The 72,089-nt window shown below is 33.3% G+C and overlaps 2 protein-coding genes across 2 annotated transcripts; one reads left to right on the top strand and one right to left on the bottom strand.

The window, feature by feature from the left end:
- Nucleotides 1–718: 718 nt before the first annotated feature.
- On the bottom strand, nt 719–31,124 carry LOC129004772 (uncharacterized). The gene is made up of 10 exons (XM_054433399.1): nt 30,996–31,124; nt 16,787–16,945; nt 15,707–15,809; nt 14,149–14,301; nt 10,500–10,635; nt 9,627–9,754; nt 5,076–5,198; nt 3,667–3,831; nt 1,130–1,360; nt 719–846 (listed from the first exon to the last, which is right to left on the bottom strand). Exons 1-10 carry the CDS (start codon nt 31,122–31,124, stop codon nt 719–721), a joined length of 1,455 nt encoding a protein of 484 aa, XP_054289374.1.
- A 5,489-nt stretch (nt 31,125–36,613) lies between these two features.
- LOC129004773 (uncharacterized) lies at nt 36,614–37,336 on the top strand. The gene has a single exon (XM_054433400.1). It carries the CDS (start codon nt 36,614–36,616, stop codon nt 37,334–37,336), a length of 723 nt encoding a protein of 240 aa, XP_054289375.1.
- The last annotated feature ends 34,753 nt before the right edge of the window (nt 37,337–72,089 follow it).

A 72,089-nucleotide genomic window follows, 5' to 3' on the forward strand; every position in this document is an offset into this window, starting at 1 on the left:
TGTAACTTACCTATTATTTTTAATTTTCTTTTATTAAACTGTTCTGGGAGACAAGTCTTAACTGATAAACCCTTTAAAACAAAGATTTTTCATTTATCTATTTAAAAAACCCTTAAAGTTTCTAAAACAATGACGTAGTAGAATTAGCCTTCTCTTATCATAACTTTAAATGCAATAGCACATACATGATGAGCTTTGTATGTATTCTGCATTTGTAGTCTCTGAGAGATACATCCAACCACGTATTGGCATGAGTATGTTTTGTATCTTTGCCTCGACAACTTAGGTTTACTTTATCCGTTTTACCTTTTTTACAAGTCTGTATCGTTATCTCACCATGGGGTTGCTTGGGACAGCTTTACCCGTTGAAAAGTATTATTTGCTAAGGCTTAGTATAAACAAAACGTTGTATTTTGATTAATAAAAATAACTATTGGTTTCGCCATCCCTGACAGCAAAACTAGGCTATTACAAATAAACTTATTAGCGGTACACATGTGGGTTGTTTATTAAGCTAGCAACACATATTATATCACAAAACGTTTATTTAAAAATAAAATTCGGTTCAGAACTTTTAAATCATAACGGCTCTTTTCGGAATGCATAGTCCGCATAGTTGTATGTCTACTTCAATATTTAACATACAGCATTTTTTTATGCATACATATTTATACAAACTAAAAACAAAACAAAAACTCAATGTTTGAACATGGGGTTATCAGGGACTGTTTGGCGCGTTCGTGCAGGGTTGTTGTACGTAGTCCAGGCAGAACCCTCTGTTGCCCACGTCGTTTGGTGCCTCGACGTTGTTCGTGTGAAAGACTAGTCTGAATGGCTTCACAGTGCCTGGAAAGTAAAATCAAGTGAATACTGTTAGATTTAGAACTGTTAGAGATAAAAACAAAATACGATTTGAATACTTTTTAGTGACGAATTGTTGTATTCATTGTTGTAAATTATTTCTACTTTTATTCCTCATCAAATATAGTTTAAACGTGGCTCATTAAAACATATTCTATTTGAATGAGAAATTTGCTACAGCTGAATTTTCCGCACTGATAGGTGCCCAAAAGACAATGTGAACACAGTTAGTATTACAAATTAAAATTCACCACTCAAATTTACTCACTGTAGACGGTGGCTGGCATGATGCTGACTTCGCTGTTGAGAGTTCCTCCACACAGTCTGTCCACGCAGCCCGGGGTGGCGGGGGTGATCATCCTCCCTACATTACTGGTGCAAGGGATGATCAGCCAATCAGTGTTGCAAGAGTTGGGACCGACACCTCCGATCATGGACGTCACGGAGTTCTGGCCCAGGGTGTTGCCGGTCAACGTGAAAGAGTGCGTCCTGTTGTTCACTGCGAAGTTAAACAAATTTGTTTCACTCTAAAGACATTTAGCATATCATAGAAACCTCATTTTGAAATTATTTACGTTTTTTCCTACGGATTTTGTGCCCGAGTACAGTGCTATTTTATTTGGTTTGTTTGCAATATAAATCGTCTGATGTTTGTGTAGTTGGAGATCATGTCCATTCTCACTAGAAAATATCAACCAACGCTACCATAACTCCAAGGAATGTTAACTCAATAGATCCCATACTATTGATGGTATACAATCCTCTTTAAAGCGGACGGTGCGAATATTGATCATACACAACACGGAATACCCACACAGGAAACCCCGTTGAAAATGTTTAAAACAGCGGGACCAAAATTAAAAACTAGTAAGAAGACGCGGGGGTTTGGAGAGTATTCGTAAGTTTTGGATTGTATTCGTGAGCTTGGAAGAAAAGCCACCAAGAGCTTGGAAACCTTGGTTATTGAACTAACGCTTTAGAATTATGTGTTCATTGACAAGATAACTTAACCATTTTATTGTAAATATAACTTTTAAAGGCTGTTTGTTCCTTAGTACATTATATTTTCAGATGAACTGCATTAATAAGAAAAAAAAGAAAACAAATACCAATGAGAAAAGTAAATTGATAAGCTCAATAAGAAATATCTTTCTGTTTTAAGAAACAATAAGCAAATAAAATATCATATTGTTTCTGTGGGCCACGTAAAAAGATCGATGAAATGTATATGAGTGATGCGCGGGTGTATGAAATTGAATGCAAATCTATGTTAACTCAATAACCGCTTGGCGGCGAGCACATAAAAATTCCCACGACCTACCACTAAGCCTCGTATAAATCATCGACTTACAACCTATCGTTCGAAATATAAAAGAACGACATGTTTATATTTCTTTAGTAAAGTGGAGTAATTATTCGTTACGCTTGACAAATAACTACTGTTACTGTTTTGAGTCATAACATTCATACTTTTTAATAGCAACTTCAGAATTTATATAAGAATAAAATAAAATAAAATACAGTTTCCGACACTATTATATATTTTACAATCAATAATTACAAAACAGTAAATATTTATTAAAGATTATACAGTAATTGGGATCGATATCAATCAGTCATATCAAATATTTGGTAAATTCATAGATAATGGTAAAATCCAAACATATTAATTACGAAAGTTAACAACTGAAATAAATTACGTAGGAGGTTCCAATTGGGAAAGGCCATTGACATTAAAGGCCATGGGTTAAACCATTGACTATATATACCTGTTAAATATAACAATTAGTTTTCATGTTTTGGTGAGGTGCAGTAGATATTTTTGTCATTAACAGCGTGTGCAGTAGATTATAACTCGTTAGATGATTTTCCCTATCAAACAAACGAGCAATTCAATAGCACCATCCTGGTGTAAAAAAGCCAATTAAAACTGCGTTTTAATTTACGCTTCGATGGCTGCCATTTAAACAAATGCACTTCCTTTACCGTGAATTAATTCAACGTGTTGTAACTGTGACAAATATGTAACATTTGCATGTTCTGGTTGTGACTGTGGGAGTATATATCGATGATGTTTGTATGCACATAACCTCTGTCAGGAAGGTTTTCCTATCTCGGAGAAACGAATTCATCAGTTCAGAAAAGATTGTCCAACCTTCAGACCTATACTTTTTCTATAGCGATGGACTGTTGAATTTTCATGACACACATTATATTATTATTGCCATATTGCAAAATTATTTTTTTCTTTTGTCATATAGGGACGCAATTATAGGGTGTGTTTAAACCCTGATGATTGAAGCATGAGTGTGTATAATGGAGTATGATAAAGGCCCCACTAGAAAAACAGGCCATGCTGCAGGATCCATGAATACTGGATAGATTTGTTAATAGATTCACTGCAATATCCCACATGTTTCAGGTAAATAAGCTGGATATTTGTCAGATTTTAACGGTAACATTTTAGTACAACTATCCACCACTGTGACGTAGTGTTGCGCTCCCCACGCTGCAGCATGGCCTGCTTTTCTAGTGGGGCCTTGGTATGATGCATTGTGCAGTTTTATTTTTGACCAAGACCAGGTGTTTCTTAGGCCAGGATAGTTTATTAAAAGCCCAAATACTGTGGTTAAGGCCATCATAAGTTTCTTACTTGTCTCAGTATTAAACCAGCGACCCTGTGATGGTTAGGCGGGCACTACAACAGCTCAGCTACCAAGCCGTAGGATACACAATTTTGGGGATAGCCGTAGAATGAACCCAGGACTACCAGGAAAGATTTTCGTGCGTTTTAGTCATAATTACCTTCATCTGGGCACTGGGTATACTGGATACCACAGAAATTGCGCTCCATCCTCACACAGATGCTGTAGTCTTGGTTGGACAGGTGAAGACCCGTCATAGGCTCGTAGTTGAAGGACTTTATCTGTCCCGAGACTCCAGTGAAGTACTGCAAGCATCCGTCTTCAGCTGTTACAAGGAGGATTGAAAAATTATTATATATCAATATCATATAACTAGGATACTGGCAAAAGTTATTTTAAAAAGTAAAGTACAATATTAAAGTCTTTAAAAGATTTTCGTTTGCAACAAGTTTATTATGAAAATCTAAGTATTAATCACTTACCTTAAAGTCAGTAATTTACTATAATTTATAAATATTAGTCAATAAAAGAAATACCACCACAGTATTTAATCTATTGTAAATGAAAACCATTGAACTTACACACACACACACTTGAACATATTACACTTGAACTACATTCGTTTGCAAATTAAAGAATGCATTTAAAAAACATCAATAGTTGGTAATGTTCAGGTGAAAGAATTAAGACAAGTTAAATTTTAAAGTTAATTTTAATATTTATATTTATATTTAGTTATATAAATCAAATCTTTTTGTGGAAATAAATACTTTGAAATACTGATTCGATTGTACACTTTCTTATTCTTTAAAAAGAATTTTTGGCTTTTATAAATTATATGAAACCCTTTAGAAGCAAAGTGACTTATTAGCATGCTCTGCACTGTAACATTTTAAGCCCGGGCCATCAAAGAAAGTTATTTATGAGCTTTTGTTCAAGTTTTGAGGTTTGTTCATGTAAATTCTTCCTGTATTTATTATGTTGATTCATATTTTTACTCAGTAGTTGCAATATTTTATTTCTTGATTCAAAAGACATTATTCTTTAGGTTTCAAAAATAAGAGAGAGCATTAGATAGTACACACACAAAAATAACATTAATTGCCAAGTAAAAATATTGAGCCTTGAAGTGTTTACACTACAAAAAGGGAAAAATCAACTTAACTAGTCTAAGCTATAAAAAAACTAAATTAATTGTAAAACCCATTTAATTTTTTTTTCAATTGCTTAGCCCTCGTGGTCTCATGGATGTATAGTAAAACATATGTTGACAAATATTTCGTTGAATTGATTTATGATATAACAAGGAAACACTTTTTTACTCGTAAATTCAATGAATTTTGCCTAATTGCTTTTGACTTGGTAGAAGCCACGGTTTGGTGGTAAATGATGAGTTTGAGTACAATCCTCTGCCATTCACGTCTTTTATCCCCTTCAATTTACTTAGATATCTTTTCCATGTTCTGTATTTTCCACATATACCTTATCCTAGTTAGATAACTATAGATTGACGGTAGATATCATAATAATTGTTTAAATTCTGGTATCAAAAGTCAGGGATGGTATTACCTTTGTAGTTAGAGCTGCAAGGTATCTGGCAGACCTTGATTTTCCAATGTCTGTTCATCGCAGGACCACTGGTTACCACAGTCAAGGTCACAGGACTTGTGCCGAGCCCTGCATCGATGTACACTGCAAATCAACATTGTGTCATAACTTATGCATAAAATAGTTCACGTGGAATATTACAAGTAAACTTGATCAATTGCAAATTAAGTTTTTTTAAATGTTTTTGTTTCACATTGGTAACGTTTATTGGGCCAATCTCATAGAACAACTCATCCTAATCTATAACATTGTTTATGTTACATTTACAATAGTAAGTCAGATTTAAGAAATAATTTAAAAGAAAATAACTTTGTGAGATACCTCTATAGCAATGTTCTATTCGGGCAAAAACCTGGTGTCAGAAGGTCTATGTACTATAATGTTAGACAGATTATAATAGCGATAAAAACTTATTGCAGAACAACGTTTGGGATCTAGTCCTTAATTATTTATTTCCATAAAATGCATATCCTTTACAGGTGGAAAATCCGGAATTTAGCAAGATTTATAAATATACTAGCAGAGTACCCGTCCTTCGTACGGGGTTGGCATACAAGTATAACATGCTTATTGCAGTTATACTAGATCTTTGCGTTTGCAATGTGAGAAGACACGGTTTGAGAAAATCTGCTTCCTTATTACACTTTTACAGTTCTCATTGCGTATCACAGTTTTTTGTTGCTGCCTAGTTCAAATTAGCTGTTTTCATCAAATGAAAAAAGTGTTGCACCCTGTTGGTAAATCATATAACTTTTTAATGTTTTTGCATATCATAGAACCAACTCTTTTAGTTGAAACAGCTGGCGAAATTCTTTAATTCCCATATGAATACTCATAAGGTTAACATAGGGAACTGCAGAGCCACTGGGGCGGAGCCCGAAAGGATTTTTTACATAAGAATTTGCCTATATGTTAATCGGGAATGTGAGCTATCATCATGCCAAATTTTTGCCCAATCCGACCAGTATTTTTCACGTTTACTTGTCACAAACATACATACGTCCATACATCCAAACTTTCTCATTTATAATATTAGTAGGATGATTTGCAGAGATCAATGTCTTATAAACAACTCATAACGTAACGTAAAGATTTCACTATAACAGTTTGCGGAACGAATGCTTCCCTAACAGCTGATCCATTAATGTATCAAAACATAAGGGAAAAACTAGAATATCGACAAGACTGCGATGATAATATTCAGAGTGGTCTATGATTATGTGGTCTGATTGGCCCATCCAAATGGGTTTTTATTTTTAATGGAAGCACACGTGTTAGTTAAGCCATTGATTAAACATACTCCTTTGTGTTAATAAGTCTATGAATGAATCAAATGATATTGCACAATAACAACCAATTTAAAATGGAAGCGTCGGCTGGTAAACCATAATAGTTAAAATTAATAGATAAAAACTGAAACGTAAAGTTAAACTTGGCTTCGACATTCCCTTCATCTTAAAATTATCCTTCCTTCAACACAATCTTTGGACACAAGCCCCTTTCCTTGTAATATATAAATAAAACTTAATACGAAATCAATTTAACAAGTGCTTCTTTCTAGCTCCTAAGCATTCAAAATAGTTTTCTTTTAATTCATATGTGACATTCTTTTCAAAACAGACTGTACAGGAGGATTTAATGACGATGTCACCTTGCATTATTTAACGACTTTGTAAGGACAACTACATTTAGGTGCAAAGGTTATATCAGCAGGATGGTTTTCCTGTACAGGAAGTCCCCTGAGATTCCTTCACGTTTTCCATTATCTCGTCGACACCAAGAAGCACGATTTACACTTCTTTATGTGACGTAATTTAATTACAAAATAGAAACTGAGTTAATCATGACTACTGCAACAACTTAGCAATAAGAATAAACTGTTATTTTTGTATTTGTTATCGAAAATCGCTTATTTCTGCACAGATTTAGGAACAATATGTTTGAGCTCTTATGATTAAGTATTTACATGCAACACCATTTTTATAGTTAGCGCTAAATAATTCACAAAACAGAAGCGTTTTGAACGATCATAAAACAGCTTCCACAAGAGATCCCTATTTTTTTCAAAGTGAATGGAGGTTATCGATGTATTCAACTACTGTATTTTTATATTATTATTTTATATATTACTATTTTATATTTTATTATTTTATATTAATACTAGCTGGCCCGACATACGTCGTCCTGTCCTATTGTGATTTTATGTCACATGCTCGTTCATTTTCAAGATGAGCTCGTTCGCATGGCTCAATCACGTCCTGGTTGAAGTTCGTTCGCTACGCTCACTCACCTTTAGGTTGGAGCTCGTTCGCTGCGCTCACTTGCCTTCAGGTTAGCTCGTTCGCTACGCTAACTCGCCTCCAGGTTGAAGTTCGTTCGCTACGCTCACTAACGTAACTTTTGGTTGCAAATTAACTGTTCTCATAAATTAAAAATAAATATAGTGCTGCACCCTGTTGGTAAACCTATTAACTTTTTAATGCTATTGAACATCACAGAATCAAATTGTTTAGTTGCACCAGCTGTTAAGATTCTTTAATTCCATTTAAATATGAGTACTCATAAGGTTAACATGGGAAACTCCAGAGCCACTGGGGCGGAGCCCTATTGACGGATCTGCACCAAACTTTACACAAACCATCCTTGAATAATGCTTAATAATGCCTGAAAGTTTCATTACAATCTGTCGAGCGGTTTTGGAGTGCATAAAGGACAAACATACAAATATACAAACATACAAATATACAAACATACATTGAATTTTATATGTATAGATTACTATTGTGGGGAGTGAGCTGGCGTAATGGTTAGAGCACGCGACTTCAGTCCCTGAGGTCCAGAGTTCGATCCCCGCTAAGTCACCAATGGATTTTATCTAAGTGATAATGCTGCAACCCCTAGGTCTAGCCTGAAGTAATGTGAAAAACAATCCCAGGCTCGTGCCTAGCGTCCTAGGACAAAAAATATTACTATTGTGTTTTTTATACACCTTTAGCCGATAACAATGCTTCAATCAATACTAGCTATCAAGAATGACTCTGAATGCATTCCACTGTTTTCATTTGAAAATGAGCCAAATACACGGCCGAAGTCTTTTACTCTACCTTATTATTTTTATCTTTGAAAAGAACTGCTTTCACTCAGCAACATATTAATTAAAAAGCAACTTTGCTGTTGTATGCTATAAATAAAATTATAATTTATATTACAACAACAACAACGATTCACATTAATAACACTAGAATTTAAAAGTATTCCAAAAAGACATTACTGACTTAAAGCATATACAAGGTATCATAACTGTTTAAACGTAAAAATAAGGCCACCGTGATAAAACACATAATTTGTTTTTCACTTGAATCTCAGAATAATAAAACAAAACATGTTGTTTTATTACTCTGAGCTTGAATCAACAATTTGCAGTAATCCTTCGAATGCTGTAGTGCTGCACTGTAACCTGTAAACATACATTGACCCTTTACACACCCTCATGTCAGAGGTTGTTGTCGAAGTACGGAAACACACCAGCATCATGGACAGCTTCAAACAACCAACCTAATTCCCCGACAAAGTGCACACATCTGATACCCTGCACTTACTAAGTGGTATATGTAGTCAAATTTTGTTATAAAAATAAGATATTCCCATTAATAAGAAAAATGATATACAGATAAGACTTGAAAGCTACTTTTTCGTAAAAGTAAAGGAAGGTAGTGAAAAATCATTGCGTGTAGGTTTTTAATTATACTGACCCACAACAAAATTCGAGGTTTTAAGTTTGTGGTTCACATGTGGTTTACAAGCTTAGAATCAATATTTATACTGTACAGTGTTACGATAAATATGTTTTTGTATGGTAAAGAAAAAAGAAGAGAAAATCCTTTAAAAACATGAATGTCAAGCATTATGAACATCAAAGCTTCCAAAGCCGATTCAATTTCTTAAGTATCAAATCAAATCTCTCTTCTTTGTAAATGAATTATAAATATGGAACTGAAACGGGGTATTATATCATTTAAATATCCTGTCTCGCAGTTTTGAATTTGTTTTAAGATATTGTTTGCTCATTAGTTGAAACTAAATATACGTTAAATGTGTTAAAATTGTTGGCGCAATGGACACGATTTAGTCTCAGCGAGTGAAATAATTATATACAGTATTTGCATACAGTAGAGTAGACTTAATTGTGATTGAACTATCCAATGATTTACCCGTGTATTTTTTTTACTATCATCGTTATAAATCATAAGCGTGAATTTTAAATCTACACATTGTTTTCAAAATGTGTCACAAGAAAAAATTGTGCAGATAAGTAGAAGTAATACATTGGCTACTTTACATGCACGGCCAGAAAGATATAGTGATTTGACGGTCCAAAAAAGACATAATGATGGGTTAGAAGTACGTACAACATAAACATTCAAAAATCCTTAGCCCATGATGCATCTAAGTAGACATAATTAATTTTATAACAGCATACAATTTTGTGAAGGCAACTAGAAATATACTTACTGTGGTTGCCGGCATTCATACCACAAATGGTAGGCACAGGACTACCTCCAGATACCAGGAACTGGTCATTGTTACACATATGGTTCAGCGTCTCTGGACCACTCAACACGAAATTATCAAATTCAAGCCTGGAACAGATAAATTACGTTTGTAAATTGTGATTAGTCACCAGAACTGTTTCATGCTCTATATCAACGCATACCAACACTTCTTGTATAGCTCTGTCTAGTCTTTGTAGCGTATTTCAGTGTTTCAGCCTGTAAATATCAACCAATCTCAACTGTTCCAATAGTTTGATCCCCAAGTGTACTTGGTATCATTGACCCTTTGACAGATGTTAGGCATTTTCCTGACGATAGTCACAACTTTTATTTATTTTTTTTTTATATTACAGTAGAACCTTGATAACAATACTCTCATGGAGATTATCAAATAAAACCTGTTATCAAGGTTGACTTTTTTGGTTGAGGTTTGCAATAACATGCAATCAAAGGGTAAAATAATTATAGGGAGTTTGGAAATGACACTGGTTTTCAAGGGTGACTTGTTATCGAGGGTCTTGTTATCAAGGTTCCACCACACAAAATAAATTAGACAAAGCTTTGAAACACCGATATTGAACACTTACGGCATAAGCATTACTAACTTTATACTAGCTGTATTATATACCTAATATTTTCTGCCAAATTATAAATATTCATACCTACAACTATTCTTTTCAAACATAACTGTACTACGTGATGTTTCCATTAAAATCAAGCTTAAATATAAAACTAATTTTTTTCCATTATAATGTTAAAAGTTTATAAACACGCTAAGGAACGCTAAGGAAATAAGATGTACTTAATTTAGTAAAAGCGAAGCCATGCTCACCTATACTGACAGATGTCAGGATGTGCCTTCTGTATGGTGAGTTGACAAGATCCTGAACCATCGTAGAAACTAGGGTAGCCCGGGTTGACGAAGTAGGAACAGTTCTGACTTGTAGTTTGGCCACAGGTCGCCATGACTGCACAAAGAGAAATTGTAATCACATTTCAACTTCATCTTTTACTAACTTACTCGTCAACGCGGCTCTGGAACATAAACGATCTCCGATCTTTGGGGGAATAATAATCTAAGAGGAAAGGGACTCTCTACAAATTTTGCTACACGGATATACCTAATTTCAGATTGGTGTCTTAGAAGAATATTCTTACGTTCTTGGTATTCTTTATAATAAGTAATAAGTCGAATTGAATTATCTAGTAGATTGTATATGCGTAGCGACATTTTGAAAAATGGAGATAAAATAAGTGGTCATATCCATAGCAACGAATACAATTATAAAATTACTAGCTGTACCCGCGGGCTTTGCCCCGTTTACCTTCTTAATTTTCAAGATGAGCTCGTTCGCATGGCTCAATCAAGTCCCGGTTGAAGTTCGTTCGCTACGCTCACTCACCTTTAGGTTGGAGCTCGTTCGCTGCGCTCACTTGCCTTTAGGTTAGCTCGTTCGCTACGCTAACTCTCCTCCAGGTTGAAGTTCGTTCGCTACGCTCACTCACCTTTTGGTTGCAAATAAGCTGTTGTCATGAATTAAAAAAAATAATAATAGTGCTGCACCCTTTTGGTAATCCTTGTAACTTTAATGCTATTGCACATCATAGAACAGAACCAACTTGTTTAATTGAAACAGCTGTTAAGATTCATTAATTTCTTTTAAATGTGAAAAATCATAAGGTTGACATGGGAAACTCCAGAGCCACTGGGGCGGAGCCCGAAAGCCCGATCAGAATAAAAACTACTTAGTTTTTCTAATTAATACCCAAAGAATCGGTGTACCGAATTTCAGCCTCCTAGGTAAATGGGAAGTGGGAGAATTAGTGATGAGTGAGTGAGTGAGTGTGTCAGTGAGGGCTTTGCCTTTTATAAGTATAGATTATGAGCTATACATTTGTTTTGAATTTTTCAAGGATTTTATGGTGTTGTGGCAGGTTATGCAAGTAATTTGGTAATACTGTAATATTATCCACCGTGAGATTATTGGTACTGAATTAACAATTTCATTCTTCCACACTTGATACAATAAGTTTGTTTGGCAAAGTTGTTATTTGCTAATGCTCAATACAACATAATAAAACAGTTTAAGGACCAAAGCGATTTATTTACACACATCGCTTATATGCAAAAAAATTAAATAAAATTAAAAAAATAAACAATACGTACATCTAAGTATCTATAGACAATTAATGTTATTTAATTTGTGTTAAATCTATATACATGTCTAAGATTCACAGGATTCTCCTCTACAGACATATTTACACACACAATTAACTCAATCATTTCTATTGAAATACCAATTAATTTTCAGAACTTTAATAAAGCGATTCTCTTTAAATGCCGTTAGTGCATTAACCTTTAATGCAGACATCCTTTTATAAACAGATCTTTGAAAATAACATGGTCCCTCATTTAAAAAGATCTTTAATCCAATAAAAAATTCACAAATCTAACGTGTTCAAGATATCAATAACACAAGACCGCAACAACTAATACACTATCCTTAGCATACCTTTACCATATTCTTAGCCTCCTTTGTGGTCAATTGATTTGTACGGTGGTGCAGCTATTAGCGTAATTGTTAAAAGAGTATTCTCGAAGGAGATTTCAAGTTTAGTAATGAAAACATTATTTTTTTTTAATTCCCTGCCTTAAAACCAATAAACACTTTATTGTCCATTACCAACTTACTGTAGCCTAAAGGTAGGTATTGATTTAGCCCAATAATGTTATTCACAAAGAACTAAAAGTCATTAACACAGACAACATTCCAGGTTTGCCTGACTGGCCATTCGGTGGCTTATGCAATTCGGCTGCAAAACTTACCATACAAAACAAAGGTAGATGAGTCCTGGGTTTGAGTCCCGCCAGTAAAAATGTATCAGCATCCATTTGTTACAACTCACTTTTTGCTTTCCCTACGCTTCAATCACAGGCATTCCGCCCATGAGGACAGGAAATTTCGAGATTGAATTATGTTTTAAACATATTTTCTTATATTTAGGAACCATTAAAGTATAAAAACACGGCAATGACTAACCATTACATTTGCAATGACACAAAGACGGCTAGTATAATCATATCCTGTGATCAAGTCGTCAATTTTTCCAAAAGAGTTCCGTAAACTACATAGTTGTATGATTCGTATACATACGGTTAACAGAAGAAACTACTTACGACTTGAATGCTATGCTTTGAATGCTGGTGAAAGGGCAGAGAGTGAGGGAAGGCATTATGGGGGTTGGAATGTAATTACAATAGCCTCTCAACTACTAACCCCCTGAGCACCACACATTGCGACTCATCGAATCCAAGTGCCTACTGGGAATTAAACATGATATCTTCCGTGTGGACAGACTCCTGAGTATAAAGAGATCAAGGCTTTTTTTTGGAGTAGAGTATTCTTGATCTTGTTATAAATTTTATCAAGTTACATATCGCAGTTCAAGAGTGAATTGCCTTGTGCAGTTTTTAACTGACTAAGACCAACTGTTTTCTGAGACAGAACATTTTACAAAAAGTATGGAGATAAAGAACAGTTTAGAGTCAGTTTCGACCCATTAAAAAGCTGACTTCCCTCAGCATTCAACTGAAAACGGCTTTAATTACTATTTATGACATTAGGTAGAATTATTAAAGCTAGAAACGTTATTTTACTAAGTTAATTGCAACAAAAGGTTTAAATTACATGTATCGGTCAAGTGATCATCGATTTTTGTTGTTTGACTACAGCTGTTTCGTGTTTATAAACACATCTTCAGGTCAATGTTGCATTGATTTATCCCGTCCATGGAATGGTTGTCGTGAGGTTGGAAGTTCACAAATAACACCCGTACACGAAACATTAAACATTAAATTGGCCAAAACAAAAAAACATAAAAAAGACATCGACCACGTGCGGTGCCAGTAGAAGGTAGGTCATGACTTGCACGTGTCCGATGTCTTTTTTATGTTTTTTTGTTTTGGCCAATTTAATGTTTAATGTTTCGTGTACATGTGTTATTTGTGAACTTCCAACCTCACGACAACCATTCCATGGATAGGATAAATCAATGCAACATTGACCTGAAGATGTGTTTATAAACACGAAACAGCTGTAGTCAAACAACTACAATCGAGGATCACTTGACGGATACAGGTAATTTAAACCTTTTGTTGTAAAAATCAGTGATACAGAGGCTATACTATAAAAATGAAAATTAATTGGTTACTCTAACTAGTAATTAACTATAAAATTGGAATGATGCAATAATTTTACATATACAAAACCTATGAATCAAAGTTTCAAGACTATTTCCTCAAGGTCTTAATAGTAGACTACGCAAAACAAAACTCCAAAGTGGACGATTCTAGAGAGTTGTGATCTTAACCTCCCTGCTTTACCTCTTTACATGTGGCATCTATAGAAACCCAGAAGACCTAGTATTTAGTGTTATTTTAAGTAATATGCTTATGCTATTATCTATAATCTAGTACTCACATAGACAACAGACTCCAAAGTTGTGAGCGCAAGGACCACTGACTACTCCTCCCCTCTCAACACACTCACTCTCTGTGAGGCAAGTGCCGTTGTCACCAGACGCTGCCATACAGGCGCGGTTCTCGAACTCCACGACCGTGAACAAAGACAGGACTGAAACATTGGAATGACAAATAGACAGATTGCATTGGTAAAATCGGTATGAAGTGATTAGAATGGATGATTTTACTAGCGTCTACTATTTATTGCCAAAAGTGTTCATACTTTACAGGTATTAATCCGAGATCGTACATTGTATTATTAACGTTTAAGAATTGTCCACCCAATTACGAATTTTTTAAACTAAAATAAAAATTCATAAATATATTACTGATTAAAGGGGGAAATATGATTTTCGTTGAAAAGTTTGCGAAAAGTTGTCATATTAATCCGCAAGCTAAGTTTCGAGAGCTTTTAAAGCATTTGGAACTCAACCGAAACCGAGATAATTTGCGTTCATGATATTACATTTTAATACTACAACTTTCCCTAATAAGGACAACTCAATACTTCCTATAATTGATCCATGCAATATTGAAATAAACGAAATTGTTACTTTGTAAAATTACTACTTATTATCTCTTTATTTGTTTTATAAGAACTGTATCATAATTTTAAATCATCATTACCAACTTAACTCATTCGCATGTTAAAGAACATATCATTCAATTGCCACAAAAATAATAGTTACTATCAGTACTATAACCTATCCTAAAACTTTATCACGCTCCAAAGGTCCTTGCGTTTTAATTGTATTTTAGTTAGAATTTTCAAATCGTTGGTAGTGGAAAAGTGCTTTTAAGCCATCAGGAATAAAGTTAGTTAATAGTTATTTTTAGTAAATTTGACTTGGCTAATGCAAAATGTTAATCTTGCTAAATAAATGAGTTATTGAGTTATTGAGTTATTGAATGTACTTATAAATGTAAAAACAAGTTTAATTCAAACAACAAACCAGCTGCCATTGCAAAATACTAAGAAAACAACTTTGAAATGTAACTTTTTAACTTTTTAATTTGCTTTATCACTCCTGGACTAAAAGCGATCATTTGACTTTTGTCTCATTAAAGTACATAAAATTGAATCGAATAAGAATATAAGAATAAGAATAAGAATAAGTCGAATAAGAACATTTTAAAAGTCGAAGCTTTAGGCCTCCAGAAAACCTCTGATAGATAGATAGATTTTACTCAGTTCGTAGTATTTTTTGCCACGTACCAGAGAAATATATTTATTTGAAAATCAAACTGTATTAATGTGTTCAAGTATACAATCAACTATTCAGGACGTACTTGACTCTTTACTTATATATTTTACTTTTTAATTTTTACTTTTTAATTTTTACTTTGCAATTTACTTTTTCATGGACAAGTTTGATCTGTCAATAGTAAAAGCTAGTACGTTTCATACATTTTTTTGCAAAACGACTCATTAGCTTAAAAAATTTTAGTAATGCGATTTTTATCTCTCGTGTTATTTTGCATTGCTGTGTGTGTGTGTAACAATCTTTAAATCTTACATCTGCCATCCCTGTTGTTGGGAGTTGAGGGTTGTTTTCCTCCTGGTCTTCTTCTTCTCACTACTGTAGGGCGACGACCTAAGTCGTTGCGAGGAACTTCGTACTGCAATCAAATGAATTTCGATATAGAATTCTGTAGGTAGAACAGTATATGAATTACTTAGAAGTACACTAAATAAAAAATTCTCTACTCTAATATGAGCAAGGTTTGCTTGTAAATATGTATGCTTGCTTGCTTGCAAAAAATACCTCGAAAACGGCTCCGACGATTTTCTTCAAATGCTGTAAATAGTATATTTCTGGCCTAAAAACGAGTTTACTGCAGTTAGCCAACAAAAATCTAATTACGTAGAAAAATGAAACTGAAAGTCACATTTTTTTTAACATTAGTCTTATGGGTTGCTAAGTAACCATGTTGGTTGAATTAAATAACAAATAAAAAGTAAACAAAAGACTTGAAGTTGTAGCATGTGTTCATAATAAGCCATCTACCCACACATGTATAATAGCACATTGACATTACAAAATACAGTACAAAAGGAAAAACATGACTTTACTATTGAGCATAGATTATACTGAAGATTACTCGATAAATTGTAGGCCTAGTAAAGGCTAGCAGTGCGAAGTGTGGGATCTGTTTATGACGATTAAGGGTATCTAAGATTACGCGGTGCATTTTTATATCAAAGAATCCAGCATAGCCCTATCTATTTTACTGTGTTACCATGAGATGAGCATGCAACTTGGTGTATTCCAAGTGCAACTGAAGGTTGAGTATTAAAAAACATATTGGAGTGAGATATCTAGTGTGTGTTTGTTGACCAAGATTATTTACCTATGTATCTAGTATAATTTAAAAAAACCCAAACAATGAGGAAAGTTTTAAACCATTAAAGGCTCACCAGTCTTAAGATGTATTGGACAACCTTTTAAAAACCAGGCGACCACCAAAACTATCCAACTCATTATTTTTCTATGATGTTTTAGAAAAATTATTGGTTGTAGCATTGGCTATATACAGTCAATGGTTGTAAGGAAGGAAACAAATGAAAAATATGAGCAAACTTAACAAATAATTACCAGTTGATGCGAGTTGTGTCTGTGACGCGTCCCACCCCTCCGGATACCACTCCTCCCCCCACCAACTGTCACGTGACCTGTCGTAGCTGTGGTGACGTCATCGGTAGTCTGGGAGACTGTGACAGCCACTAGAAAACTGCATAACAATGCGGAGACAAGCTGAAACAGGACAGGTGCAACTAGTTAATTAAGCTATTGCAATTAAACACGTAATTAGGTATTAACTATTAACTATTTGTAATTGAATTTTTCATCACTTTAACTTGAGGGCTACTTTGCTGGAACGGAGTGAAGTGATTTTAGATTCATCTCATTAAGGGCAGTGTAGACCGTAATATTTAAAAAATTACAATACTAGAAAATAGAAATTGATAATATAGAAAATTAGAATCAACAGTTGGAGGTTTTATACAATTAAATACTGATGGATTTATTTATGATTATTATAATTAATGAAATATTTACTAACAACACACCTTTTCATATTATTTATGAAAAGTGTACGTATGGTGGATAAGTGACTGTTGTATATCTGTTTGTATACAGTTTTAGACGTAATTTATTGATCAAAATCATTACGATTTATCATTGTTAAAGTTGTAAGAAGCGATATTTTAATGTAAATAGAATGACATTTATTTTATTTCAATCTCCAACTATGATTCATGCTTAATATAAACTAAAGAGATTTTATCTTTTCAAAAGAAGGTGTTCATATACCTAATCCACATTTAGTTTACTTTAAGTGAAATATCCCAAATTGTCTATGGATTGTATCTCCCAATATATATATTACATGTTACAGTTGATTCAATCAACAGTTATAATTAGACAACAGTTTCATTACATCAGTACGGTTTAATTTCAATTGGTGGTACCCCCCTACCCCCCCTCCCAACCAAGGGCGACGCCCCAGCCGGGAAGCGAAATCACCATAGTTTACAGTCTTTCATTTTCCTTCCCGCTACAGAGTGAGTCACCAACTCATCATTATCTCATAATTCACCTATGACTACTAATTGTACTAATAAATATACCATTCGCTATTGGGTTTCGAACCAGTAGGTTCTTATATTGTCGAACATGTTTTTAATAAAATTTTGTATTTAGCCGGGTTAGTTTTCTTCCTCGTTTTCACCTTAATTTGGTTACAATGAACATATGTGTTACATATAATCACTCGTAATATCACCCGTACTATAGACAATTGACTCATTTCAACTAAATCACAATTGAGCCCTACACTATCTAAAGGTACATTAGGCTGCGATAACGACTGGGTACATTAGTCTTGCATTCTGCTATCTGCCTTTCTTGTTGTAAATGATCTACATACCGTATCTTTTGAAGGTATGATTTAAAGTAAATGGGTTTGACAGTTAGAATGCCCTCTCTGCTTTGCTATAATATGATGCTCTATTTTGGTACTAAAAACTTCGGGGAAATCCGCAATTAATTACGTTTTAGCGAATTTCCCTGTAGGGAAGTAGCTATTACCGTAGGTGGCACGGTAAGACCTAGACCCGGGACCGATTTACTTTTACATTTTGATGTCCCCCCAGAGGCCAAAAACACCATTCGTTCAAATTTTTATATATATATATACGAGGTGTTAGCCCGTCCTACGTACGGGAATACAGTAGTCAGTTAAAACCGTGTACAATTCAGATCAGCTAGTTTACTCAAAAGACAAATTTTCTTGCAGTTTTCATGTGAAAAATCCTCTTGTAAACAAATGTTGTGTGACCAAATATGTTTTTATTCCATCATAGGCCTATACGAAATGCATTTTAAATCCGATAATTTTACAATAAAACAGCAATTCTGCAATTTTTACGATGTGAAAAGCGTTGAAGTGAGATTTGCAGCCGATCGCACAGACGCACACTAATTTTAAGTAGCCTACAGTAGAGAGAGTAATAGTCAATTGAGAAGTGTATAGACCTAGTCAACGATACCACCTTCCATAGCATACCTGCCTCTTCCATAATTATTACCACCACAATACAACTACTATACACAATTTCCAGTAGGTTTGAATAGAAATGGCCTAAAATAAAACGATAATATCCAATCAAATTCACAGTACACATAAATCGTCACACCTATCCTTTATATCAATTTCACTGCATTAATTGCTAAATAAATAAGTGTAAACAATTAAAAGTAAAAACAATAACAGTTTGATTTGAAACAGCTGTTTGGTTCAAATAACATTAATTTGAAAAAAAGAACTGGTCACATGTAGCAGGAATATAAAAAGTAAACACGCTAGTAAAGCTAATGACGTAATTGTCAATGTTTATTATCCATACCGTTATCAGTTCTATCCTTAATAATTACCCACCCTCATTGAATAAATGTACATCGTAATTTCCCATAATAGTTAACTGAACACGATTTCATAAAAGGATGGTTTGTCTAATTGCAGTATCCTAGGTCAATGTTGACGTTGTGTTCAATCTGTCATCCATCTGTTTATCCGCGTATAAAACCCGGCTGAGGTTGTGGTGGTAATTTAAAATCATGATTCGTCATTATTCTTGATCTTCGTTTTATGACATCAATATTTCCGGGCCTAATCCAAACAAAGTTAAAGCAGAAAAACATTAATTGTAAACAGAAAGCTACCATGAAGAATTAAAACATGTAAACATTGTTATTTTTCTAATCTTTTCTTGAAAAGTGGAGCAGTAAAATAATTTGTACAAAGCCTCGATTTGTACTGTGGTTTAATTAATTTTGGTCTAAACTATTTTAAACTGTGGTCTAATTATCTCTACTAATCTTACTTATTTCCTATAATCAATGACAAAATAAGAGTAAATAAAATAACCTCATAGTTCCATAGTTTTTATTTAACCAGCTGTTAAAACAAATTATATTGCTCTAAAACAAATCGAAGATTACAAAGACTGCTTTAAAAAATAATTTCAACATCCTAGTATTTTACTATGTATATTTAATTAATCTATCATCCTCTTACAGAAGAATTGAACGTATCAATGATTAGCATTACACATAGTATAGCCTAAATAAGTCAACCGTAAGTATGTCTTTACATTTCTATCCAAATGCTGGATTCGTGACACAAAAGCTAAATGTTTACAGCTGTTATGTTAAGCAAATTATTTTATGCGAAAAGCTAGTTTAGAATCTTAGCGTCGGCTGCTAGACTTTTTAAAAATTAAAACTTAATTTCTAAAAAACTGGGACCCTAAACTAAAGTTATGGCTTCGACATTCCCTAGTTCTCAAAATTATCTTTCTTTCAACACAAAGAACATGAAAATCCGTCGAGTGGTTGATTCAGAATCGTGAAATAAAAAAAACACTCTTTCGTTTTAATATTATAGATATGTACGTCCGTGAACGCGATAACTTAAGTAATTTTTGTTCGATTTTGATGAAATTTGGTTTAAAGGTGTAAAGTGGGATAAAATTGAATGAGTTCGCGAACCAGCACGATCGGACCATGGGAACGGGGCTTTACGGGGGGTTTTATGGGGTAAAAATTGGTTTTTCTCATTTTTGACCCTCAAAACACAAAATTTCCCGATTTCTCTATATACCTTTTTAAAGAAAAAAACAAATAATTTAGTATATGAAAGTATTTTTGTTCGATAATTAGTAACGGAGAAAATTAAAAAAATTGTATATTTAAAATTCCCATGTTATTCTTATGGAGAATATTGTCAAATGTTGTAGTTTGCTTGTTTATGGATATATTTTGATCAAACTTGGCAAATTTATTTATTTTGTACTAAGCTATCAATATTTTACTCAAAAACACATTTTATTAGTTTCCTTGTAGCAGCAAACCTAGGTACTCGTTAAACCTAATGTTATTCAAATATATTTAACTAAAAATTAATTCAGACAAATGGAAATTCGCTTAGTCGGCAGGTTTGCTGTGGCGGGGGTATTTTTTTAGGGGGGTGGGTTTTGAATCTGTGGTTCAGAGGATACCACAATGGCCTGTTCCGCAATTATTTATGAAGTGAGCTACCTATTCCATACAGTTTTGAAATATAATTTGAAATATTAATGAGTATTAAAAAAAAAAATACCAAATATGCAAGCCCTTCATCAAAGAAAACTCTTAGTATTTAAATACAAGTTCTTAAAAACATTTCCGAAAGGTTTTATTTCTTCGACTCGGTTCTCACACTACTTAGTTTGAAATCGTTAATATACTTTTCATTCGATAATCTAAACCAAACACTTTACTGAAAAATACAATTATTGTGTTCATCTTATGGTCCATTCCAATGTTGATTGTCCATAGGACTCTTCCATCGAGAATGCAAATACTACGAATTCTTATATATTTTAAATTGTAGATGGCTGAAGTATGCTTAAATCGCCAACATCCAGTAAAAAGCAGTTCTATATAAAAGCCCCAAAGTACGTTGTACGAGTAGGCCTATATGTTGTAATTTCACATAAAATAATGCTGAGTCAAATAGTTATCTACTTAACGTCATATTTTATAATACTGCATAGGCATGAGAATGTGAAAATTTTATATTGAACCAGTTTCGTCTTTCGTCTTTGTTTTTTCAAGGTGTTTGAAGCCCGGTGTGTTGTTTTAGGATCGTATTCCAATTTCGCAAATCTCTCAAGTTTTTATATAATAAAGCATTATCAAATCAAATTGAAAAATTCTCTTTTATTGTTTAAACAAAAATAAAACTACACTCCCATTAAAATGAAACCATCTTAACCTTAAAAACTGCACCTTAAAAAAAATTACCTATAATTAAATGACAAAATATATTATGTTTTTAGAAGGTAATGTTGGACAAAGAACATTGTAATTGTGGTTTGTGGGTAAGATTTATGGATTCAGTGTAAAAAGCAATTACAGTGCCTAATGTAAAATAAAGAATGTCCATTTTTCGTAGTTAGTACATAAAAGTACACATTTTTTATAAGAAACATGAATATACAGATTACTTTAAGGAATATATATTCAACTTTTGTCCTAGGTAGATAATTCCATAATGGTTGAAGTCAAATATGTTAAGGATATCTTTAACGAAACCCAAAATTAGGTATCTAATACATTTATTAAATGCCCTTACTTACTACTAGTACATTGATATCGTGGAAACTCATTGAAATAGCCAATATACTGCAAACTGCAAACACTAAAATACAAGCATAACTCATAATTAATTATCATGCCTAAAATCTAAACTTTGGGATCGTAATTAAATGAGATGTTGAATATTGCGGCACCTTGTAATGACATTGACTATAAACCGTACTAATACCCTATATTTTACGGCGCCATTTAAGTCACGTGGGCAGAGAGCCATAACGTTCCTTGCTGGAGCGATTACTAAACCATTAGTGCTCTATAAAACCCAGCTACACCTTGGTACGTGTTTAACACCCTATAGAACTAAAAGAGACATTATAAATAAATATATAGACCAAAGTTTTGCTGATAAAAACCTATTTTAAGCAGTAAACATAAAAAAATGTGAATAACGAAATTACTGTATATTGTATTTACTGATCTCTGCATGGTTAACAAATAATAAATGAATAAATACTAGACTTAATTATAAATGTTCATTTCAAAACATTGTGCTTTTTTGTATCGCCATTATAGGTTTTTACCACTTCTCATAATTAGCTGTGCCAGTACCAGTGCCTTTAAAAGAGAACTATATTATTTTTGTAAATTCAAAAACGTGTTCGTACCACTTTACTTAGTCGGCTTTTTGCAATCACAAAGTTCATTGCCTAATCCAAGCAAAAAAAAAAAAGCATTGCGAAAACTAATATTCGTTCCTAACCGTGTATTTGTTACCTTTAATAAATATTCATAAAATGAAAGAAACACCATCATAAGTGTTTAAATAACCTGCAATGTTTTTATATGAAAATTATCACCAGATATTATTTAGGACTTACAGTAAGCGTTATTTAGCTTTTAAAGTAGCGTTTGACATTATTTATACAGTTCTGAGTTGGCAAATATTTGCGAATTACATCGGAAACTTGCGTTAGTTGAACAAACAATTTAGTTGCAACCAAACAAACCAGTTTATGCTTTGCAAATTCCAAGTTTGTCTTTCATTAAAAAAACAAATGTACTGAAAATTTATTTTTTAACTAGGCCTATATATAATTAATTACCCATTAACTTTTTACTTTACTTAAAGTTATCAATTGTTTTTGCAAAAATGTAGCGTAAATTACAAAATGTTAACAAAAATAAATAACGTCCACTTGTTGGTTTTAAGTGTACTACGGATTGTGTGTTATGGCAATTTGAATCATTAGTCTCTGAGGTTTACTACTAACTAACGTTGTAATGAATCTTTGAACCGAGATATTTTAGATTCCAAGTTGAAACATTGAAGAAGAAAAAAAGTTCACGTTGGGTTAAAATAAACATTACAACACTTTTTAGATGGATAATGTTAATTTTGTTTATTTATTTCATTCTTATATGTCTTTAAGCATTTTAACAATTTGTTGTATTTGATGAAAACCCGAGACATGAAAATGAGTATATATATTTACTATCCGTTTTTAATAAATATTAGAATGTAGATTTTTTCACAATATAGTTTTAAAGTCAAATTTATCATTCCAATAAATAAAAAAAATATATTACATCTATAAGATGGCCTTATGAGTTATGATTCTTTGAACTCATCAACAACTAGGCCTAAACCAATTTATATTTTTTAATAATAGATAAATGTACAGAGAATTGAGTGTATTTATTTATTTAACAAGATTTTAGTATTTCCAAACAATGTTTTGCAAAAAATTTACTATTACTTTAATATTTTTCATTGAAATGGTGACCATACAAAGTAGGTATTTTAAGCCAAGTATCAAAGGAGATTTACGCCTAATTACTAGCTAATTTTAAATAGCGTTTTATTTTTAAATTCTTAAGCAAATTTGTTTATACATATTATAAAATCTTAGTTTCCATTTGCATATAAATCACAAAATTATTTCATGTCACCTAATTAAAGAAATAGTTAATAATAACTAAAACGAAAGAATTGAGACGGGACCAATAATAAAGGTTAGAGTAGGGATATACAACTAATCCTAATTAAAATTATGACCTTAAGTAATAAATCATGTTTTACTATTTCACGAAAACCACTAAATAATCGCTCAAGTTATCAACCTAGTCTAATCACAAGAGGAGAACCCAGCCAAGTTTATGACGTTTGCCAGAGCAATTACGGAGAATCAGGAGCGTTAAATGATAGATATTACAATTCGCAAGTACTTGCCATGATGATGAATTGACGACGGCGGCAGCGTCGGAGTAAGCGCGCGTCTCTGTGTCCCCGTTATATAAATTGTCTACAACTCGTGTCAGTGAAAGTCATGAGCTTTGTTACTACTCTTCCGTAAAATAAACATCTCATAATCTAGGTGCGAGATTGTTTTGGTTGTGAGAAATTTAGATGTTCGTATTTCGTTGTGAGTTGGTTCCAAATTGCAATAGTTTAGTTTGAAGGATTTATTATGAGGTTTGGACAGTTTACACATTTCGCAAAGTTGGCTAAATTAACTCATTTTCTCCCTTCTTTCCAGACTTTATTCTGAAATGACGACCATACGAATGTAGGTTCTTTAAGCAAAGTATGAATGGAGATGCGTGTAAGATGAGTGGCACGATCTTGTAGTCGTGTTAGTGACTAAGGCCAAAATGTTCCTTAGACACAGCTGTTAATTAATACACCCACATACACCCAATGACAACTAAGGGACCTACAGTTTATAGTGGAATCCGAACCACATTTTGCCTTGTAATTAACGGGTTGGTCTAATTATCAGGATAGTACTGCGGATCGTCGTAGTACTCCCTAGTGCGGTAGTTAATCCACACTATGGAGTATCGCATCCACAGTTCATGCTTATAAATATCCACAAATATGTTATAATTATATGCAAAAAGGCATAATTGTTTGTTCAAGTTAAAGTTTAAATGTGCATCCAGTTCAGAAACATTTTAGTAACAAGTTCTTGGTCAGCAGTTTAGGTATTGATGCTGTGCTAAGAATATAACAGATTATGTCTTTCAACAAGATATTAAAAATCTAATCCATATTTATTGTACAATAGTAATAGCAGCATTACAATATAGGAATATAAAAACAATTATCACACGGGCTTTTGCATGTGTGTGATGAGAGTTCTCACTGGATGCTTAGATGGACAACTTGGTTGCAGTTATATCCATACTTATATCGTAAACACTATATTTGTTTCTGAGTTTTAGGAATGCATTAATTTGAATTTTTAAATAGTATTTCATGCACGTGGATGTGTGATTTTAGATCATTCATGAGGGTAAGTATAAAAAATGTCTAAGTATTACATACAAATGCACATTTTAAGATTTCTCGCTTTGCAGTGAACCACAAACAGATCATCAGGTTTAGGTCCAAAGTAATTTTTAAAAGCCTGCAGACAGTTAAATGGACCCATAGTTGTTTGCTTAAAGACGTTTCACCACTATAATCTATTTTTGTAAAAAAATACAACCGACTTCAAACGCTCTAAAAAGAATGAAATAATTTCAATAAAGTAAACTTTTGTATTAGGCAAGCTCACGTATTTAAAGTCGGCGCGGCTCTATGATGATTTTTGATACAAAATAAAGAGGGTGTCCATATTGCAGGTGACTATCTATAACTAAAGGTGTTAATCTGCATGTCTTTTTCATAGTTATGCGTTAAGTGTTATATTATTACCGTAATCAGATATCGGCATTATAGTGGTATTAACGAGTATCTTTAAAAAGATTATAACGCATTTAAATGTTTCTAACTTGGAAAAGTAACATTTTAATACTAAACTAGCTTCTTTTCCCTATCATAATAACAATTTAAATTATTTTCCTATTCATATAGAACATTTGTGTGTGTTATTTTCATAATGCATTTATTCTGAAGTAAACATAAAATACACAAAAATATTTTCTTTAATATATAAACAAAACAGTTTAGTATGTTTTTATATATTTATGTTATCCAGCTACAATTTATTGATTTTAAAAATACACACACAATATTTAATTTCAATCATATTTGCAGTTTGAGCCGCGCCGACTTGAAATACGTGAGCTTGCCTAATACAAAAGTTTACTTTATTGAAATTATTTCATTCTTTTTAGAGCGTTTGAAGTCGGTTGTATTTTTTTACAAAAATAGATTATTTCATGATTTTTAGTGACGGTATAATTTTTTTTGTATTAATTACTTGAGGTTTTTTGATAAGCAAAACTGATTGAAACGATCAAAAGTTCCACAGAACAATCATTATTTTAAAACTGCTTGAGTCACCTGTTCAGGTTACTTAATCAATGGGTATGAAAATAAACATTTTTAGATATTCCTTAAGAAAGAAAGAGTTGTTCATTACATTAGGCCTAATGAAAAACTAATTGTCTTGTCTAGATACATTGAAATGTCAGACATCATCGTTTCCTGCAATCGGTGTACTTCTACATTATAAAAAGAAATACAGTAACGTCTCAAGCCTTTTGGAACAATATGAAAGTTATTCCTCAGCTACCAGCACTAAAAAATCTCTCAAAAGTGGAAAATTGCTTGTTAACACGTATAGTATCTTTGGAAAATATTATATGAAAGATTGGTTCAGCTAAAAGTGGTGTAAATCATGTAGGGGGTTTTGTTTGCTCAAGATATAGCCTAGTCGAGATTGCAAATCATCTTCCTCTATGACTTTCCGAAGCAGGCATAATAGTATTGATATTTTATAGTAACTGGGTAGAGAATATTAATAAACATTCCACATCTGCAAATTAAATATGTATATGAAAGATTGGTTCAGCTAAAAGTGGTGCAAGCCATGTAGGTGGTTTTGTTAGATCAAGATATAGCCTAATCGAAATTGCAAATCATCTTCCTCTAGGACTTTCCGAAGCAGGCATAATAGTATTGATATGATATAGTAACTGGGTAGAGAATATCAATAAACATTCCACATCTGCAAATGCATGTTTAGTAACTAAAATATTTAACACTTTTAAGACAATTGACGACTATGCACTGTCACACTTCTTAGGTCGTGTAAGGAATAATTGCATTTGATTTATATTTAGACCTGTTTTACGAATGCTTTGGTTTTCACAATACACCTTTATTTGTCAATATCATACAGCTATTCACTGAAACATATGTTTTTGTAAGTCAGAATATTCAATACTAAAATCAGAATTACTGTATACACAAATCAGGTCAAACGTTAAAATACATTTTTTATAGTAACCAAAACAAAATGCATTTTTCTCAATGTAATTCATTTAGGCTCCATGGCAATAAATAGTGTATTGATCAATATGAAGCAACTGTTTCACGAAGAATTGTCTGTAGCTTCATTTAAATGGTTTCAACTAACAGCTGTAGGAATGTTATTATTTATTGCCTTCTCTGCACAAATGTAAACAATCTGCACAAATGTAAACAAAATAAAAGTTGAATATTTAAGGTTTTCAGAATTTTTCACCGAAACAAATATTATACTTAAACATAATATATAAGGTACCAAATAGAAACTCTCCTGGTTATTTTGGTGGTAGAACCACACTGATCGGTAAAAGAATCACAGAGAAATTGGTGAACATACATAGAAAAAAAAAAAACATCGCCACAAACAAATTGAGAACCTCCTCCTTTGGTTGGTAGTGGGGAAGTCGGTTAAAAATCCAAATGACGCAATGAAAATATTTATTCTCTCTAAAAATTCTATAGACAAATTACATCTTTATTTGATTAATCTTTACTTCATTTTGATTTATTTTACTTTTAAAGTTCAAAAATATAAACTAGAGGTCGTCCAGTGGTCGAAGTCTCGACCATAAATACCTAATGCACAGACTTTTCTATTTTCACCCCACGCTGTAAAAATGAAACATGTGATGATTGTGTAGCAGTCTTCCATTTGTTTAGATTTTCTGTTCATTTATCGTTGTTATTTCGTCACCAGCTTGGCAACGCATAAGGCCCACGTTATTTTTTTTATTAAACGCATTTTTAGTGCTATATTTTTTTACCTATTTCAATTTATAAAGGGATTTTGCACATCTAAAGGAAAATATCTTACTACCAGTATGCGTAAATTTTCCCTGCGATGCACACGAGCTGAAGGTTTGAAAGAAACATGCTTGCCTATTAATATAGCTTTATCATGTTCTTATAATTAAATCCTTTAATATCTTTCTACTTAGAAACCTATTCTCAGAGAGTAGCAGGTGTTTACAACCTTTTTTTATGTGGTACAAACAAAAAGGTTTACTATAACTCCTTGATCCAGGAATTAAGTTTTTACTACATATATCCTTAAAATTACCATTTTCAGATGTGGTTTTAGCTTCTTCGGTAAAAAAAAATTAATAACCTTACAAATTCGTGCAAGTTTTTTTCTAAAACTTTTATAATTAAATTAAAATAATGGATATTTAATTCTTAAGTCAATGTATATTTTTCTTAATCTATTTTGTGATTAATTTCTGCAATGCAGTTCATTGTAGTTGAACATAATTTAAATGAGTCTTACTAAATTACTTATACCTACACGTTTAATTATGAATGACTATATTATTAATAAACTTGTAGTACTCTTATGTCATAATACGTTACACGAATGTCCGTTGTGACGTTTACATTAATTGTTATGAATTACCATTAGTATAAAACAACTCCAGTTTTCTTAGCAATTTTTTCCTTAATATTCTTAGAAGATTAAATGCCAAAGTAAATAAGATACACATTTCATTGCCAAATAACTCAAGCAGACACTGTTATGATAATATTGCAGTGTAAATAACGGTCTGTTTCCAAGATAAAATGAGAGCTCGTTCATGTTTCCAGGAAATTTTCCAAAATTAATCAGACTAAGAGGCTTGAGGTGTCACTCAATGTTAACAGGGGATCAACAAGCCACTGCTGCTGTGCCCAGCTAACCTGCCCTGGAAGTGACAGGCTTCTAAAGCTCTTCTTTTAAAATACATGCATGTAAAATCTCGTCTCTAATCCAATTTACTCTAAAAACATTACCAAGAACGTACATTTAGTTTGGTTTTAGCTCCTATGTTAAGCATTTAATCAATATAATTCCAATATAGTTCCGCAGTTAAGGCTCTTTCAATAGCTTTGCATAGGTATGCATAATGTGTCTTTTAAAGTTTTTTATAATATTCATTGAGAAATGTAGCAAAATTATGTGCATACTTAATCTTTTAATTTTGTTTCCATGTAGACAAAACAATATTTAGGTAATTTATTCTGAAAAAAGTGTTTTAGACTAGAACAAATTCCGTTGTCCTTTATTTGCATAGTTTTTTTGTAGTTTTTTTTTGTCCTAGGAACCAATGCACGGGTGTGGGATTGTTTTTCACATTACTTCAGACTAGACCTATGAGTTGCGGCAAATATCACTTAGAAAAAATCTATTGGTCACTTGGCGGTATTTGAACCCGGGACCTCAGGGACTGAAGTCCCGCGCTCTAACCACTACCCCAGCTTACTCTCCTTATTTCCATAGTGGCGAGGTGAAACTAGTTGCCACTACACAAAAAATGGTTACTGGATACAGGTATTTGAACTATTTTACAATTTTTAATACCGGAAGCTCCATAAAAAAAAAATTGAAGACCGGGGTAAAAGTCCTGATTTAAATATCAACACTGCAATACCTATGATTCTTTACGATTCTATTCTTATTGTTATAACACGTCAGCGTATTCGGTAAAGTAGTCCATGCACCATGTAGAAATAAAGACATGCTAAATTGGTATTTCAGCATACAATTGATTTTCTTCAATTTTTAATATAATTAGCCAGCTTTCAAATTTAAACTAAGAGATCATTCACACACACACAACAATCCGTCGCAAACACAATGCCAACCTCACAAAAACGAGTCACATTTCCCCAGAGATAGTTCCGCGTTGTGCGCATAAGATGCGTACCCAAAACATCCAAGGCATAACACTAACAATGAGACAATGTTGATGAAAGTGTTATGCCTTTCGTTGACGTCGTCACCCGAGCGTTACCTTAGCGTTACGTTACACAACAACCAATTCAGGAAGGTCAAAGTGAAGAGCTGTTATGTCATAATCGACAAACTATTCACCTGAGTTTGTACTCACTCAGCTTTGCAGAGCTTGTCTATCTTTATTGAGTTTGTTTCCTAAGTGTTTCATGTTTGAGTTCAAAGTAGTTGTGCTTTTGATCAATCTCAATAACGCCATTGATTATATCTTAGGTATAAAACGTGTAGTTGTTCGCACAGATTTATTTATCCAAACGACATAAACATATTAATAATAAACATATTAATGAGCTGTAATATTTAGTTTACATTTGTAAATTAACTTTATAATTTTGTTTTGTTTTGTTTTTGTTGTTATGTATATAGTTTTTTTTTAACAGTATCACTTATTGGTCTAGAATGATCTTAATTAACTTATATTTCCAATTTAACTTCTAAATTACTTTACGCCACACTACAATATTTTGACGAACTTCCCACGCAAGGATTTAGTCCAGAAAACAGCCAGTTTTCCGCCAGCTTAATCAAATGGGGTTTCATTGCGTACTACTGTACTGCAATGAGTTTTACCGGACACCAATCAGCTGATTATACTGTATTTGGGTGGCAATGAGTAGTTATAAACAAAAACATAACCTCTCTTAGAGGTTATGACTAGTGATTTTTAGTCCTTTAGTTGGTAGTAATATATAAGGATTTGTACAGATTTAGTAGTATGGCGTAAACTACTATCGTAGGCCTACGTCACTCGTCCAAAATGTGTTTACCGGACTCGTATGGTAATCCCGTACTCGACTTTGTCTCGCACGGGAACGGCCACACTCGTCCGGCAAACACCTATTTTCAGGACTAAGTAACGTAATATACTATTTCTTTTCACCTAACAGAGACGATGATGGGGAGCAAGCGACAGTTTAAAAAATACTTATATGATATGATTATGTTATGGAACATGATAATAATGATTAATGTATGCTTTTAGATTGAATAAACAATACACCCAACAGTTGTAAGGAACAGAATTTTTATTCATATTTACCATTACATTTAGAAAGACTCCCGGCTTCATAAAACGAGTTTTATTTATGAAAATAAATTCCTTACGAAATGTGTAATACACATTTGTGTAATACAGGGAGCGGCAGAAATATCTGACGGTTTTCAAGCGAGTACAGTCCGGCAGCCGTGTGGAGGGGGGTGGTGGGGAGCGGCTCATTCTCAAGGCCAAGTGTGAGTGTGACAATGACAATTTTAGTCGCCATGGAGCAGTGGAGCAGTATACATCGCGCGTTTGCCGTTGAGGCGTTTTTTAAAAATGGCGATTCTGTTGTTGGTACGCAACGTAAGTTTCGGAGGCATTTTAATGTGGCTCGTGGGGAACCTATCCCATCCCGAAACACCATCAAATTGTGGGTGGATACCTTTAGATCACAGGATCAACTGCAAAACGTAGGCCTACAGGCCGTCCAAGGCCAGTGAGGACGCCTGAGAACGTGGAGCGAGGGCGACAAGCTGTGCTAACGAGCCCGCATCGCCCGGAGCGTAGACAAGCTGCTGCTTTTGGCATGTCTGATCGCTGTCGGGTGAAAGTGAAGGCCTGAGTGCAAAATTCGTCGAATATAGCGATCAGACATGCCAAGAGCAGCAGCTTGTCTACGCTCCGGGCGATGCGGGCTCGTTAGCACAGCTTGTCGCCCTCGCTCCACGTTCTCAGGCGTCCTCACTGGCCTTGGACGGCCTGTAGGCCTACGTTTTGCAGTTGATCCTGTGATCTAAAGGTATCCACCCACAATTTGATGGTGTTTCGGGTTGGGATAGGTTCCCCACGAGCCAAATTAAAATGCCTCCGAACCTTACGTTGCGTACCAACAACAGAATCGCCATTTTAAAAAAACGCCTCAACGGCAAACTCGCGATGTATACTGGTCCACTGCTCCATGGCGACTAAAATTGTCACACTTGGCCTTGAGAATGAGCCGCTCCCCACCACCCCCCTCCACTCGGCTGCCGGACTGTACTCGCTTGAAAACCGTCAGATATTTCTGCCGCTCCCTTATAAACATAATATGACGTCTAAGAACAGGTCGACTCTACACAGTGACGATCTTTATAAAATATTGCACGAAGATGAGACTTTTATTCTATTTCTTATCTGCACCAAAAGCTTTCAAATTTTGTATATTCAATTACATTAAGTGTATGAATATTGGATGCATACACACAATGTGTATATAATTTAAAGTAGTTACAGCTAATTATGATCCAACCTTCTCATTTTATCTTGACTTTGCTGGGGTTTTACCTGTCAAAAGTTATATTATTATAGTTTTAACAAGTAAAGTTTGACGTTTTCTCAAAAAGAACATAGTTACGTAACACTAGGAATGTTTAACTAATTAGCTATAAATAGCAATATTGGTTATACTGTGTGATTTTAATAAATTTAAAATACTGCCAGAAGTTTTCTTTATAAACTTGGAATGAATGTTGCATTCAGAAAACCCTTTATCAAGTTTTAATTTACTTAATGAAACTCTTTACGCTGACAATTGTAACGAAGTAAACAAATCAATCCATTGGAACTTCGTTGATCAAAACGAATCGGTTTTTACCTAGTCCAATCTAGAATCATCAAATCAATTTATGTTTGTTTTTAATAGAAGAAAATTGGTTAGTTATGATTGCTGTGTTTTCTGGAGGAGTAAACATTTTTATGGCCATACTTCTGTGACCTTACAATTTGATTGTGGACTGTGTTAATTTATGAATTTGACGATTTAATAACCCAATTAATATACCAACATAAGGCCGTAATTAGCTCATAGTAGTTAGTAGCAAATTAATATAGTTACAAAGCTATACTAGACATATTCCCCTCCCATACCCATGTTTCATAATTGCTTCGCTTAATACTCCTAAGTCGCGTTGCCTGGGTAATTTCAAAGCACAAATTTCGTCTTGAGTTTATCAAGAACACTATATATTATCTTATAATTTCAATCATTACAATGGGAAAAGTCCATAATATATTGACATTCAAATTAAATAATGGACTATGCTATATTTATGATAACAGACAATCCCAAATTAATTTTCTTACGAACTATGAAATTTATATAGTTTTCTGGGAAAGGTACAATGCTGGTTATTTTACATAAATGTAATGCTAATTGATGCCTAGTGACGCAATGTTATTTTTGTTTGATTTTAGGCTAAAGATGAGAGATTATCATCTATGTAGCATTAATAATTAAAAGCTTCCAAACAAATTTACATACGACCTTAAAACCTTTAATATTAATCGATAATTTTTGTCCTTTTTCCTAACATATGACAGCAATTATTTTTGTGAAATTAATAATCAGCCGTTACATGACAGCATAACTAATGGACATTCATTTGATTAGTTTAACTGCTTACCACTATTCAGTATGTAATATTTATACTTATGCATTTTAAACTAATCAATTATTTTAACATCACTCTTAAGTTTACTACATTTATGCATTTGTATGAAATGTTGATGATGTTGATGTACAGATGTATTATTTAGTTTGTTGTGCTTTGTTATTCTATTTACCTTCTGCTCATAGTCTCTACTGTATAACATCCAGGCTATATGATGAGCTGCATAATTCATTAGCGAAGTTCCAACTAGAGAGCCTGACTTTGTCAGTTACTTGCAGGTAAATTTAATTGGTTTCCGAGGAAATTGATTAAATCAGCATGATCATAGTTTAATTGTAGCAAGTAATTAATATTGAGTGCAGGTTATTTGATATGTTTAAGTTAAATATAAATTCAAGTCATATATTTCTTATTTAGCTTACTTCTCTTTTATCCATTACATAAAGGTGTTTATAAAATTGAACTTATTTTAAAATAGTTGTTTCACTATTTATATATTTCGCCAAATATAGAATATAAACTGACGGTCAAATTAACAAACTAAGTGAACATGTATTTTCATCATCAATATCGTGACTGAATTATGTGAACTGAATGTTGTAAAGTTACTTGACTGACTAACGGTTATTTTGAAAAGTCTTGCATTAATATATTTTACTTTTATTTTTGTTAGATGTTTATTTAAGCTTGAATTTTCCAGTGTACATGAGCCTCAAAGGTTCTAAATTCAAAGGGGTGGCGGAACGACATCCAAAAATATAATTTAATTTAATATAATCTCATGGCTATTTTTTAGTCCTTCGTGCTTTCAATTAACCTTAACACATGTCTTGGGACCCCTTGATTTGGAATGTTTACAGTATTACATTATGCATAGTTAATTTATACATGCACAACCTGTGCAAAACACTGCAGACACCTAAAAAAGGATCACTAAAACTATTATAGAATAACAAATTATCATAATTATAAGGTTAGACTGTACATGCGTTTATTTAAAATATAACCAGAAAAATGCGAAGTTTTAATTTAAACCTTGCAGTAAGGGAAAAGTGTAACCTGTATTTCATAATTCTTCATTTAACACGTTTTTATTTTCTAAATGAAAAATTGTGTGTCAGTGGAATGAACGAGAAGTTAATTGCGAGTAATTTTCATTACTCTTGTTCGTCTGTTATTGGCCAATTAACTCAGCTCAGTTTTTCCCACCCAATTAACAGAATAAAAACAACAGATTTCTGAGTTATAATATTATTTTTGAGACTCGCCGTGTGTCGAGGACTACACTTGATCAAATCTGACAGTCTCTCCATTCTTTTGATTGATTGAGTGAAGGTGAAAATATACTCCCTTTTGTACATTATTTATTTTACTGTTTCCTCGTTTTAGCGAATTTCCCTATAGGGAAGTAGCTATTACCGTAGGTGGCACGGTAAGACCTAGACCCGGGACCGATTTACTTTTTCATTTTGATGTCCCCAGAGGCCAAAAACACCATTCGTTCAAATTTTTATATATGTATATATATATAGACTTATATATATATATATATATATATATATATATATATATACGTCCGTGAACGCGATAACTTGAGTAATTTTTGTCCGATTTTGATGAAATTTGGTTTAAAGGTGTAAAGCGGGATAAACTTGAATGAGTTCGCGAACCAGCACGATCGGACCATGGGAACGGGGCTTTACGGGGGGTTTTATGGGGTAAAAATTGGTTTTTCTCACTTTTGACCCTCAAACACAAAATTTCCCGATTTCTCTTTAGACCTTTTTAAAGAGCTCAAAAAAACAAATAATTTAGTATATAAAAGTATTTTTGTTCGATTATTAGTAACGGAGAAAATTAAAAAAATTGTAAATTTAAAATTCCCATGTTATTCTTATGGAGAATATTGTCAAATGTTGTAGTTTGCTTGTTTATGGATATATTTTGATCAAACTTGGGAAATTTATTTATTTTGTACTAAGCTATCAATATTTTACTCAAAAACACACTTTATTAGTTTCCTTGTAGCAGCAAACCTAGGTACTCGTTAAACCTAATGTTATAAAATATATTTAACTGAAAATCAATTCAGACAAATGGAAATTCGCTTAGTCGGCAGGTTTGCTGCGGCGGGGGTATTATAAAATATGTTTGTAAATTTGTTGTGAGTCCACTGCTTTTTCTTTTCTAGTCGTGGATAATTTATTACCTGTACTATCAAATTAAATCTTCGTTGGTGTAAGATAATGAATTTTATTTCACTGTTCGTACCTAACAAGGAGATATTAAAAAAAATTTGTTAAGGTGTTGTACACATCTGTTACTTCTGTTAACAGACTATTTTCTGTATTATGAAAATGTATTAGATGTTACCTTTTTTTGTTAATTGCCTTCCGTTCTCGATGTATTTATTAACAAAAAGGAAAAAAAGGTAACTAAACTTTAACAAGGTTTTAACTGTATAGCATTATAAACTTTAAAACTTTGATATCATAAAGATACTTCATCTGACAAATAAACCTCCCTCCATCAAAAACCAGTTCTAATTTAAACTAAGTAAAATAGCATTGTCAACTAATTCCTCCTTGACAAGGGTATTGGAAAATAGATTATCTTAGATATTTACAGTAATTGTGTCACTGCTAAGATACGGTACGCCGTATCAAAAAAGAATATAGATAGTATTTAGTAAAATAGTTTTCGTTCCAAACCAGTTGCAATAAATTAGATTAGTTTGAAACTTGATTGTAATACGAGAGAACAAATAAATCTGTCAATTGCACTTATATTATATTGTATTTACTAAACGGTCAGTTTAATGCATTTAAGAAATGTAGCCAAAATAAACCTAGACAGTTTTGTCATTGTTACCAAATATATCAGTCAAATAAATCGCAAAGTAAAACAACAGTCACTGTGTAAAAGGTGTTGTGCGACACTTCGGGCATCAATTAAATCAATTGTAACGATTGTGACAGCTTCTACATTGTACAGACTGTGAACTTCTTTAACCGCTTCAAAAACCACATATCCGCTAGCTGGGGCGTTGTTGGCACGATGCTTCGATGGTTTGAGAGTTATCTGTCTGGTCGACGTCTGGCTGTTGTCTTTCAGTCCCACGTCTCGAGTTAGCTTCGTCGCGAGTTCCGGCGTCCCGCAAGGTTCCCATCTTAGCCCACTCTTGTTCTCGATCTTTATCAATGAAATTAAAGATAATATAAAGGTGCCTTTTCTGCTGTTCGCTGATGATATTAAGCTGTTCGTGGAAGTCAACTCTCTCTCTGACTGTCAATTACTTCAAGAAGCCCTCGACAACGTCGTCAGTTGGTGTTTGGAGAGTGATATGTCAGCAAATCCTGGCAAAACGAAATGTATAACGTTCAGTAGAAAAAAGAACAACTTGGAAACCGACTATTTCCTTGACGGGAACAGGGTGGAAAGGTGTGACACCATCAAGGAACTGGGCGTTCAGATTGATGCCTCGTTTGATTTTGGACCGCACATAAGCCATATATGTGCCAGGGCGTCACGCATGCTGGGACTGATCTCTAGGACGTCAAGACATGGGTTGAGTGCCAACTCCTCAATGATCCTGTTCAAGGCCTTAGTTCGCCAGCTGCTTGAGTACGCCTCTGTGGTCTGGTTACCCTACCTCCTCGGCCAAATCAATCATCTTGAATCAGTACAGAGACGCTTCGTGAGACATCTTGGTTGCCGCGCTGGGTTCAATTTCATGGACGTCCCAGTCGAGGAAATATCTGCAGCTTATGGTCTCCAAAGCTTGGAGTGTAGAAGAAGAGTTGCTGATGTTGCCTTCCTCTTCAAGCTGCTTAACAACCAGATCAGCTGCCCTTTTCTGCTCGTGACGATCAACTTGCACGTTCCCAGAAGTACCAGGCATCAACGCTTGTTTGAGCTAGACCATGCGTCGACCAGCTATCTACGCTTCTGCCCCATACCACGTCTGATGCGCTCCGGGAACGAGATCTGTTCGTCGGTCGACCTTTTCGCTTCCAGTTTGGAGGCTGTTAGGCGAGTGGCAGCAGAGGAACGTGACGCTCTATAACATTTCACTGTTGGTGCTGTTTTTGATCTTGTTACATCTCAAATCATTATTATTGTTGTTCATTTAATGCTTTATTATTGTTATTCATTTCATTATTTATTATTGTTACTAGTTCAATTTCTACTACTGTTATTCTTTTCATTGTTTATCGTTGTTAATGCCTAGCACAAAACACAAACTTTCACTGTTGTAGCTTTCAATCTTTATCTTTGTAAATTGGTGTATTACCGTTGGTAAATAAATAAATATCTACGTGGAGGAACAACAAACAGGAAAGATCAAGTTTCGCACACCTGTTACAAAATGGCCACGCAATAGGAAAAAATGGAGGATAGTCTATGTATTTTAAAATATTGTAAAAAGGATATGTGATGAATGCTTGGGAAGAATTGTATATTTATAAGGATAAATGTAAAAACAGAAATAAGCTGATTAATGAACAAGAAAATTTCTACTCCAGTTGTAGTTATAAAAATGTATTGGCCATAGAATATAAGTAGACACACTATTCAAGATTCTTGTCATTCGCCTATTGGGTCTGATGATGATTGGTGTGTCAAATCGAAATCGATCACCACTTACCAACTTTTACGTATATTTATTGTCTTGTGAGTAACAGTATAAGCGTAAATATATGTTTTTTTAAAGAGTTGTTATTTATTTATTTACATATGTTGCATATATCAGATTTTTCGTTGTTAAAAAAAGTAAATGTAGAATGTCACCAACACTCACTTCATGGAGGTGCGTCAGCTACTTGCATATCCTAGCCTGGAGGTTGTCTCCAACACTAAAAACTTGTCATTGAAATTCGTTATCTTCCTACAGTCGACGCATTCAATGTATTTACTTAATTGAATATGTTTAATCAATAATCTTGCGTTATGTATCTATTAAAGAAGGTTGTTTTAACTTAGTGGGTAGAATTGTATTGTAAGTATCAGTAAAGTAAGGATTATCGTAGTATATAAATCAGATTTAACTGTTCATACAATTAATAGCCTTATTCCTAAACCGCATCCCATTTACAACGGTAAGTGGTATAAGCAAAGGAATTTACATTCATGAGGAAGTTCAATTACACCCATGAGCTTCGAAAAATATTAGAAAATAATACATCGATTCCAGTAAGGCTAGTTTGTAGTCAGTGCTCATATAAAACGCACAAGTCGGTTCTGATCCTCTTACAGCCAGTATCAATCTTGCAGACATGAATATCTCAGTACAATGATGGAGCGACCGGCGCCAGCTGCTGTATCCGAACTCTTGGATAACCCAATTCTTATAAAAGTATGTCAATTTTTGTGATTACAAAATATTAAAAATTATCTTAGAATGGCATTGCTAAACAATGTAATGGACATTTTATAGGTAAATTTAGTATTAATCTTTGAATGGTATAAGCATGACATAGAAGAACAATAACTGTAATATATGATTAATAATCGATATTAAAATTTGTTAATTGGGCTTATTTTAATTTTTCAACCCCTTCCACTAAAATGTTAAAAGTTGAATACGTCCTTTAAAAAAAAAGAAATGTTTTCAAACTACATTTCACAAATGTCGTTAAAACGTAATAAATCTTGTCAACCCGACGATTGAACTTCGTGACTGACCTTACCGTAAAAAGACAAATTTTGACACTACTTTTTCATTATCAGTGAAACAAGCGTCAATGATATGGAGTTTAACGCTGATCTGAATGAACAACATCACTCAATGACTTGCTTTGTTAGAAATTGACGAAGTTATTAAGTCGAATAAAACCCATTGACAGAGAATTAAAAGCTAAATTGTAACCAAATTACAACTGGATCTTTTTGCCTAGGTGTTTTATTTATAAAATAATTGATATATATATATATATATAGAGAGAGAGAGAGAGAGAGAGTTTTGATTGTTAAACATGTATATAGCTTGTATATCACTTTTAAAGATTTGTTAAGGTATTTTATAAAACAGTTACATATCAAATAAATTTAGAATACAAATGGGTTGCAGCCTTCTAACCAGTAGCATTAAAAAGAGATAAAACATCGTTCCACCAATTTCCATTCAGTGTTGTCTATAAACAAATCTATAGATCGAACAATTTAATTACCATTTCAACTAATAAGTCTTTAAATAATTGGTCTTTTTTGGAGAATATTTAAAAAGAAAGTTAAGTTTATTGTTAATATTTTGGGAGATTTTAGATTTAACACACTTTGAATAAGTATAAACATTTGTATTAAAATTAAGAAAAAAACTTATAAATAAGTTTTATCTAATTGTATTTTTTCCAAAATAAGTTAAATTTTAGTTCTTCTGAAAGCTACCCATACACATTACATAAAAATAATTTGTTTAATAAAACATAGTGTCTAACGTAGTTAAAGTAAAATTTCTATGAGATATAAGATTTGATCCTAATTAAACATAACGCGTACACTCTTAAGTTGAATATTTCAACAATGTCATACCTTATCCTTGCTATTGTAGCTGGAGATTTCTCGGAATCATCTCAACAAGCTCTACCTCTCTTCAACCTCTTGTATGTTTATTTGAGTGTTATGCTTGGATGTGGTCCTTCAGAATATATCCGACTATGTATTGGGACGAGAAGTGGAAGTGTAGTCTGTAGGTCTAAAAGTGAATTACTATTTTAACCAACAGCCAAGTTTACATTTTACAATAGTTTTATACTCCCTTGAAACATTCAATTCTTTATTTTTCAAGACGAATTATTTATTAAACCATAATTTCATAGTAATTTTGTTCAAGTTGAAAAAAAATTGATTTACCCTCTTATAGAATAAATGTATCAATGAGATTGTCTGTCTTAGTCTTTGGTACTATATGTTGTTTATGTGGTATAAATGATTCAGTTGATAAATTGAATGTATTTATCAGTCAAAGGTTGAAGCAATAAGTTGAACTATGAGTTGGTCTTGGTTATAATGTTTGAATGCACATCGTGGATTCCCTCACGCATCTTGATATTAAAGATTAATCAGAAAGTATAATAGTTAATTTAGTTTAATTAACAAAACGTCCAAAGTACCGTAAGCCTTATGCAAACTACAATATTGCAACTTGTACATCCAATCGGTATAATTTAATCATATTTATATCCTAAAATACTAGTAATAAAATATTTGTTATCAAGCAACTAAGTATCAAGTAGGGTCTACTTAAAAAAAATAAAAATACAAGCCAGTAGATAAAATTGTCTGGTTCCTTTTTGCTTATTAAATTTAAAGATGTTTAAATCAAGTGAGTATGGCTTTCCATGTTTATCCTCTTATCCATTCCTATTTCAAGCTTTAGTCAAATCCTCTCTAGAGACGGTGATCATTTTTCAAGTATTCTCTTTTGTGCTTCTCGTTACTACGGGTAAGCCTCATAGACACAAGGGAGTATGTTTTTATCTATATTATTAACTTTATAATATTAGTGTACGAAATATGATGCAACATGTTATAGCCTATAAGCTTCTATTATTACATATAAATACTGTATTTGGGCAAACAATTATAGAGAAGGGAAATATAATTGTTTTAAATTGTCTGTATGTGAAAGGAATGTAGGCTAACTGTTTTAAATTGTACATTTAAAGAAACACAACATTCTCATCCTAGTCCTCAACACGTTGCAAAACACCAGTAAAGCAATTTGTCCTGCAAATAAATTATTAAATACTTTAATTATGTTTTTCATTCGAAAATTAGTTAATTAAGATAAATTATTTACTTTTTACATTATTGACCCCTTAAATATGTTGTTATGCAATATGATTTAAAATATAACATTAACGGTTTTATGTTTACAGGAATGGAATATCGATTACGATTGCAGATGTAGAGTTGGTGACGATTATCTAGTGGTTATCTAATATGCTGGAACCGCCTTGAGGCTATTGTTGGATCGGAACCTAATTACATCTGCTGATAGCCAAATCCCCGGGGTTGAGTCTCTTGTCAGGCTAGAAACACAAACGTAGTTTGTTGTTGACCGATATATTTTCCTCTGGTTGTGGAGTGCCTTACCTAAAGATTTGTATTCATCTAATAGATCAAAACAAACATATTCTACACAGTAAACGTGGACCGAAAGTACGCTACGATCTGTTTGTGACATTTAGCATTAGTGATGAGAATTTATTGATTCGGACAATTGACATTTTCAAGTTAAAATATCTGAAAACATGCTTGGGTAAAAAAAGGTAAGAACACAAGTTCTGTCATTGAATTGAAGGTCCAATGGCCCCTTAGCTAAGGCGACTGTGTGATAAGCAACCAACTAGTGTTTATTTTACATATTCCAGTGATTTAAAAAATTACGTCACTAAACGGCTATGAAATAAATGTCACGTGTCTTATAAGACATTGCAATTTACCTTTAAGTATTAATTGTAAAATAGCTTTCATGTCCGTTAACTTTGTAGGCTTACGTATTAGAAATTAATTTAGATCGAACAATTATTAAACATAGTATTCGGTTAGCAAAGATTGATTTTTTCTGCGTGTGAAAAAGTGCAGTAAGGTTCTCAGAATACAGAAAGAGTTGTAGTCACCCAATTCTGTGGTCGCTGTAGTCGCCTGATCGACCAAATCTTTCTTTTATTCCATATTGGTGGACCTTCAATCCATCCAATTGAACCAGTTTCGCATAGCTAAAACTTATTTCTTTACCAATTCACGAAGGAAATCAATATGTCTGAGATATATTGACTCTTATACAGGACTGAACCCGTGAACGTCTACTTTGACAGATACGGTCAACAGCACATCAGTGTAAAGTTAACAGCAACATCTGTCTACTGTCTCCTGCGGGATCAACACCAGTTTCTCAACTTTATTGCGAACGATTTCCGGATAAACGCTGTGTATAAATCAACACTAGAGTACTTTTGGTTTTCATTATCATCATTATTCAACTCCGCATTTTTTATCTATTCTATATATAATTCAGTTTTACAAATCTTTGTACAACTAAATCTAGAGTTCTACTTGACCGATTTTAGTAATTAATGGATCGTTAGAAAGCTTAAGTCGTGTAGATTTGCAAATAATTATGAAAGTTTGTTTTTGTTATGATTTATGGTGAAAAATAAAAAAAAACATGTTTTCCTTAAGAAATACATTGAAAACAGTGTTTTTCACACTTTTTATTTGGGTGCGACTTTTGGCTGCCTTTTTTGAGTATTTCGAAGAAGTGCATGGTATCAATTTGTAGGAACTTTTATTCTCTTTCAGAATATCACCTTCCACTTTGGTCGATTTCCTAACCATTTATAAGTTATTTGCAAAAAAGCTAAGCAACCTCCGAATTTATAGTAATGAGAAAATATTGAGTTTGGGATATTTTTGTTAAACTTTGTACAACTAAATCTAGACTTCTACTGAACCGATTTTGTTAATTAATGGGCCATTGCAAAGCCTAACTCATGTAGATTTGCAAATAATTATAACATTGTGATATTATTAAATATTTGTGATAAAGAAGGAAAAATAATAAAAATGCATTAAAAACTACTTTTTCAAGTTTCTGTTTTTATGATTCTAATTGTAGCCAACCTTTGGCTGCCTTTATTAAGTATTATCAAGAAATGAATAATAGTTATTTGTAGTAAATTTTATTCTCTTTCAGAATTTCACATCCACTTTGGTAGATTTTTCCTTCATTTAAAAGTTATTGGCAATAATCTAAGTGATCTTCAAATTTATAGTGGTGAGAAAATACTGAATTGGAAATATTTTTGTTAAACTTTGTACAACTAAATGCAGACTTCTACCGGACCGATTTTATTACTAAATGGGTCGTTGGAAAGCCTAATTTGTGTAGATTTGCAAATAATTATGAAAGTCTGATTTTATTAGATATTTGAGGTGAAAAAATAAAAATAAACAATAATACATTTAAAACTCATTTTTTCCAATTATACAGTATATTTCCAAGTTAAAATTTTTAGCCAATTTTAGGCTGCCTTTATTGAGTATTTTCAAGAAATACCTAATAGTAGTTTGTAGGAAATTTTATTCTCTTTCAGAATACCACCTTCCACTTTGGTCGATTTCCTCACCGTTTCAAAGTTATTTGCAAAAACGTTAAGCAACCTCCCAATTTATAGTGGTGAGAAAATACTGAATTAAAGATGTTGTTGTTGAATTTTGTACAATTAAATCTGCAGTTCTACTGAACCGATTTTATTAAATTATAGGCCATTGGAAAGCCTAATTTGTGTAGATTTGCAAATAGTTATAAAAGTTTGATTTTTTTTTAGATGTACCAGGTGAAACCCGTCAAAGTCGACAGTTACTGTTGAGGTTGCAAGCAAGATTGTTTGACTATAAATCAATGATAAATAACTACATTTGTTTATAAATATTAACAATTTGTGTTGTTCGTGATTTAGCTGTGTGCTTTAGGTACGTCCGATCTTAATAATCAATAAATCAAATGGAAGCTGGTATTTAACTGAAGGTTCTTAGGTCAAAACAAATACAATAACGTAATTATAATTAAGTAAATCTAAAACTAAATTCAATATCCCAGATATAATCAAATTTATATTTTCTGATTGAGCGATACAGTATCTTGAACTTACCTGATTAAAACTATCAATATCTCAAGTGAAAGCCTTCGAAGTATTTTAAGAACAAGACATGTGAAATAACTTAAATAAAAATAGAGTTACGTATCATTGATTACAGATAAGTAGACTACTAAAACGATTGTAATTATTGTTAATTCGTGATTCAGCAGTGTGCTTTAGGTAGTCTGATCTTAACAATCAATAGCTCAAATGAAAGCTGTTATTTCACTAAAGGTTTTTAGACCAAAACATATAGGGTAATGTAATTAGAACTGCTGGAATACATCTTTAATTGGAGAGGGAAAAATTTAAATTCTTTCGCCCAGTAATATATTAGATAAATTAATGATGATGCTTGATGACACATATGTACTTGCATAGCTCTATTCGAAAACCAAATTTATGAAAATCGGGTGGCTAGAAGAGCCAAACGATCTAAAAAAAAATTTAACTCTCATAAGAAATGTACAGGGAAGCAGTTTGTGCATAGCCCGAAATATACGCCAAAATTAATGCCGATGCTTGATGGCAAATCTGTGGTTCCGTCCATACCTTTAGTTTAAGGCCAAAATTATGAAAGTCGGTCAGGTAGAAGACCATTAACCCGACTCAGAAAAGTAAACCAATAATTTTTATAGATAGCAATTATTTGTTTACCAGTATGCATAATCTAAACATACGAAACATGTGTTATTAATTTAACAGCTTATTGTTAAATTGTTATTTAATTGATTTTTCTTTGATTAAATGTTGTTGTTAACAATTTGCATTTGTGTTTTAAGTGTGTTCCTTATGTTAAGTGTGTGATTCTAATGTTATGTGCTTAATCTGTACCATTAATATTAGTGAGTAAAGTGGTGTATGGATTTCATAACCATTATTTTACTAGAGACCGTTGTATTTAACCACAACGGGCACTGTTGCTAGTATCACATAAAGAGATTAAATTTAGCTAATCCTATACTCTAATACGAGCAATGTTTGCTTGTATGTATGTATGCTTGCACCAAGATCTCGAAAACGGCTCCGACGATTTTCTTCAAATGTTGTAAATAGTTTATTTCTGGCCTATAAACGAGTTTACTGCAGTTAGAACTGCCAACAAAAATCTAATTAAGTAGAAAAATGAAACTGAAAATCACATTTTTTTAACATTAGTCTTATGGGTTGCTAGGTAACCATGTTGGCTGAATTAAATAAATACCCCCGTCGCAGCAAACCTGCATACTAAGCGAATTTCCATTTACGCGGCTTGATTTCTACTAAAATATTCCCTATAAATTTTCAGATTTATTTCCTATTTAAATAACATTAATTTGAGTGAGTAGTTAGGTTTGTTGCTACGGGGAAGATGTTGAGGTGTGTTTTTTCAATTGAAATATTGATAGCTTAGTATGAAATAAACCAAATTGCCAAATTTGATTAAAATATATCCATAAACAAGCAAACTAGAACAGTTTATTTATTCTCCATAAGAATAACATGGGAATTTTAAATTTACGATTTTTTAAATTTTCTCCGTAGTCAATGAACATTCAAAAACACTTCAATATACTAAATTATTTGTTTTTTTAAGCTCTTCAAAATGGTCTAGAGAGAAATTTAGAAATTTTAAGTTTTTAGGGTCAAAAATGAGAAAAACCCATTTTTACCCCATAAAACCCCCCATAAACCCCTGATCCCATGGTCCGATTATGCTGGTTTGCGAACTCCTTCGAATGAATGTAGATTTACACGTTTGTACCAAATTTCATCAAAATCGGATCAATTTTGCTCGAGTTATCGCGCTAACGGACACATATATAAATATATATATATATGAATTTGAACGGATGGTATTTTTGGCCTCTGGGGACCTCAAAACGAAAAAGTAAATCGGTCCCGGGTCTAGGTCTTACCATGAGACCTACGGTAATAGCTTATTCCCTATATGGGAAATTCGCTAAAAGGAAAAGGTAAACAAAAGACTTGAAGTTGTAGCATGTGTTCATAATAAGCCAACTACCCACAGTATACTAGCAAATTGCAAATACAGTACAAAAGGAAAAACATCACTTGTTAATATTTAGCAAAGATTATACTGAAGATTACTCGATACATTGTAGTCAAGGATAGCAGTGCGAAGTCTGGGATCTGTTTATGACGATTAGATTAAGGTATCTGCAATCCTAAAATGCTATGGGAAGGGAAGGAAACAGGTCCGCGACGTAGGAAGTGGTGAAGGAAGTAGTCAAGGAAATCATTAAATAATATGGGAATAGAGGGAAAAAGGTCCGTGACGTAGGAAGTTTGAAGAAAGTAGTCAAGGCGAGTAGTTCGGAGTGTGGGAACTGTTTATGACGATTAGATTAAGGTATCTGTAATCCTAAAATACTATGGGAAGGGAGGGAAACAGGTCCGCGACGTAGGAAGTAGTGAAGGAAGTAGTCAAGGCGAGCTGTCCGGAGTGTGGGAACTGTTTATGACGATTAGATTAAGGTATCTGCAATCCTAAAATGCTATGGGAAGGGAAGGAAACAGGTCCGCGACGTAGGAAGTGGTGAAGGAAGTAGTCAAGGCGAGTAGTCCGGAGTGTGGGAACTGTTTATGTCGATTAGATTAGGGCATCTGCAATCCTAAAATGCTATGGGAAGGGAGGGAAACAGGTCCGTGACGTAGGAAGTGGTGAAGGAAGTAGTCAAGGCGAGCTGTCCGGAGTGTGGGAACTGTTTATGACGATTAGATAAGGGTATGGGCAATCCTAAAATGCTATGGGAAGGGAGGGAAACAGGTCCGTGACGTAGGAAGTGGTGAAGGAAGTAGTCAAGGCTAGCTGTCCGGAGTGTGGGAACTGTTTATGACGATTAGATAAGGGTTTTGGTCTAAAAACCTTTAGTGAAATAACAGCTTTCATTTGAGCTATTGATTGTTAAGATCAGACTACCTAAAGCACACTGCTGAATCACGAATTAACAATAATTACAATCGTTTTAGTAGTCTACTTATCTGTAATCAATGATACGTAACTCTATTTTTATTTAAGTTATTTCACATGTCTTGTTCTTAAAATACTTCGAAGGCTTTCACTTGCGATATTGATAGTTTTAATCAGGTAAGTTCAAGATACTGTATCGCTCAATCAGAAAGTATAAATTTGATTATATCTTGGATATTAAATTTAGTTTTAGATTTACTTAATTATAATTACGTTATTGTATTTGTTTTGACCTAAGAACCTTCAGTTAAATACCAGCTTCCATTTGATTTATTGATTATTAAGATCGGACGTACCTAAAGCACACAGCTAAATCACGAACAACATAAATTGTTAATATTTATAAACAAATGTAGTTATTTATCATTGATTTATAGTCAAACAATCTTGCTTGCAACCTCAACAGTAACTGTCGACTTTGACGGGTTTCACCTGGTACATCTAAAAAAATCAAACTTATAACTATTTGCAAATCTACACAAATTAGGCTTTCCAATGGACTATAATTTAATAAAATCGGTTCAGTAGAACTGTAGATTTAATTGTACAAAATTCAACAACAACATCTTTAATTCAGTATTTTCTCACCACTATAAATTGGGAGGTTGCTTAACGTTTTTGCAAATAACTTTGAAACGGTGAGGAAATCGACCAAAGTGGAAGGTGATATTCTGAAAGAGAATAAAATTTCCTACAAACTACTATTAAGTATTTCTTGAAAATACTCAATAAAGGCATCCTAAAATTGGCTAAAAATTTTAACTTGGAAATATATAATTGGAAAAAATGAGTTTTAAATGTATTATTGTTTATTTTTATTTTTTCACCTCAAATATCTAATAAAATCAGACTTTCATAATTATTTGCAAATCTACACAAATTAGGCTTTCCAACGACCCATTTAGTAACAAAATCGGTCCGGTAGAAGTCTACATTTAGTTGTACAAAGTTTAACAAAAATATTTCCAATTCAGTATTTTCTCACCACTATAAATTTGAAGATCACTTAGATTATTGCCAATAACTTTTAAATGAAGGAAAAATCTACCAAAGTGGATGTGAAATTCTTAAAGAGAATAAAATTTACTACAAATAACTATTATTCATTTCTTGATAATACTTAATAAAGGCAGCCAAAGGTTGGCTACAATTAGAATCATAAAAACAAAAACTTGAAAAAGCAGTTTTTAATGTATTTTTATTATTTTTCCTTCTTTATCACAAATATTTAATAATATCACAATGTTATAATTATTTGCAAATCTACATGAGTTAGGCTTTGCAATGACCCATTAATTAACAAAATCGGTTCAGTAGAAGTCTAGATTTAGTTGTACAAAGTTTAACAAAAATATCCCAAACTCAAAATTTTCTCATTACTATAAATTCGGAGGTTGCTTAGCTTTTTTGCAAATAACACACTTTTTTGCGGTCTATAATACACCTATGAATGGTTAGGAAATCGACCAAAGTGGAAGGTGATATTCTGAAAGAGAATAAAATTTCCTATAAATTGATACCATGCACTTCTTCGAAATACTCAAAAAAGGCAGCCAAAAGTCGCACCGAAAAAAAAAATGTGTAAAACACTGTTTTCAATGTATTTCTTAAGGAAAACATGTTTTTTTTTTATTTTTCACCATAAATCATAACAAAAACAAACTTTCATAATTATTTGCAAATCTACACGACTTAAGCTTTCCAACGATCCATTAATTACTAAATCGGTCAAGTAGAACTCTAGATTTAGTTGTACAAAGATTTGTAAAACTGAATTATATATAGAAAGATAATATTATGTTCAACTCAGTAAATTGAAACTAATGGCATCAGGCTGTGTCGAGTACAAAGTTCAAGAGGTGATCGAGAACCTATCCTGATCACATAGACAAAACGCTTTCACCACAAAACACTGTCTATGATCCCCATCCCATGTCTCTACAACATAAATCCAACACTATTTAAAAAAGCAAGATGATTTATATTCTGTTTTGTGTGTATAACGTCGATCCGTTATTTTAAGAAATCGGTAAAAAATTAATCATTGACACTTTTTCCATAGCATTTATTAAACTAGATAGGATTTAGGTCTAGGATCGAAATGGCTTGGGTTTGATCCAACAGCCATATAAGGTGAGCACTATAACTACTCAGCTATCTAGAGACGAGAGAGTTAAAAGTTTCTCAACAACAGTACAATAATACATGTATAACAAAAGAGTGACAATGTGTACATTTATATACGGTTGCAAAACGACTACAACAAGATTTTTGATGTTGAGGCAAATTAGTGTGTTATTTTCCGGCTTCCCCGGTAATTTCCTTTGTATGTGCTGCGCCCAGGTATTTGCGGTCTATAATACACCTGCCACAGCTAACCTGCAGACTAAGCAAACTTCCGTTTGCCTGAATTGATTTTAAATTAAATATATTTTGTAATCAATCTTAACTTAAGACTTGCCAATATAAACAAGCTATGATGTTACAAGAATAATATAAATCGCCTCACCAGCACTGGCATTAAAACAGTTTTCATGTCAGAGACAAATCTACCTGATTTATCATCTACAGTTGTTCCTGCAACCGCATGGTCGCGTTATGCTTGCTTGGAGCGCAATATTTCATTTCTTTGTATAATTACACGTCGGGAATAATATTTTTTTCACACTGGGTTTTTTTATTCGAAGTGAACGAGTTGCATTACAGTAAATTTATTTGAGTCATTCTGGGGCAAAGGTTTCAGCTTACAAAAAGCTATATAGTTGAGTTGGAGTTCGGATGAGTCTTTTGTAAACAGAAATAACTGTTTACACTATGCTTTGAAGCTCCATTCATCCCGGACGCAATACAATCTTTATCCAACTTTCTAACTAAATGAAAAACGTAATACCAAAATTCTTTAGGTTACCCGTAATCAAGTTAATAGGCCTACGAGTATTTCAATGTAAAGGCAATTATAAATGTCAATCCTTATTTATAAATTTATGCTATAGTTTGTATTTACGTTATTGTTTCAAAAATTTCACTTTTTAATTAAAAAAAAAAAAAAAAAAAATAGATCTGCTGTTAAGACATGTTTAAGGTGGAAATAAGTTTAATTTGAAAGGTCAAACGTATTGTGAATTACGACGTACAACGTAAAAGCGTAATTCACAATATGCGTTGCGTTTAATGTTGAAAACGTGGGATTTGAATAATTTGAGTGTGGGCAATGGACATGTACATCAGTGGACTTTTATTTTATAAGTTTTAAATTTCCTATTAAAGCGTTCCTATTTTCCTTAAACAAAAATACATAGAAGTTAATTTATAATACATATTGAATAGATATACTACAGAATTCCTAATTACGCATATCGTTGATGACACGGTTCTATTATGTCCAATATTTTAATAAAATAATGCATTAATAATGATTTAACTAATTCAATAGAGAGATATGGGTTATTTATTTTTACTTTATCCCCAATATTTGTAGTGAATAGGTGTGTGTTAAATGAATCCTACGATATATCATAACGTATAGCAAAATAATCGGAGAACCAGTCATTGTAATTATTCATATAGTAAAACAATTTTTTTTTTTTAATTTTATAAAATAGTTCTAAAAGGACCAAAAATTATCAATGCATATTACCTTTGTATTTAATAAACCCTCTAATTTAAAACTACGTTTCTTACTCATTAAATTTCCTCAGATAGTCAGGTAGAGTTAAAATGTTATATTTCGTATCGAGCTTTAAACTTTGAAAGTAAGCTTGATTCCAATTAACTATCTATTACTGACTTTGATAATCTGTTGGTATTATCAGTTAAATTCAAATATAGAAAAACATAGCTTGGAAGCAAGCACTACAGTGATAATCTTTCATTTCAAAATAGCTTGACAACTAAACTATTTAATTTGTGAACACGTAAGACAAATTACTGGTGAAATTATTTTACAGAATTATTTTCGTATATACGGTGCTGCATATTTAATTACCTTCATTTTAGAGAACCTTAAACATTAGTCAATTAACTAAGTACTGCAATTAAAATTATGGAAGTTTACTCTTGGTAAAGTAGTTTAAGAGTAAATATTTGAGTACCCGAGTCCAAGGAAATATTCCTGACATGATCCTAAATAGTCTTTGAATAAGTTATGGCTGTAGCTTAAACCTGGGCTCAGCTGTACTCGATCACTGTGTTTAAATAAGTGATTCTGAAGATGCAGCTGTTCTTAGCCAGTAACAAGGCTTTCACGTAAATCATTCGATACCTAATATCCTTTATCCATCTTTGTCTTAAATACGCAACATCATCTATCTATGTCGTTGTGCATTAGTCAATTAACAAGGTACTGCAATTAAAATTATGGAAGCACGTGTACTCTTGGTAAAGTAGCTTAAGAGTAAATACTTGTCTTACAAAACTGATGATTCTGATCAATATTTCCCAATCCTAAACTGCATGGAATTAATGAGTTTATTTTATTGCTACAACTTACAGTTATTATGTAATAGTAAATATACTTTTTTCAATCCTATCTTAGAGCAACACTTTTTTTCTATATTTTTTACTCATAAGGACAATTATTTATTTAAATTATTTCTAAACTAATATTTTTTATTAAATCGTAGTTTCAAAACATTAAATATGATTCCTATGTACTACGAAATTAAAGTAGTTTAATCCAAGCCACTTCAAACCGACCTTGAAGGTGTTTTAATATAAACCGAAAACGTAGTAAAAACTCACTGTGAATGATATTGGAATATTACTTCCAGTTACACGAAATCGATTATGAAACTTTCCTTAACTTCCACCATGCATGATGTAAAGAACTACCAATAAATGGCTCTTTGTGTTCAATTGTATGCCCGAGACAAAGAGAAGTCGCATTAAGCTGTGTCTGCTGAGAAACAAATGTTAGCATAACATGTTTTGCTAACCGGACCAGCATATAGGGTTACTGATGCTGCAAATACGAGTACCGTACATAGTTTAATGAACTGCAATAATCGCTATAGAAAATTGATCTAAAGTAATGATAATAAATAATCTCGTCCCTATTAATATTATAAATTCCACATTACAACCATTGCCTCAAGCTGCAGGCAGGTCGGGTTTATAGTATAGAAATATAAACAATCACCGTAATCGTCCGGTTATTTTAAAAAGTACTCAACGTCTTTATGTTTCGTTAATAAGTTAAAATAAACTTGACTTATAAATAACTTTTTTTTATGGGGAGCGAGCTGGCGTAGTGGTTAGAGTGCGGGACTTCAGTCCTTGAGGTCCCGGGTTCGATCCCCGCCAAGTCACCAATGGATTTTATCTAAGTGATAATGCCGCAACCCCTAGGTCTAGCCTGAAGTAATGTGAAAAACAATCCCAGGCTCGTAACTAGCTCCCTAGAAAAAAAAATTATAACGTATAATTAACTACTGTACTAACTATAAATGACTTAACATATTTATAGCTTACCTTCTTAAAATCATCAAACGTACCCGATCATGTAGCCTATTTTTAGTTTTCAACACGCTCAAATAGATATACTAAATGCAAAAAAAACCATTTATATTTTCTATGGTATATTTCGTATTCAGAAATGATTTTTTATGTGTTAGCTTTAAGAGTACGGATTATAAAAACACGATAAAAAGAGAGGCTGCATTTTAGTTTACGTCTTACACTCATTCGAATGAATCTATCGATCGATCGAAATATCGATTATTTCATTCAATATATCAAGGTTGGTTAAGGCCCGTTCACACGGGGCGAGTTTACAAGCTACACGACAGCGTGTAAGAAGCCGGCGAGTTGGCGAGTGTGCTTGTATTTGTTCACACGGAGCTTGTCCACTCGCTCAGTAGCTGGCTTGAACCAAATCCTCCAACATCTTTGAGTAACAAGCGCACAAGCACAAGCAACTGTGTTCACACTGGGCTACTTTACACGCCTACTCGCTCAAAAGCTGGTGAGTTGGCGTGTAAAGTAGCGGCAGCGTCAACTTTTTCCAGAGCTTTTTTACAAGCAGCTTTTAAGCGAGTACTTCGTTCACACTGAGCTATTTTACTAGCTGCGTGTAAAAAAGCCGGCGTGTAGCTTGCAAACTCGCCCCGTGTGAACGGGGCTTTAGCTAGGTTAAAGCTTAACCTAACTAACCTAATTAAATAATCGATATATCGAATAAGCTATATATCGATATTTTCATTCGGATGAGTGTAGGACGTAAACTTAAGAGCAGCCCCCCCTATAATCCTGAAATGTAAATTATTCATAAAATATGTTTTTGTATCAATAATAACTCATTATTAGGCATACTATAACCTAAATTAATTTAAAGGAATGTCTTCTTGGACGAAACTACCAACCAATTGAACAGCGGTAAAGGATTGTGTAATACCTTCTCAGATTCTTAAAACTGTGTAGAAGAATAAAACTCCCTCTAAATAGGTAGAGAGTGACCGTCGAAACAAATAACTCAGGTAGCCTGTGTAAGACAGCACCACGATATATAACGAGGCCAAGTCTCAAAGCTTTTCTAAGCTTTAGAAGTGGCTGTGTAAGACCCTCATTAGACCTCTACAGCAGTTTATTTGACACTTGTGGCACTTGAGGTGAGAAATTAAATAACACATTTCACTTATAAAGTCGAGCTTTGTAAGGTCTAAAGAATCATGTAGGTTATATGTAAAGATTTGTTGAATAAAAAATACTTATGGTTATATATTCTCAAACATTTTATTGCTTTTGAAATTTTTCGCTGTGAAACGTGTCATAAAATAAAGGGGTGAAAAAATAAAAAAAATATGTGTGTATGCGATGTCAAGTAAATAATGTCCTAGATTTAAGAAAAGTAGACCTTTTCTGTATATAACTGTACAGTATATAGAAAAAATACAAGATACGTACAAACCTAGATGTGTTGTAGGTGATGGCAGGAGTCGTTACAGTATCTGTGCTACTTTTAGATTTTGTAACTGAAGACCTAAAACCAAGCAACATGCAACATAATACAACGACTGCTTTACAATATATTTACCATTTACCAGTACTGTTGTTGGCAGACAACATTTACGAATAGTCTGTACTAGTGGCGGATATTACCAATGTAGTTGTCTACATACCTTTGTCCTCACTAGTTGTTATTGTAACAGAAGCTTGTACATAAATGGGACATTGATGAAAACTTGTATGACCATCAAAATATGTAAAGAAAAATCACATATTCATAACAGTGTTTTTTTTGTTTTTTGTTTTTTTTTACTATTACATGTTTTATTATAATATAATAGTCAGACATAAGATCTTTATGCAAGTGAACCTTCAATGTCTTGGGAAATTGTAACATATAACAAATTTGGTCACAAATAAAACAAACAAAATTAAAATATAATTTGATACTTTAATATTAAAAAAAATTTATATGGTTGAGAAGGGAGAGCTGCAATTAAAAAATTCATGTTTTACCCATTTCTTTTTTCTGTTAGATCTAAGGCGCACACTTTTACATTTGATCAAATACTTCCAGCACCGTCAAATATGTATTTAAAATTAAACTGAAAACATTGACAAGGTAAATGTAAATTATGGATATTAAAGTGGGAATTGATTTAGACCTGTCACAGCAATCATAATCAGGCCCAATCAGGAACAGAAGTAATAAAAATGGGGTCTTTGTCGGTATTATTCGTTGGCGGTAGAATTATGTAACAATTTTAACGAATACGTTGCGCAATAAGTTATCGAATATACAAAAAAACCTTTTCTCCGTCACAATTCCAAAAAATTGATGGGAAGCGGCCATTTGGAGCCACAATCATCCCCTGGAGCAAGGGCCAATGTCTAATCCGGGACTTCACTTGCTCTGATACTTACGCAGTGAGTTATATAAATCAAACAAAAAAGCAATCCGGAGCAGCAGCTGAAATGGCCACCCAGAGAAAACATACAAAATACTCTAATATTACGTCAAAAGGATACCAATTAATCGTCCTGGGTGTGGAAACTGCTGGGCCATCATGGTGCAAGGAAGGCAAGAACTGGGTAAATCAAATAGGCCGCAAGCTAATAGAAAAAACAGGTGACCATAAAGCAAGGAGCCACCTAGTTCAACGAATTGCCATGGCCATACAGAAAGGAAATGTCGCCAGCATCATTGGTTCCACACCCACAGACGACGACCTTTCATCTATATTTTATTTGTAAAATTAATGTAAGAATTAAATTTTGTCTTTTTATATAAATATTTGAGATGATGGTACAAGCCATATTTCATGAGAAATTCCAAAAAATGTGTATTATAAATCATAATATACTGGTCAGCTAACCTTGTTTTAAAAGGTTTCCAGGAACATGAATGTTGCCTCAACTAACCCATCTTTCATTATAACACCACGTCATTTCTCAGTGCTTCACATGTTTATTTAAACACATATTTTTTTTAATTTAACACCATCAACACCCTTTTAAGTTTTTTTTTTGTTTTTTGAAGGAACGGTCCAAACCCTTATCTGACAGGATGGTATTATGATCTGTTGTATATTGATCCTCCAACGACAAGTATTTTCTGGGTCACAATTAATTGGGATTGAACCGGCTACTTTCGTGTTTAAAGCCAAACACTTTAACCAATAACTTACTTAGATATTTTCACGTTTATACTCTTAATATTTATTTCTCAGGTTCTTACAGGAAGTCACGGCTGTAACTTAATCATAGAAATTCTTCTGTAGAATGGTTTACTTTGTTTCCCGTTCAACACAATCCATCGCATAGCTTTTAGTAGAGGGTATACTATAACCCGAAAACGTTTTAATTCCTAAACTACGGTTTTCATGGCTGTTGTCCTTATGGGTGAGCTTAAAGTTTGATGTGGGCCAATTAAGTGTCACATAGCTAAAAGTAAATAGAGATTTGTATGTTATGAAACCTCAAGGACTAAAAACTCCCACTATACCATTGGACCAGTCCACGCACTTCAACATCCAGAGTGCAATAGACTGTTTAAAAAATTAATAAGAATAATGAAAGTTTTTAGAGCTTACAAATTGTTACCTATATAGATTACGATGATTAACCTTTAATTAATAATTAATCTCTTAAAAAAAGAGCTGTAGATTCTATAGTAGTTATTTTAATTAATATCATTGATATCTCTTGCTAACGCATTTTTAACGTTCTAAATTAAATACATATTAGTTTCATTTTGTTAGGTTTACGCAGTTTGATTTGTGAAGTCACTAAAAACACTATTTAGTGGATATCAACGCACCCAATCGTTGAACTGTTCCACCTTAAATAATGGGCTTTCTTCACAGGCTTCAAAAATAAAACAGAATATGGTATTCTACTTGTCAAGCATAGATCAATATACTAAAAAAACTTAGCGACAGCAATACTTCTCTGAAAGTAGAGTATATTTTTGGATCTTTACTGTAAATGTTTTTGAAATAAGACTTGACAGTTAAAAGTTATCCTGAAATATTGTCTGTTAAATTCAATTTGCTGTTCGTTCTATGAATAAACAATGTTTTGCTTGACGGAGTATATTAAAAGGGGCAAATGAAGCAATTGATGAGAAGTGAATTTAAAAGTTCAGGTTGATATACAAATCACGTCTGAATTTGTACTGTAGGAAAAGAACCTTCATTATTTTGTATATTTTAACACAGTCTCTATTATTTTAACAGAGATAGCTGGTGTGAAAAACAATAAGCGTTAGTATTGCATACATATACGAATATTTCGTGTTCGCTGTAGCGTGTTAAAACCTTTCATACAATGCTACATCGGTAACGGATGGGAACCTGCGTGGATTGATATAGTAGGACGCTTATTTCGTAGATTGTATAATTAAACATGAAAAAATGTTTCGTATTTTCGTTCCACAACATTCGTATTCGGATCATTTAAGATTAATTTACTTTTAACTTGGATTTTATTGTATTTATTATTGTTACTGTATTTCAATACGGAAAATTGAGGTAAACTGTACAATGGTACGCGTATGTATGTAAGGAGTATTGTTATACTTTTTACTCGTTTATTTTTTATTCTTCAATTATCAACTAATAATGTATAAAATACTATTTGTTTGAGTATCAACCTACTTCATTCAAACAACAACACAACACACAATGAAGTATCAAGGGGTTTTATACTGAATACACCAATACGAAGAAAAGTTTCTTTAAATATATGCTTATGAAGGTAAGTAATTAACCCTTAGTAATAATACAATAGAACGCCGTTACCATGGAAACAGTATTGATGTAGCCACCTGTGGGTCAAAAGTGCGTTTCACATACTTTTCTGTTACGTTTTACAGTAAATGGCAACAATATTAATGTAGCCACCTCTAAGTTAAACGTACGTTTGTTATGTGTACCTTTCTGTCTTATTGGTAATTACGTTTCAATAATATAAAAGGTTAACTTCCACTTAGCTTTCGATGTTTGCTCAAAAAAGGAGCTATTTTACACGTTAGAAATTTAAGGGAAATCAAATTCTTCCCCAAATTCAAACTCATAAGCATATGCATAACCGAATGGACCAACGGTTTTCGAGGTCCTTTAACTTTACAAAGTGTTAAAAGCTGGTTGTACTTCCTTCAGAATCTATAAATGTTACAGTGATTCATGGACCACGATCCAACTTTGTTCGTCATTCACTGACAAACTACTACAACTTGCGTTATTTAATTTATAACGAACCTTTAATAACGAAAACACCTGGTTAAACTATAAATCTTATAGAGACCGAGTGAACGATCAACCATTGCGTTATTTTAGGGACACCTATTTGTATATTTTAACCCAAGTATGAGTGAAGGCTAAGAGTAGAATGGAGTGTAATGATCTGTGTAGCTTTTTTGCTGATTAAGATCAGCTGTTTCATTTGTCATGATCATTTATTTAAAGACCGATGATCAGGAACAGCTGGGTCCAGTTTCAAACCATCAAAAAGCTACTCACTTTTCTCAGGATCGTTCCGGACATCTTTTGATTCTTAGGTGAACACAATAAATAACCACTCAGCTACCCAACCACTAAAACTAATAGTTTGAAATGCTTAGCATTCCATCCGCAGACAGCTTAACTAATGAACACTTTTGAAATATATATTTACATATATTTTAGAGATTTTGCAAAACTGATAAGACAGTATTTCATACACCTAAGTTATTCTAAGCGTATTTTTAACTAAAACGGCATGTTTGAACGGTTTGCATTATTGCACCATTTTTTTAAACTGGTGGATTGTCTGTAAATTGAGGATTACAGGGTAGAATCAAATCCCCCAGACAACCCAGCCAATAACGTTTTATAACCAATGTTCTTGATTTATGGATCCATTGGTTTGTTCAAAGTGTTGCAACGTTTCGAATATCAAGCGCCAGCTGGCAGGACAAGGGCTTTAGTTTTGCATGTTATAAATCACGCCATTGTATGAGCAAGGGATGAGTTATCTCACGGAATTGTATAAATAAGAATATTTTTTATATTATTTCATATTTATTCAACTAAGATGTTATATACATGTTGATATATATTCTTTAGTTTAAAATATATTCAGTAGAGTTGGTTCAAATTCACATTGCTTAAACTTATTGTTAGTTTTACGTAATAACTAAAAAATAAACATTACCCATTTGGTATTATCGTTTTCTTTAATATGTTTGAAGGGGGAAGAACTTTAGGGATATAAAACAATTATTCAGTATAAAGTGAATGCGATTTATTATTCTATTCTGATGACACCGTTGTTAGTATATTAAGCAAATTCTCTATAATTTCCTGATTAACTCCTAAAATAACATTTAACTCATAAGAAGGTTTTTACAAAATGGTAAAAATTCAAATCTTTCTACAATATCAATTGTAATTTTTTCTTGAATCTTTTAAATCGAATATCAGAACTGAGCAGATTAACAATTCATGTAAGCATTGAGAAAATTAATTTCTTGTAATGATGCTTATGACACATATTTTTAAATAACGTTAGGTATAGGAAACAAAATGGTAAATAATATAAAGTGCTTCTAAAATGGACAAGTCTTATGTTTACATTAACATTTTTTATGTATGGGTTGTATCTGTAAGCCATTAAAGAAAGACACAAATAATTTAGACAAACGATGAACCTTAAACTGGAAAAGACAAATAAAAAATTAACATAGATGCTGATGGGGAGCTGGCTTATTATTTTTTAATATCTGGTCTCTGTGTGATCCTGATTTTCATCCAGGATGTGTTATTTGGGGGATTTTATTTTTCCATTAGGTAGGCCTATTAATTAAGAATAAAAAATAGGGGTTTGCGGAGTAAAAAAAAACAAAAAACAATCTAATAGAAATTGGCCAGTGTTTAGGTTACTGATTCGTAACTGTAAGATTCTCAATTTGAAATCAATTTGTTTCCGAACGTTGGTGACCAATAGTGTTTAGGGAAACGCGATTTTGAATCTCTCAGTCTCTGATATTTGGTCAAAGAAACCCGCTTTTTAACATTCTAATATATATTTATTTACCATCGTGTAAATTATGCAGCATAGTTGTAAACAAATCAAATAGTTTCTGAAAACCTATTTTATTCATATTCTTGGTATAATTTGCTTAGTTAGTGTTTTTAATGAAAACTTCTCTAAATTAGGAGGGTTTCATTAAAACAAAAATATAATTTAATTGTATCGTATGGTAAACAAATTTTAATGGTATACAATATTAAAATTCAAGTTATGCATTTTCGTTTTAGAATTAAGTGACAAGCTTATACGATATGCGATGTGTTTTCAAACATAATTATTATCTCATGTGACACTACTGTCAAATAAATGTCTGCAAGAGAGCTAATGGGAGTCTTACACAGACACATCTAAAGCTTTTGGCAGCTTTGAGTCTTGACCTCATTCTGTGTGATGATACCGTCTTTAGCAATCAACCTAAGCTTCTTATTTCATCTGTCACATACGGTCATAAAACAAATCACACTTATATATTTTAGCGAATTTCCCATATAGGGAATAAGCTATTACCGTAGTACTCATGGTAAGACCTGGATTTTTTTTTCGTTTTGAGGTCCCCAGAGGCCAAAAACACCTTCCGTTCAAATTCATATATATATATATATATATATATATATATGTGTGTGTCCGTCAGCACGATAACTCGAGCAAAAATGATCCGATTTTGATGGAATTTGGTACAAACGTGTAAACGTACGTTTATTCGAACGAGTTCGCGATCCAGCATGATCGGACCATGGGAACGGGGGTTTACGGGGGGTTTTATGGGGTAAAAATAGGTTTTTCCCATTTTTTACCCAAAAAACATAAAATTTAGCAATTTCTTTCCAAACCATTTTGTAGAGCTTAAAAAAACAAATAATTTAGTATATTGAAGCGTTATTATGTGCCTAATTGTTACGGAGAAAATTCAAAAAAATTGTAAATTTAAAATTCCCATGTTATTCTTATGGAGAATAAGTAAACTGTTGTAGTTTGCTTGTTTGTGAACATATTTTGATCAAATTTGGAAAATGTTTTTATTTCTTACTAACTATTCACATTTTACAAAAAAAAACAGTTTTACCCTCCCTGATGCAGCAAACCTAAGTACTTGTTAAACTAATTCTATTTAAATCAAGAATAAATGTTATATTTTTAAGTAGACATTTCAGTGTAAATCCAATCAGTCAAATGGAAATTCGCTTAGTCTGCAGGTTTGCTGCGGTTGGGGTATTTAAATATTGTTATTGCATCTTTAGTTTATGGTTGTGTTAAAGACCGCATATTTCCAAGAAATGACCGCTTATAGTAACTAGTCTTGTCTTAAAATATTCGCCATCATCAGATTTTAAGAGATTATAGCTTTGACTATTGATACAATTAGACATTCCACATCCATGTTACATGTTGCCAGTTCTTAAATCAAAATCGTCTTAGTTTATGTGAGTGACCGACAGATTGTGCTGATGTAATTTACTGATTTCTCTTGAATACACGAACTCTTTTACCACCTAACTGATGGAACATTATAACAATATAACGTTATATTGGGAGCTATAACATCTGTTATGACCCATCAACTATGTCAGCAAACACAAAAAATGTATAAAATAGAATCTCGTGAAATAAACAACACACAACTCTTTAATATTTTTTTTCTGTCAGACTAGTCTAGTCTCTTTCCCTGGGTTCTCATCCTATTAAATCATCAAATTTTGTTAAGTGGATGAAGTGGGGCGAGTAAAAAAAGTTTAAAAACTCAGTCTCCTTTAGTATTTTTGTTAATACTAAATGCAAGCTTTATTTATGACGTGTTCAATACAAATTATATGACTATTTTAAACATCATGTATAATTAACAATACATTGCAATTTTCAACCTATAATGTTTATAAAAAAGTTAAGGCCAGTTAATTTTTTTACAAAACAAAACTAAGCTGCAAAGTCTTTTAAGAAGCCATCGTAAAAAACGCAATAACCCCATGTTAGGCTCCAGCTAACAAAACATTTGCCTCAAATATCTGTTTACTCTGCACACACGGGTTAAATAAATAAGGTATTTACTCAGGGGAGGTATAAGCCCTGTACACACCGGAGCGATACTTTATCGCTGGGGACGCGCGATACTATTCCTAGAATTTTATCTGCGATACTTGGGCGATAATATCGCAGCGAAAACAGGTGCTTCCACACCAGAGCGGGAAAGGGACGCGCGGGAAAGCCAGTACACATCAGAGGGTGCGGTGGTTGTGAGACTCTCTAGTTGCAAAAGTGTTGTGTTATAGTTAGTGTTTGTATACTGTACTGTGTGTAAACTTAAAACTATGACATGGTCTGATGAAGAAGAAGCTTTTCTGTTAACTAGCCGTGCTATTATAGAAGATGAGAGAGCAAGGAAAATGTGGGTATACGACATAAATAAAGAACGGCTGCGATTTGGCGAGTGCCATATACGCTCATGACCCAGTTAAGAAAAGATTAAACAAGATTCTACATATTCTGGAATTAATCAGGAATGTTTTGACGAGTTGCTGAGTTTGATTTCTGGCATTATCGAAAAGGAAAGTACCCACTACCGTGAAGCGAGTGCCGAAGAACGGCTATCAATCACTTTAAGGTTTTTTTTTCCTAGGACGCTAGGCACGAGCCTGGGATTGTTTTTCACATTACTTCAGGCTAGACCTAGGGGTTGCGGCATTACCAGTTAGATAAAATCCATTGGTGACTTGGCGGGGATCGAACCCGGGACCTCAGGGACTGAAGTCCCGCGCTCTAACCACTACGCCAGCTCGCTCCCCAATCACTTTAAGGTAAGACTGGTATGTAGATATATTTTTCAATGAGTTGACGGATCAATTAGCATTCCACCCACCTCCATTACCATTACCACTACCTACCATCTATCTAGTTCGTCTAGTCTGACTAGCAAAACCTCTACAATATGCTGTGCTATAGCTTATACAATATTGTATGAACTATTAAATAGTAATTTGAATCATCATCAAACCGGTATTAAATACGTTATTCTGTCAGCAATCACCCAACATTGAATTGACAGCGGCACTGGAAAAACTATTGATAATTCAAGTCAAATGTTTAAGTGTTAAAATAATTAATAAATCCAAGATGTCTGAATGTTTGGGAATTCTATTGTAAATTCTTCAGAAAAACGTAGTTTAATAACAAATAATGAAGACGAACCCTATTTTAAATTTCTAGTTGCTAAAACGTGATATAAATCATAGTGCATCGGGTATGTTTAAACAACTTCAAGTAAATGTTCGGTGATACACGACATGTTGTTGTTGTTTTTACACGTACAGAGAAAAGACAAAACTGAGTAGTTCATCGTTTGGCCACATTGGTATCGCCGCGATACAGCGCTGCAAACAGTGCATGCAGCGTTACCGCGATACTATCGCTACGGTATCGCATTCGCCTCGGTATCGCGTATCGCGGTTCGCTCTGGTGTGTGCGGCTCCATAAGCCGCCATGGTATCGCACAGACCACTGGTATCGCAAGAGAATTTCCAAGAAAAAGTATCGCGCCCGCTCCAGTATCGCACGGAGTATCGCTCTGGTGTGTGCAGGGCTTGTATAGAAGAGGCTACGATGCCAGCTGGTGGGCTTCTTATTAGCTGAGGGAACGCCATTTCCGTAACAAAACGATTTGTAGCCATCGGCCTCGCTGGTCTAATGGTTAGCGTGCCGGGCTGATGTGCTGAAGGCCCCGGGATCGAATCCCGCTGGTAGCTTTAACTTTTTGTCCAAGATTTTTTTTATTATCAGCAAGTTTGGTTGGTTTGGTTCGGTTATGACAGTTTTATTTTATTATGAAGTCATTATAAATTTTAATTGAGCGATTTCTAGTTTTATTTAATAAACAGAATTATTTTTTTCTATTACAAAACTTTTGTTATATTATTTCATTATCAGCAAATTTGGTTAGTTCGGTTAGGTTATGATAGTTTAATTTTATAATTTAAAAAATAATAAAATTGAATTTGAGGCATTTATAATTTTATTTTATGAACAGAACAAACTATTTTTGCGATTAGTAAACCTTCATTGCCAAAGTGCTCTCTACTACAACGCTGTTCACGGAGGAATTTTGAACTAAATGCCTCATTCGTACCTCCCCTAAGTCAGACCCAATAAATAAAAGATCTCTTTGTCTCGGGCATGAAAGGTAATACAAAGAGTTATTCAGCTGCGTTTTGTTTTAAGGTATATCCGTTGGGTGTTTTTATTCGACAACAATAGAGTGAAAGTTTTAGCTTATAAGTTAAAATACGTTTCATAATTATTTCGTTGACGTGTTTCTCTGAAAAACACGAAATATATGATATTTTCATAATTGTTATTGGTTCAGTTTGTTAACATATGTTTTATTTACATTTTATTTCTAACATGTGTTCAAATTATTCTTTTGTTTACTTGTTGAATTGTTTACTAGTGTACATGTTGCTCGAATTCGAGCAATTGCAAGTATTACAGGAGTTATTTCAAAACCAATAACAGTCATATTTACAATGAGTTTAAAAGAGTCAACTCAAAGATTACCGGTGTGCAACTCAGACCATGTTTATCTTCGTTATTGATAAACCTAAAGCATTCCGGCCGGGTTTCTCCTTCTCAAAATGCCTCGCTGTACAGGCAACACAGGTTATTCATAAAGGGCCAATTGAGAACGAAAAGTCGTTTTGGAGTAGTGTTAAGGCACATTGTCCAGGGTCAGGTGCTGACTATGATGAGTTAAGGCTTATTGATAGCTGATCATTGGGCTTTAAATAAATGATCCTGACTAATGAAACCGCTGATCTTAGTCAGTAACAAAGCTACACAGGTCATCACACACCATTCTACACTCATCCTTCACTCATATTTGGGTTAAAATACACACCTAGGTGGCGTCCCCATCTCAATAATTAATTGATTGATTGATTGATTACGCCGTTAGTATGTTTTCTGTGGTATTACGTGCCACTGTTCTGTAGCTGCTGTCGTTATCACGATTATACGCCTCCTGTCTTATGTTTCGTTGTCTTCGCGTCGGAGGCATTTAAAAGAAAGAAACAACATATATACAAATTATAGCTACACAAAACAACGATAAAACACAAATTTAAGATACAACCATACTAACACGATCCGTCTTACTTATATAGTAAATAAATATACTCAATGCGTCTGAATTGAAAAATAAATAACAGCAATTAAATTATACAGCTGATCAAAATGTAAACAATTAAGTTCCTCATAAGGATAACATGGGAACTTTCAAAGCCACTGGGGCAGAGCCCAAGGGACTTTTTCAAAAATGTAAGGCCAGTTTGCAAATCTACGTGACACGCTCTTTCCAATGTGACGTCGATGGATAAAATCGGTTAAGAAATGGCGGAGGAGTTCAACCGACAAAGTTTCATGTAGCGTATTAATTATATAGATATTTTACTTACAGATTGTGATTTAATAAAAACTTACTTTATATTTTCTTATACAAAATGTGAACTTTTATTAGTAAAATTAGTGGAATCAACAATGGCGACGAGTAAAATGGTAAGTAGAAAAGAATTGGATTTGTATCTCAAGAAAAGGAAATTGCTAGAACTACGCTTGAACAAACTCAAGGATGATTTACATACATGTGAACATTCTCAAGATACATGCACTTACTATACCGATAAGCTTTCAGCAATATGGACTGACCTCGAAGCTACACAGTCAAATATTGAACTTCACACGAATTCAGTAGAAAGTGAATTAGAAATTCGATGGCAGTTAGAAGAAATACATAGAGAGATACGAACATTCCTTGAAGCAGAAAAGAAAAAGTACAGTACACAAACTGCTATGTCTGCATCTACAATATATCAACATGTATCTAATATTCCTTTCCAGCCATATACACAAGAAGAAAGTTTTCAAAACTTCACTCGGCGCTTTGAAAACTACACAAAATTACGGGGAAATTAAGTCCAAAGGTCAAAGTGGATTTATTTTTACAATCAATCACCCCACAAATACACGAACAGCTCTACGATCTTTGCATACCAGATGATCCACATAACAAGCCATATGAGGAATTGATTCATCTGTTAATGGCACAACTAGAACCAAAACCCAGTATTTGGGCTCGTCAGCACAAATTCACAACACGTACTCAACTCTGTAATGAATCTGTACAAGCTTACGCAAATGCTCTTCGAAAGCTCAGTGTCGAATGCCAGTTTACTTGTACACATTGTAATGAATCCGTATCTGAAATTCTACTTCGAATGCAGTTTGTCAGGGGACTAAGAGACTCTGATATACGTATTCATCTTCTTCAAGATAAACTATTGCAACCGTTAAAAAAAGTAGTCGAGAAGGCAGCTACATTGGAACGAGCGAAAAGTGAAAGCAGAATAGTTAAGACAAATGAAAATCGAGAGGAAGTACACCAAGTATCGAGCAAGAACCAACACCTGGATAGTAAGTCAAGTAAATCTAATCATATACAACTTTCTGATTATCAATCTCGTTTTGAGAAACTGAAGAACAAGTGCTATAGATGTGGTGATGATTCACATAGAGCTCATCAATGTAAGTTCAAAAATGCAGAATGCAACTCGTGTAAACGTTTTGGTCACTTAGCAAGAGTGTGCTTAAGGAAACCAAACAAGGAAGTAAAACAATCAGATGAAACCGTAGAAAATACAAGTGATGACACTCATGAAATTTACCAACTTCATTCAAAATCAAATGACAAGTTTATGCTCGAGGTAAAAGTGGAAGGACGACTCATGACAATGGAATTAGATACAGGAGCGGCTCTCAGCATTGTATCATATGATACATTTAAACTTTTAAATTCTCCAAAAAGGATTTTCAAAACAAATGTTCAACTCAGGACATACACTGGAGAAATAATCAATCCAAGAGGAGTTGTTTTTGTAGATATTCAGTACAAAGATCAAAGTTTTGTTGGAAAACTGTACATTGTAAACAAGTGTGTAGACTCTATATTCGGAAGAGAATGGATAAGAGAGATTCAGGTTGATGCAGCTGACATACATTCATTAGATTCAAGTGAAACAAATGAAAACATTCAAGAACTAGATAAACTGATGATTCAATACGAAGACATTTTCAAAGAAGGCATTTGGAAAATACCAAACGAAAAGGGCCATTTTAATGTAAAAGACTAAACCCAGCCAATTTACATCAAACCAAGACACATGCCATATGCATTACAAGAAAAAGTAGAGAAAGAACTTGAACGACTGGAAACTTTGGGTATAATCACACAAGTCGAATCATCTGATTGGGGCACACCAATTGTTCCGGTCGTCAAACCAAATGGTTCAGTCAGAATATGCGCTGATTATAAGGTGACATTGAACAAAGTCATCAAAGACGAACACTACCCTATACCTCGGATCGACGATATCATGTCAAAGATGCATTGTGGAAAGATATTTTGTACTCTTGATATCAGTAATGCATACTTGTACCTGGAGATGGACGAAAACAGTGCCATAATTCAAACAATCAGTACTCATAAAGGGCTGTTTAAGGTGAACCGATTAATGTTTGGAGTAAAAGTGGCACCCTTGTTATGGCAGAGATTCATGGACAAAACATTACATGGCTTTGTTTCTTCGATGACGTCATTATCCAAGGATCTAACCGGGAACAGCTTCTTCGCCGACTGAAACAGGTGTTCGAACGACTGAAGACAAACGATTTGAGGCTAAATAGAGACAAATGCAAGTTTTTCCAGACGAAAATTGAGTATTTAGGTCATGTGATCGATAGCAAAGGGTAGATAAGTCAGATACCAAGATACAGAGCATTCTGAAATGTAAAAGGCCAGAAAACGTTTCTGAACTCCGAACTTTCCTGGGCCTAGCAAATTATTACAACAAATTCATAAAGAATTTGGCAATACTACTACATCCGATGAACCTACTGCTACGAAAAGGAAATCCTTTCAATTGGAATTCATCTTGTGAAAAGAGTTTTCAGAAGATTAAGGAAATTATCACAAGTGACGACGTTTTGGTTCACTTTGATCCTAGCTTACCTCTGGTCTTAGCTACTGATGCTTCACCGGTAGGTGTGGGAGCCGTTCTGTCTCACCGCTATAGCAATGGAACGGACAGACCAATTGCCTTCGCCTCTCGATCTTAACAAAATCAGAGCAAAAATACTCTCAAATCGACAAGGAAGCCTTGGGAATATATTGGGGCCTGAAAAAGTTTTTCCCATTTTGTTATGGCCGCAAGTTTACTTTGATTACAGACCACAAACAGCTAGTCTCAATTTTTAATCCAGCAAATACCTTACCAACAATCTCGGCAACACGGATATTCAACTATGCTCACTTTCTCTCCGGGTTCAACTATAACATAGAGTACAGGCAAACTGCTCATCATAGCAATGCAGATTATCTCTCACGTTTCCCTACCGAAGTTGTACAAGAAAATGCAATAGATGACCTCTCTAAGTACCACATAAACCAACTAGAAACACTTAATGTCAACAGTACCGTGGTGGCTAAGGAAACTATCAACGATTCTGTGTTGGGTCCAGTCCTACAGGCCTTAAAATCAGGACAATATGTCGAACAATATGGATTTCACGATAACGAACTGTCCATTCAAGATGATTGTGTACTGAAGGGCTGGAGAGTCATGATACCTCAATCCCTCAAACCTCACGTGCTTCGAGAATTACACGTAGCTCATTTAGGAGAAATAAAAATGAAGGCTTTAGCTCGCAGTTTTTGCTGGTGGAAAAGTATAGACAAGGATATTGAACAGATGGTAGCTGAATGTCGACAATGCATTGAACAATGCAACAACCCGAGAAAAACTATCCATCCATGGGAACAACCTACTAATCCATGGGAGAGAGTGCACATCGATTTCTTAGGACCAACAGATGGCCAACAGTACCTCATATTAGTGGATGCTTTTAGTAAGTGGGTGGAGGTGATACAGACAAGAACAACTACAAGTACATGGACAGTCAAAGAATTACGGAAAATCTTTTCAACTTTTGGGTTTCCTCAAATCTTAGTTTCAGATAATGGAAGACAGTTTGTTTCCCAAGAGTTCAAAAACTTCATGAATGAATGTGGGATTGTTCACAGAACAACGGCACCATATCACCCAAACTCAAACGGCTAGGCTTAAAGATACGTGCAGACTGTCAAGAAGGCGTTAAAATCCACGGAGGGAGAAAAGGGTACACTGCCAAATAAAATCCAAAGGCTTGTAATGCAACTCAGGCAATCCCCGAATTCAACTGGTACATCAGCATACCACTTAATGTTTGGAAGGAGTGTACGAACAAACCTCGCAATAATTGTTCCAACATTAGAACCGAACAAATTTCAGAACAAGGGACTCCAAGTCGGTATAAAAAGGAATTTCAAAGTTGGAGATAAGGTTCAAGCGCAGGTATATGTCAATGGATCATCCAAGTGGTACTCGGGCTATATAACTGAAAAGCAAGGACATGTAATGTACGTAGTTCAGCTGGAAGATGGGTGAATAACTAGAAGACATGTTGATCAGCTGATTCTTCGCAGAGTGCCTCAGCACAGTAAATAGAGGAGGAGGTGTTAACATATGTTTTATTTACATTTTATTTCTAACATGTGTTCAAATTATTCTTTTGTTTACTTGTTGAATTGTTTATATTTTACTTACAGATTGTGATTTAATAAAAACTTACTTTATATTTTCTTATACAAAATGTGGACTTTTATTAGTAAAATTAGTGGAATCAACACGTTTCATAATTATTTCGTTGATGTGTTTCTCTAAAAAGCACGAAATATACATATTAAATATACCTTGGGATCTTGTTAAATACAAACCATTTAATTTAGGATGTATAATATTGCTGAATATTCTAGTACATGTTATGGTGGTAATTTTCGAAAATAAGATGTTTTCATAACCAGCAACTAATTTATTTACGTTAGCAAAGCTAAATAATTTACTTATTCGGTGGGTGTAGTTTTTAGAGTTGGGTGATCTGATTAGCTTTGCTACTAACGAAAACCACCTGTTTCTTTAACTAGGATCCTTTATGAAAAGCGCAATGCTCAAGGAAAACTGGGTAGGAAACATTTAAAACTATAAAATCACCTCTTTTACCAGGACCAAACCAGATGCCTACTTAACTACCGGTTACCAGTACACTACTTAGCAATTCTTTAGAAAACTGTACTGCTTAAAAATATATCACTTGACACATGCTTAACTATTAACATTATCACTTTTGGCCAAAACATTGTTATTATACACGTTTAATTAGACAAAATTTATCTTAAAATTCGTAATGGAAATATTTACGTTAAAGCTGGGTCCAGTTTCAAACTATCAAAAAGCTGGGTCCAGTTTCAAACCATCAAAAAGCTGGGTCCAGTTTCAAACCATCAAAAAGCTACTGATACGCTACTGAAAAGCAACTGACTTTTACTTTTCTCAGGATCGAACCGGAAACCTTTTGATTCTTGGGCGAGCAAACCACTCAGCTACCCAGCAACTACAATTTAACATTTTGAAATGCTTAGCATTCCTTCAGCAACTAATGAACATTTTCAAATATATATTTACATATATTTTAGAGATTTTGCAAAACTGACAAGACAGTATTTCATACACCTGAGTTATTCTAAGCGTATTTTTTAACTAAAACGGCATGTCTGAACGGTTTGCATTATTGCACCATTTTTTTTTAAATTGGAGGATTGTCTGTAAATTAAGGATTGCAGGCGAGAATCAAATCCCCCAGACAACCCAGCCAATATCGTTTTATAACCAATGTTCTTGATTTATGGATCCATTGGTTTGTTCAAAGTGTTGCAGCGTTTCGAATATCAAGCGCCAGCTGGCAGGACAAGGGCTTTAGTTTTGCATGTTATAAATCACGCCATTGTATGAGGGATGAGTTATCTCACGTAATTGTATAAACAAGAATATTTTTAATATTTAATAATAATTCAACTAAAATATTATATTTTTATGTTGATATATATTCTTTAGTTTAAAATATATTCAGTATAGTTGGTTCAAATTGACATTGCTTAAATTCTATTGTTCGTTTAACTAAAAATAAAACAGACATTTGGTATAATCGTTTTTCTTTAATATGTTTCAAGGGGGGAAGAATTTTTGGAATATAAGCTGATTGTTCAGTATAAAGTGAATGCGATTTATTATTTTGATGACACCGTTGTTAGTATCTTAAGAAAATATTAGATACTACTTTTCTGATTAACTCAAAACATGACATTCAACTCATAAGAAGGTTTTTTACAAAATGGTAAACTTTCAAATCTTTCTAGAATATCAATTTGAATGTTTTCTTGAATCTTTTAAATGGAATATCAGAACTAAACAAGGCAACAGTGATTACCAATTCATGTAAGCATTGAGAACATAAATTTTATATAAAATGGTTGTGACAAATATTTTGAAATAACGCTTGGTATAGGAAACAAAATGGTAAATACTATAAAGAGCTTCAAAAAATGGACAAGTCATATGTTTACATTAGGATTTTTGTTGATGTATGGTTTGTATCTGTAAGCCACACAAGACAGACACAAAGAGTTTAGACAACGATGAACCTTAAACCGGAAAACACTAAAAAAATTAACATAGATGCTGATCGGGAGCTGGACTATTATTGTTTAATATCTGCTCTCTGTGTAATCCTGATTTTTATCCAGGATGTGTTATTTGGGGGCTTTTATTGTTACATTAGGTAGGCCTATTAATTAAGAATAAAAAAATAGGGGTTTGCGGGATAAAAAAAACAATCGAATAGAAATTTGTCAAAATTTGTCAATATTTAGGTGGATTGTCATTAAGGATGCATAATTGTAAAATTTTAAGGTATGTAAAACAATAATTGTAATGCACTCCTTGGGAGGATTTGCTTAAATAAAATGTAAGTAGGTACAGACTACTATGGTACAACATTGATACTGTTGTAAAATATCGAAATCAATTTGTTTCCGAACCTTCGTGACCAATAGTATTTAGGGAAACGCGATTTTAAATCTCTCAGTCTCTGATATATTGTATTTGGTCAAAGAAACCTGCTTTTTAACATTCTAATATATATTTATGTACCATCGTGTAAATTATGCAGCATAGTTATAAACAAATCAAATAGTTACTGAATACCTATTTTATTTATATTCTTGGTATAATTTGCTTAGTTAGTGTTTTGAATGAAAACTTCTCTATATTAGGAGGGTTTCATTAAACCAAAAATAGAATTTAATTCTATCGTATGGTAAAAATAATTAATGGTATAGGCCTACAATATTAAAAATAAAGTTATGCATTTTCATGTTTGATTTGAGTTATAAGCTTTTATGATGTGCGATGTGTTTTCAAACATAATTATTATCTCAAGTGACACTACTGTCAAATAAATGTCTGCAAGAGAGCTAATGGGAGTCTTACACACAGACACATCTAAAGCTTTTGGCAGCTTTGAGTCTTGACCTCATTCTGTGTGATGATTCCGTCTTTAGCAATCAACCTAAGCTTCTTGTATCATCTGTCACATACGGTTATAAACAAACCACCCCTGGATATTTTTAAATATAGTTATTGCATTTTTAGTTCATGGTTAGGTTGTTTCTTAGAATAAATTGCCAAGAAATACCCACATATGGTAACTAGTTT

This window comes from Macrosteles quadrilineatus, unplaced genomic scaffold (assembly GCF_028750875.1).
Source record: "Macrosteles quadrilineatus isolate MER2022 unplaced genomic scaffold, UCM_ALF_1.0 Scaffold_11__1_contigs__length_5352618, whole genome shotgun sequence".
Lineage (NCBI taxonomy): Eukaryota > Metazoa > Arthropoda > Insecta > Hemiptera > Cicadellidae > Macrosteles > Macrosteles quadrilineatus.

What these genes read in the sequence shown, in the direction of transcription:
- LOC129004772 (XM_054433399.1), bottom strand. Translation starts at nt 31,124, where the DNA reads ATGGCGACTAAAATTGTCATTGTCACACTCACACTTGGCCTTGAGAAT. An exon ending in CCTGACATCTGTCAGTATAG is followed by an intron (nt 9,755 to 10,499) that starts GTGAGCATGGCT and finishes TATCTGTTCCAG; the next exon opens with GCTTGAATTTGATAATTTCG. An exon ending in TATGAATGCCGGCAACCACA is followed by an intron (nt 5,199 to 9,626) that starts GTAAGTATATTT and finishes GTTGATTTGCAG; the next exon opens with TGTACATCGATGCAGGGCTC.
- LOC129004773 (XM_054433400.1), top strand. Translation starts at nt 36,614, where the DNA reads ATGTCAGCAAATCCTGGCAAAACGAAATGTATAACGTTCAGTAGAAAA.